The sequence below is a fragment of the Rhinoraja longicauda genome, chromosome 6 (assembly GCF_053455715.1).
Source record: "Rhinoraja longicauda isolate Sanriku21f chromosome 6, sRhiLon1.1, whole genome shotgun sequence".
Classification (NCBI taxonomy): domain Eukaryota; kingdom Metazoa; phylum Chordata; class Chondrichthyes; order Rajiformes; family Arhynchobatidae; genus Rhinoraja; species Rhinoraja longicauda.
In genome coordinates this window covers 41,837,616-41,909,704 of record NC_135958.1, presented here as the reverse complement: position 1 = coordinate 41,909,704, position 72,089 = coordinate 41,837,616, and positions in this window count along the sequence as shown.

Genomic DNA, 72,089 nt, shown 5'->3' with positions numbered 1-72,089 from the left:
TCTGGACCCAACATGTCAGATGTAGACTTGCCCTTGAATACTTGGCCAGATGTGGTCCCCAGTAAACAGTCTGGTACAGCTCTATCATTAGTTGGAGTATCAATCTATTATTTCACTTTTTTTATATACTGCATACAACCAAATAATTTGGAAAGAACATGGAAAGAACCTCAATTATCACTCACTGTATTTCCAAGTTCCCTTTGTCTCAGTTTTGTTCCAACTGACTTCAGGGAATAATTGTACTTGCTAATTGTCTGAAATACCTCCCATCTAGCAGTCCAATGGGAACCTTATTGTCCTCCCACATCACCAGATTGCAATCTTAGCCGCTCTGCTATTCTCACTCAATTGCAAGCCAGCTTCCACCTCCCTCCCCCTGACCCAACCCTCAGGAGCTCTGGCTGCTTGGTTAACTCTTCCTGCTCCATCAATTCCCAGACCTCGCCCTCCCTGGGTACTTGCCAGAGATACCCTGCTTATTCAGCAATGATAGCATGAAAAGGGGAATGGCCTCGTTAGGCATTCATTCTTGCAAGGCTGATTTTATCGGGCACAATGCATCGTACCACAAAATGCCAGAGTAACTCAGCGGGTCAGGCAGCACCTCTGGAGAGAAGGAATGAGTGACGTTTCGGGTCGAGACCCTTCTTCAGACTGATGCAGTACAAAGCATTGTTTGTTTTATAACTGCAAGTCTTCATGTTAAAGTATGTCAGGTATGCCAGGTATCGCTGGTTTAAATTGTGGGCGGCACGGTGGCGTAGCGGTAGAGTTGCTGCCTTACGGCACTTGCAGCACTGGAGACCCGGGTTCGATCCCGACTACGGGTGCTGTATCTATGGTGATTGTACGTTTTCCCCGTGACCGCGTGGGTTTTTGCCGAGATCTTCGGTTTCCTTCCACACTCCAAAGACTTATAGGCTTGCACTGTAGGTTAATTGACTTGGTATGAAGCCAGAACGATGGAAGGTGAGTAAGGTTGTGCCTCTATGTAACAATGGCTGCAAGGAAGAGTCTTGGGACTATAGTCCAGTGAGCCTAACATCTGTGCTTGGTAAGATCCTGGAGAGGATTTGGAGGGACAAAATATATATATGCATTTGAATGGATAGGGATTGTCAGCATGGTTTTTTGTATGTGGGAGATAGACACAAAATGCTGGAGTAACTCAGCGGGACAGGCAGCATCTCTGGAGAGAAGCAATGGGTGATGTTTCGGGTCGAGACCCTTCTTCAGACGATGTGGGAGATCATGCCTTACCCATTTGATTGAGTTTTTTGAAGAACTAACCATAAACGTTGAGAGCAAAGCAAGAAACATCATTTATATGGACTTCAGGAAAGGCATTTGGTAAAGTTATGGATGGTAGGGGTTTGTGGAAGGTTAGATTGCACGGGGTCCAGAGACAGCTCGCCAACTGGATAAGAATTGGCTTCATGGAAGGAAAAGGAAGCTGATGGTGGAAGGTTGTTGTTCGGACAGGAGGCCTGGACTATTGATGTGCCTTAGGGATCAGTGCTGGGACCATTGCTGTTTGTGGTTCACATCAATGATTTTGGTTGGGAATGTACAAGGCATGATTGGTAAGTTTGCAGATGACACAAGAAGTTGTTTGTATTGTAGACAATGGAGATGGTTATCTAAACTTGATCAGTAGCTAGATAGGGTGGCAAAGAAGGCTGTTGGTACATTGGCTCTCATTAGTCAGGGTATCGAGTAGAGAAGGCTGGACAAGATGTTTCAGTTGTACAATATGTTGGTGATGCTGGATTTGGAATATTGTGCTCAGTTTTAGACATCCTGCTATAGGAAGGATGTTGTGAAGTTGGAAAGGGTGCAGAAAAGGTTTATGAGGATGTTGCCAGGATTCAAGGACCTGAGCTATCGGGCAGGCAAGGACTTTATTCCTAGGATTGTAGGTTGCTGAGAGGTGATCCCATAGTGGTTTAGTTTAGTTTAGTTTAGAGATACAGCGCAGAAACAGGCCCTTCGGCCCACCGGGACTGCGCCGACCAGCAATGCCCGCACATTAACACTATCCTACACCCACTAGGGACAATTTTTACATTTATACCAAGCCAATTAACCTACAAACCTGTACGTCTTTGGAGTGTGGGAGGAAACCAAAGATCTCGGAGAAAACCCACGCGGGTCACGGGGAGAACGTACAAACTCCGTACAGACAGCACCCGTAGTCGGGATGGAACCCGGGTCTCCGGCGCTGCATTCGCTGTAAGGCAGCAACTCTACCGCTGCGCCACCGTGCTGCCCAGAGAAGGTATTTGAGGTAGGCTCTATAACCACATTTAAAAGACACTTGTACAGATACATCGATAGGAAATGTTTAGAGAGATATTAACCAAATGTGGGCAGTTTGGACTAGCTTAGATGGGGCATCTTGATCAACATGGATGAGTTGAGCCAAATGTCCTGTTTCCGCGTTGTGTGGCTCTCAGGGATAAGGCCCAGAATTTTCTCATCAGTTTTTTGAATTCCTGGTCTAATTTCTGCAAGATTCCTAGCATGCATGTTTGTTCCAGGAGGCTTGGATTGCCTCACGATTCTTACAGCCAGCTGACTTGGCTTGCAAAGCTGTGATAATTAAAAACTCTCCCTGAATTGTTTTTCATGCTCAAAATATTTAAAATAATTAAACCAAATGGTCACAAACTTAAAGGTCATCAAAATGTTTGATAAACTATTAAACATGTTTTATCAGAGATCCTCCCCTTTGTTCCGTTCTCATCTTCCCCTTTTCTCTGCGTTATAGAACTGATTCCCAAATGAAAGGACATTCTCTCTTCTCAAATGCTGCCTGACCACTAAGTATTTCTAGCACTCTTTATTTCAGATTTGCAGTCGATACAATATTTTAATTTTGCATTGGTTTGCTAACTATTCGTTTTTCCAGCCACCCAACTTTCATTTTCCAGTTGTACTTTTATCATCTTAGAATTAGATTTTCTTTAGGATAGAGCTACACTTTGTGTTGGAAAGCTGGTAACTTTCCAAGAGTTGTAAATCGGTGGAATTCTCTGCCTCAGAAGGCAGTGGAGGCCAATTCTCTGAATGCATTCAAGAGGGAGCTAGATAGAGCTCTTAAGGATAGTGGAGTCAGGGGGTATGGGGAGAAGGCAGGAACGGGGTACTGATTGAGAATGATCAGCCATGATCACATTGAATGGCGGTGCTGGCTCGAAGGGCCGAATGGCCTACTCCTGCACCTATTGTCTATTGTCTATTGTCTATAAATGAGAGGAAATTATAAGATTTTGAATTGGTGACAAAAAATATTTTTTGGTAGAAACATGTGCTGTTTGCATCATGTAAATACAATAGTTGAACTATTATTGCCAACTGGGAGTGAAATTGATTCCAGATATATAACTTGGCGACTTACTTTGGAAGAGAGTTTATCAATAAGGATGTCATTAAAGTTTGGAAACCTTGCTGTTTTGGTTAAAACATACATGCAGAAAGTTTGTGGTCAACTCCCTCAATGAGTCAGAGCACTAAAACTCAAAACTGCCTGGTTTTACTGTCTCAATATTCTGAACAGTAGCTACTTTAAAATGGCAAATGTCTGAATATTTGTTAAGCTTTTCCTCACCACAATTCTCCTGGTGCTTTCTTACTTGGAATGTGATTCTAGAATTGATCCAAATTAAGCAGGTTCTCAAGTTCACCCTTGTTTAAACCAATTAAAGTGTGAAATATATTTTTCTTATCAATTTCTAGTTCTGAAAGATAACAATGGGAAACAGAATATATCTTGATATCAAAAACAGAAGTCGTGATTGTCGTTCTCAAAACTATGTTCTATGGTTATCTGAATTTAGTCCGAAATAGTTCCCATTCCCACTGTCCTTTGAAATATTGCAATTCATTTTAATTTTCTTTGCAAATGCCTTGTGGAGTGTTTTGTCCATTTGCTGTGTGTCAGGGCAGTTTGCAGATGGTTGTTATTGGTTTAATACAGATAGAACAACTGACTTTGGTCAGTTGCAAGGTCAGACAGTGAGTGACCAGCTCACATCAACTCCCAGTGATTTCAGGGACAGCGCGGAAACAGGCCCTTCTGCCCACCGAGTCCGCACCGACCAGCGATCCCCGCACGTTACACACACCAGGCACAATTTTTACATCTACCAATTAACTTACAAACCTGTACGTCTTTGGAGTGTCATCATGTAAACGTTGAATGCCTGTGGCTGATGGAGCTCACACTGTCGACTGCAGCAAACTTGCATTACCAGAAGATTGCTGACTCAGGCAAAATTGGCAATTTAGCAATGCCCTAAATTATGCTCTGGTCATTAGTCTTGATGTGTTTGATCATTTAGTGCATCCACCCTCATCTTCAGATTCTAGGTTTTGTGTTGACAGCGAGTTTGAGAAAGTAAGGCAAGTTCAGCATCTTCTTTTCTCATAATCTATCTCTTATACCATTACATCTTAGAGGAAAAAACCCATCATGACAGGCAAATAGAGGAAGGTCAAGTGTGGAAGCTCCAAATTCGTAGACCCAATCAGCACTCGAATAGGTCCCTTTGGCCCACTTCTTTCATTTCATGAAACCTAGAAATATTTGATGTACTTGTATAAACTTCCCAACATAATGTACTTCAAAGAAAATCAATAGATTTATGAATGAAAATATCAGAATTCAGAACATCGAACAGTACAACACAGGAACAGGTCCTTCAGCCCACAATGTTTGTGCTGTACATGATGCCATGTTATACTGACCTCATCTGCCTGTATATGATCTACATCCCTCTCTTCCCTGCACTTCCATGTGCCTATCTAAAGGCTTCTTTAACCCCACGACAGTGTCTGCCTCTGCTACCATCCCTGGCAGTGTAGTGTGTTCCAGGCCCCACCACTCTCTTTGTGAAGAATTTGCCCAGCACATCTCCATTAAACTCCGAAACGTCACCCATTCCTTCTCTCCCGAGATGCTGCCTGACCTGCTGAGTTACTCCAGCATTTTGTGAATAAATACCTTCGTTGAGTGCAAGCATTGATCAGTCGCAGTAGGTTGTGGAAGCAAAGGATTATATTTGTTTTAATATTTTACGTTTTATTCTTAATTGTTAACTGTATGTCGTATTATTGCTTGCGAGCAAAGCACCAATTCAAATTCAAATTCAATTCAATTCAATTCAATTCAATTCAATTCAATTCAATTCAATTCAATTCAATTCAATTCAATTCAATTCAATTCAATTCAATTCAATTCAATTCAATTCAATTCAATTCAATTCAATTCAATTCAATTCAATTCAATTCAATTCAATTCAATTCAATTCAATTCAATTCAATTCAATTCAATTCAATTCAATTCAATTCAATTCAATTCAATTCAATTCAATTCAATTCAATTCAATTCAATTCAATTCAATTCAATTCAATTCAATTCAATTCAATTCAATTCAATTCAATTCAATTCAATTCAATTCAATTCAATTCAATTCAATTCAATTCAATTCAATTCAATTCAATTCAATTCAATTCAATTCAATTCAATTCAATTCAATTCAATTCAATTCAATTCAATTCAATTCAATTCAATTCAATTCAATTCAATTCAATTCAATTCAATTCAATTCAATTCAATTCAATTCAATTCAATTCAATTCAATTCAATTCAATTCAATTCAATTCAATTCAATTCAATTCAATTCAATTCAATTCAATTCAATTCAATTCAATTCAATTCAATTCAATTCAATTCAATTCAATTCAATTCAATTCAATTCAATTCAATTCAATTCAATTCAATTCAATTCAATTCAATTCAATTCAGATATAGTTTTGAAGATGCACTGTTCCCTTTCCTCTTTGGATTCTCAGCCAGTGGCTCTCTTTGCCATCCTGGTTAGGTGCTGGTTGTACTATCTGTCTTTCAGTGTTTAGCACAAATTGGAAGAGCATTTACTTGCCATAGAGGGAGTACAGAGAAGGTTCACCAGATTGATTCCTGGGATGGCAGTACTTTCATATGAAGAAAGACTGGATAGACTCGGCTTGTACTCGCTGGAATTTAGAAGATTGAGGGGGGATCTTATAGAAACACAAAATTCTTAAGGGGTTGAACAGGCTAGATGCAGGAAGATTGTTCCCGATGTTGGGGAAGTCCAGAACAAGGGGTCACAGTTTAAGGATAAGGGGGAAGTCTTTTAGGACTGAGATGAGAACGTTTTTTTTAACACAGTGAATCTGTGGAATTCTCTGCCACAGAAGGTAGTTGAGGCCAGTTCATTGACTATATTTAAGAGGGAGTTAGATGTGGCCCTTGTGGCTAAAGGGATCAGGGGGTATGGAGAGAAGGCAGGTACGGGATACTGAGTTGGATGATCAGCCATGATCATATTGAATGGCAGTGTGTACAGGCTGGAAGGGCCGAATGGCCTACTCCTGCACCTATTTTCTATGTTTCTATGTACAGGTTTGATCACATCCGAGATGCTCTACCTTTCAAGAAGGAAATCATTGCTTCTAAATAGACTGGAAGAATTGTATTATTCTGAGTATTAGATGTGAGATGTCAAGGAGTTTTCTTTTTGAACGGACTTTGAAACGACTACTTTGAAATTGGAGGTCGTGAAACCAATTACCATTGATAACTTGAATTGCAGGACTATAATGGGGCAGTAGATTTGCTGCCATACAGCACCAGAGACCCGGGTTGGATCCTGACTACGGGTGCTGTCTGTACGGAGTTTGTACGTTCTCCCCGTGACCTGCGTGGGTTTTCTCTGAGATCTCCAGTTTCCACCCCCACTCCAAAGATGAGGAGGTTTGTAGGCTGATTTGGCTTGGTATAAATGTAAATTGTCCCTGGACTGTGTATGGGATGGTGTTAATGTGTGGGGATCGCTGGTCGCTGTGGACTTGGTGTGCCTAAGGGCCTGTTCCCATGCTGTAGAAGACTAAACTAAACTGAACTAAACTAAAGAGACACAAAATGCTGTGTCATCCATTCCTTCTCTCCTGAGATACCGCCTGACCCGCTGAGTTACTCCAGCATTTTGTGTCTACCTTCGACTTAAACCAGCATCTGCAGTTTTCTTTCCTGAACTGAACTAAATGTTCCTAGCATAATTTAATGTTCATACATAAATTAGAACTCAGGAGGAACATTTGGAAGGAACCTGTTCCTCTACTAGGAATGATGGAAATCAGAAAAAAAAGTAATGGAAATCCCCGGACAGGGGTAAATGGATGCAGAGTACAATCTAATTACTATTCAACCGCGCAATCTAATCTGTCTCAGTTGTGAAGTAATCGTGACCATCTTCGAGATGGGAGTTAAATGTAATTGTGGTAACTATGAAGAGGTCTTCTTTCTGTCTGCTGCAGGGATAATCATTGCACCGATGTCTTTTTACAATCACCTCATCCCAGAGACCGAAGAGTTGCCCATCGAATTACAATGTGCATTCCATCAATTCTGCTCCGATGGCTTATGACCTTATGACCTGATGACCTTATGTTTATAAGGTCATCAGTGATAGGAGCAGAATTAGGCCATTCGGCCCATCATGTCTACTCCCCACTCAATCATGGCTGATCTATCTCTCCCTCTCACCCCCATTCTCCTGCCTTCTCCCCAAAACCCCCGACACCTGTACTAATCAAGAATCTATTAACCTCTACATAAAAATATCCATTGACTTGGCCTCCACAGCCTTTTGTGGCAATGAATTCCACAGATTCACCACCCTCTGACTAAAGAAATTCCTCCTCATCTCCTTCCTGTAAGGAATGTCCTTTTATACTGAGGCTGTGACCTCTAGTTCTAGACTCCTCCACTCGTAGCAACATCTAGTGGAAGATTGTGGTTCACAGGAGCATGATGTTCACCACAGAACAATTCACAGTGAAATGGAGGGAGGCATTGGCACAACATTTGCCCTCCTGGTGTGTAGTTGAGATAAACAAATAGGATATTAAAACAAGAGAAGAAGAAAGTAACATTTACCTTTCTTTGGTCTGATCTTTGAATCCAGATCATACTCCAAATATGCTCTGGAACTGTGATCTTGACTAGTAAACCATCTAGACGAATACAATTTAATGTACAATGTTAATTTGACCTCTGACTTTCCAATGGAATTTTCTTTGGTTATGGAAACGCATTCCATTGTAAAATGCACTTTAACAGCGTAAATCTTTCAGATCATTTTCTTTGTAATGTGGCAAGACGAATATTTATTACCATTCCTAATGGCCCTTGTAAAAGTGATTGTAAATCACTTTCTTGAAATACTGCAGTTCTTCCAGAAAAGGTTCTTCTAAGAGTCCTTGGGCAAGGAGTTCTTGGATTTAAATCCAGCAATAAAGAAGGAATGAGAGGAATAGATCGTGTAGATGCAGAGTCTTTTACCCAGAGTAGGGGAATCGAGGACCAGAGGACATAGGTTCAAGGTGAAGGGGAAAAGATTTAATAGGAATCTGAGGGGTAACTTTTCAACACAGAGGATGGTGGGTGTATGGAACAAGCTGCCAGAGGAGGTAGTTGATGCTGGGACTATCCCATTGTTTAAGAAACAGTTGGACAGGTGCATGGATAGGACAGGTTTGGAGGGATATGGACCAAGCACAGGCAAGTGGGACTAAGGTAGCTGGGACATTGTTGGCCGGTGTGGGTGAGTTGGGCCGAAGGGCCTTTATCCACACTATGACTCGATGACTCTCTGACTCTATAAGGAACAGTGATGTATTTCCAACATAAATGTGTGCAACTTATGTGGGGTGTCCAGAAGTCGTGGTCCTGGTAGGAGCCTGCTTGCTTTCCATAATCTTTGGTTTGGAGAAGTTCTGAGAACACATCCTTGTCTCCGATGGCTCCTATGTCAGAAGATACTGCAGCCAGAGTGCGGCAATGTTGGACAAAATAATGTCTCGGGTGATGAATGGATTGACAATAACTGGGTTGCTTTCTCTGGGATATCATGTATTTTGAGTTTTGAAAATTATCCGGGCACTTGGGCTGCATGGTCATGGTTCTGCCTCACAGGTTCAACCAGCCAGGGTTGATGTTGAGCTCCATTGCTGTTTCAATGAATCTTATGGACATTATACTGAGAGCCAGACCGTTTGTTCTGGACCAGGGATCTCCAAACTATGGCCCGCGGGCCACATCCAGCCCGCCACGAGAGTTTATCCGGCCCGCAGCAAGGTCTTAGGCAGCGGGGACTGGAGGCAGAAGCTGCCGGCGAAGGTTCACCGGAGAGTGGATCGCCACCGACCCAGAGCCGGGACAAGGCGAGAGATGGCAGCGCCCCCTCGTGAACACCAAGCCCAAGGAAACGTCCCTCCTCTTCGCCACCGCCGCCACCACTCACCCTGAGGATGTGGGGCTCTGAACAACAACTACACTTGTGTTTGTTCGTATTTCGCTGCGTTAGAGGGAGACGGGGGCCGGGGAAGAGAGTGGAGGAGCGGCGCAGATCTCACTGGCGCTGGGAGAGAGAGAGAGAGAGGGAGGGGAGGGAGGGGAGGGAGGGAGGGGAGAGCAGCACCCACAAGTGGCTCTGACACTCTCCCCCTCCCCGCACTCCTGCTCTCACCCGCTGCTCCCCTCTACCCCGACTCTCTCCCCCCACTCTCTCTCTCCCCCCCACTCTCTCTTTCCCCCCCACTCTCTCTCTCCCCCTCACACACTCTCTCTCCCCCTCACACACACACTCTCTCTCTCTCTCTCTCTCTCTCTCTCTCTCTCTCTCTCTCTCTCTCTCTCTCTCTCTCTCTCTCTCTCTCTCTCTCTCTCTCTCTCTCTCTCTCTCTCTCTCTCTCTCTCTCTCTCTCTCTCTCTCTCTCTCTCTCTCTCTCTCTCTCTCTCTCTCTCTCTCTCTCTCTCTCTCTCTCTCTCTCTCTCTCTCTCTCTCTCTCTCTCTCTCTCTCTCTCTCTCTCTCTCTCTCTCTCTCTCTCTTCCCCCCCCCCCACTCTCTCTCTCCCCCCCACTCTCTCTCTCCCCCCACTCTCTCTCTCCCCCCCACACTCTCTCTCCCCCCTGCTCTCTCCCTCCCCCCCGCTCTCTCCCCCCCACTCTCTCCCCCCCACTCTCTCCCCCCACTCTCTCCCCCCCACTCTCTCTCCCCCACTCTCTCTCTCCCCCACTCTCTCCTCCCCCCCAACTCTCTCTCCCACTCTCTCCCCACCCACTCTCTCTCCCACTCCCACTCTCTCTCTCCCCCTATTCTCTCCCCCCATTCTCTCCCCCATTATCTCCCCCCCCACACTCTCCCCCCCCCCCCCTGTATCCCTCTCTCTCTCTCTCCTCCCTCTCTCCCCCACTGGTGGTCACTGTATTTTTTCTGTTTTATAAATAATTGTATACCTACAGTATATATATATTCCAATATTTCAAGCTCTTTTTAAAAATTGAACATTATTTATTTGTTGCCATATAAACCTAATGTAAACCAATCTAATCCAACCTAACCTAGTTTAACCTTTCCTAATCTAATTTAACGTAACCTAGTCTAAACTTTTTTGAGTTCATTAAATTTATAAAACTCACACCTTTACACGCCAAATATACAATGTGGCCCTCATGCTGCAAAGTTTGGAGGCCCCTGCTCTAGACCACAACAAGGCTGTTAGAGTCATTGTCATTCTAAGAGGAAGGATGAGCTCCCATAAACCTGTTGATATCAATGGGACAATCGTGGAGAGAGAGCCAAAAGATTCAAATTCCTGCATATTTCTGAAGATCTTTCCTGGACCCAGCACACTGATGCAATTATAATAAAAGCCCATAAACGCCTCTACCTCCTGAGAAGATTACGGAGATTTGGTGTGTCAGTGGTGATTCTCATGAACCTCTACAGGTGTACAGTAGAGAGTTTATTGACTGGTTGCATCACGGCCTGGTTCGGCAACTTGAATGCCCAGGAGTGAAGAAGACTGCACAAAGTTGTGAACACTGCCCAGTCTGTTGTACTTTGTGGTCCGGTACCTGTTGTACCTTTGTTGAGACTCTGGACGGACCACAAGTACACGTGTGTAAAAGGTTACAATGCTGGAGCTTAACTCCAGGCTGTTTATTCCGTGGCCACCTGGAACCAGAGTGACCACCTAATCACACCAATCTCTTATATACACATTACTACACAGGCAAACAAAGTAGTCCTTGGGATACAACAAAGTAGTCCCTGCAATATCACAACACAGTCCATCACGGCTCTCACCTCCCCACCATCGAAGGGACTTACAGGAGTCTCTGCCTCAAATAGGCAGCCAGCATCATCAGAGACCCACACCACTCTGGCCACACACTCATCTCACCCCTGCCATCGGGAAGAAGGTACAGGAGCCTGAAAACTGTAACGTCCAGGTTCAGAAACAGCTTCTTCCCCACAGCCATCAGGCTATTAAACACCACAACCTCAAATAAGCTCTCAACTACATAGACTATTATTATTATTATTGCACTATTAGCATTTGTTTGTATTTTATGCGTGTGTGTGTGTATGTACACACACTGAACTTTTTTTCTCATTTATTATATAGTGTACTATGTTGAGATATTCTGTTGTGCTGCTGCAAGTATGACTTTCATTGTACTATCTGGGCCACATTGACAATGAAACACTCTTGACTCGTGACTCTCTTGAACGCTACGGCCCTACGATCTATTCCCTGCTTGATTTGATCCACCTCCATAAGACCACCCCTCAGTCTCCTGTGCTCCAAGGGATAAACCTGGCTGGCCCAACCTTTCCCCATAGAGTACTCTCTTGAGTCCTGACAACATCTTCATAAATCTCTCTGCACCATTTCCAGCTTAATGGCGTCATTCCTGTGGCACGGTAAACAAGACCAAACATAGCACTCCAAAAGCAGCCTCAGCAACACCTTGTACAATTGTAGCATAACATCCCAAAATGTACACTTAATACTCTGATTAATGGCTGATGTACCAAAAGCCTCCTTTCCCACCCCATCTACCTATGACAAAACCTTCAGGGAACTAATCTCCATTAGACATCCCTCAGAACACTTATCATCATATCATATATATACAGCCGGAAACAGGCCTTTTCGGCCCTCCAAGTCCGTGCCGCCCAGCGATCCCCATACATTAACACCATCCTACACCCACTAGGGACAATTTTTTTTTACATTTACCCAGCCAATTAACCTACATACCTGTACGTCTTTGGACTTGACACTTGACACTCATCAGAACATTAGACATTCATCAGAACATTAGACATTGAAGGTATTTATTCACAAAATGCTGGAGTAACTCAGCAGGTCAGGCAGCATCTCAGGAGAGAAGGAATGGGCGACGTTTCGGGTCGAGACCTTTCTTCAGTCTGAAGAAGGGTCTCGACCCAAAACGTCGCCCATTCCTTCTCTCCTGAGATGCTGCCTGACCTGCTGAGTTACTCCAGCATTTTGTGAATAAATACCTTCGATTTGTACCAGCATCTGCAGTTATTTTCTTACAGAACATTAGACATTCACCAGAACATTAGACATTCATCAGACCAAGCTGATCAAGAGCCTGCTGTAATTTTTGATAACCATCTTCACTATCTCCAATAACACCTATTTAGTATCATTTACAAACTCACTAATCATGCCTTGTACATTCTCATCCAAGTCATTGATATAAACCATGAACCTCAATGATCCCAGCACTGATCCCTGCAGCAGGCCATTAGTCACTGGCCTCCAATCCCCAAAACAACCTTCCACCAGCACCTTTTGCTTCCATCCATAAAGCATATTTGGTAAACGTTTCTAGAGCCACAGAGTCATACAGCAAGGAAACAGGCCTCAGCCAAACCTGGCCACTCCAACCAAGATGCCTCATCAATGTTAGACTCACCTGGCTGTTTTTGGCCCTTATCCCTCTAAACCATTCCTATCCAAGTGCCTGTCCAAATGTCTTTTGAATGTTGTTCTTGTACCTGCTTCAACCACCTCCTCTGGCAGCTCATTCCATATACCTACCACCCTCTGTGTGAAAACGTTGTCCCTCACGTTCCTATTAAACCTTTCCCCTCTCACCTTAAACCTATGTCTTCATATTCTTGATTCCTTTACACTGGGTAGGAGACTCTATGCATTCACCCTATCTAATCCCCTCATGGTCCTATACATCTCTATAAGATCACCCATCCTCCTGTGCTCTAAGGAGTACAGCCTGCCCAACCTCTCCCTATAGCGCAGGCCCTCAAGTCCTGGCAACATCATTGTAAATCTTCTGTGCCCTTTTTCCACCACTGAGATTCTTTCTGTGGCAGGGTGGCCGAAACCAAACACATTATTCCAAATGCAGACTCACCGACACCTTGTACAACAACAACGTATCATCCCAACCTCTATCCTCAATACCCTGACTAATGGAGGCCAATGTACCAAAATCATTCTTGACCACTCTATCCACCTGTGACACCACTCTCAGGGAACCATGTACCTGCACTCCTAGATCCCTCTGCTCTACAACACCCACCCCCCATTGCCCAAACCCTTCTCTGAAGGCCCTGTCCGATGTGACTTCCCAAAATGCAACCTTGCATTTACCTGTATCATCCATCATCCATCATCCATTCCTCAGCCTAGTAGCCCAGCTGTTCAAGATCCTGCTGTAATTTTTGATAAACATCTTCCCTATCCATGACATCACCCACTTTAGTTTCATCAGCATGCCTTGTACATTCTCGTCCAAATTGTTGATCTAATTAGACTTCCGGTGGCGAGGCGAGCAGATGGCTGCTTAATCTCGAGCTCCCGATAGCAAGTTAAAACCAACCTCCCTTAATTCACTAATTGCCACATAAATCGCACTATTCTGTATTGGAATGAGTGGGGGAGCAACAACTAGAAGTCAAAGGAAACGTGACGGATTAGAAAGAAATAAAGAGAACTCCGGGTTGGACATGAAGTGAACAGGTATGTGTGAGCGTGGGTCCTGATTTCTGCTCAAAGTCTACCTGTTCATCTTTGTCATATGCTTGAGGTAACCCACTATTGAACATTATGTACGACTCGAGGCATTCTTAGACACCGAAACAGCAAATAAAATGCAACGTCGAGCTAAAACTGGGGGAAAAGATGGCGTAGTCTCAAACTATGCCATGCTGCCCCTAGCTGGTGATGGACCTGAATTACCAGAGGATCTCGAAAGGCTTCGTTCAGCACTCCTTGCAGATATGACACGAGCGATTAATTCTGCTCTAAAAAGAGAACTTGAAGATGCTTTGTCGCCGGTGAACACCACTCTGGGGGAAGTTAAGTCCTACTACGAAACACATGATGAACATATTCGCGAGGTTGAAGACGGCCTGAATGACCACAGTGACAGACTGGTGAACGCCGAAGCCGCCATAGCTACATTACAGAGTGAAAACGCACTTCTGAAAGGGAAGCTAGATAACCTCGAGAATCGGTCGCGGAGATCTAACCTAAGAGTGGTCGGAATTCCTGAAAAATTGGAAGGTTCAGACCCTGTCAAATTTATGACTGAGTTTTTTGAAGAAGTGCTGGGGTCTGATTTCTTCCCAAGACCTCTCATGCTTTCGCGTGCCCACAGAGTTGGAATCAGCAGTAGCAGCAGCAATCAGCAGTAGCAGCAGCAATCAGCAGTAGCAGCAGCAATCAGCAGTAGCAGCAGCAATCAGCAGTAGCAGCAGCAATCAGCAGTAGCAGCAGCAATCAGCAGTAGCAGCAGCAATCAGCAGTAGCAGCAGCAATCAGCAGTAGCAGCAGCAATCAGCAGTAGCAGCAGCAATCAGCAGTAGCAGCAGCAATCAGCAGTAGCAGCAGCAATCAGCAGTAGCAGCAGCAATCAGCAGTAGCAGCAGCAATCAGCAGTAGCAGTAGCAGCAGCAGTAGCAAGCAGTAGCAAGCAGCAGCAGCAAGCAGCAGCAAGCAGCACCAAGCTGTGTTGCTTGGGAAGTAGTGTGTGGGGATTGTGTGGGGATTGTGTGGGGATTGTGTGGGGATTGTGTGGGGATTGTGTGGGGATTGTGTGGGGATTGTGTGGGGATTGTGTGGGGATTGTGTGGGGATTGTGTGGGGATTGTGTGGGGATTGTGTGGGGATTGTGTGGGGATTGTGTGGGGATTGTGTGGGGATTGTGTGGGGATTGTGTGGGGATTGTGTGGGGATTGTGTGGGGATTGTGTGGGGATTGTGTGGGGATTGTGTGGGGATTGTGTGGGGATTGTGTGGGGATTGTGTGGGGATTGTGTGGGGATTGTGTGGGGATTGTGTGGGGATAGTAAGGAGTAAGACCTGTGATCTCCCGGACTAGTTTCGATCGCCTAGCTTGGGGTCGGAGAGGAATTTCCCGGATTTTTTCCCAAATTGGCCTGGGTTTTTTATCCGGTTTTTCGCCTCTCCCAGGAGATCACTCAGTTATTTTGGGTGGGCGGTTGGAGCGGTTGGAGTAGCGGCCGGGCAGTAGGTTTAGTAACTGAGCGCGGGGCTTTGTTTGGAGAGTATGACTGCCAGGGCAGTTTTTTGTTCTGGGTGTCAGATGTGGGGAATCTGGGAGTCTGATAGTCTTCCAGACATCCACATCTGCGCCAGGTGCGACGAGATGGGGCTCCTAAGGGACCGTATTAGGAACCTGGAGCGGCAGATTGATGACCTCCGTCTGATCAGGGAGAGTGAGGAGGTTATAGATAGGAGTTACAGAGAGGTGGTCACTCCTAGACCACGGGAGGTAGACAAGTGGGTCACTGTTAGGGGGGGCAAGGAACAGAGGCAGGGACTAGGGAGTACCCCGGTGGCTGTACCCCTTGGAAATAAGTACTCCTGTTTAAGTACTGTTGGGGGGGACAGCCTACCTGGGGGCAGCGACGGTGCCCGGGCCTCTGGCAAGGAGTCCGGCCCTGTTGCTCAGAAGGGTAGGGAAAGGAAGAGGAGAGCAGTAGTAATAGGGGACTCTATAGTGAGGGGGTCAGATAGGCGTTTCTGTGGACGCAGTCGGGAGACCCGGATGGTGGTTTGCCTCCCTGGTGCCGGTGTCCGGGATGTGTCTGAGCGTGTCCAGGATATCCTGAAAGGGGAGGGAGAGGAGCCAGAGGTCGTGGTACATATAGGTACCAACAATATAGGTAGGATAAGGGAAGAGGTCCTGAAAGGAGAATTCAGGGGGCTAGGAAGAGAGTTTAAAAAAAAGGACTTCCAAAGTAATAATCTCAGGCTTACTGCCTGTGCCACGCGATAGTGAGAATAGGAATGGAGTGAGGTGGAGGATAAATACGTGGCTGAGGAACTGGTGCAGGGAGCAGGGTTTCAAGTTTCTGGATCATTGGGACCTCTTCTGGGGGTAGTATGACCTGTACAAAAAGGACGGGTTGCATCTGAACCCGAGGGGAACCAATATCCTGGCGGGGAGATTTGCTAAAATAACTGCGGAGACTTTAAACTAGTACGGTTGGGGGGAGGGACTCAAACACAGATAGCTAATAGGCAGTGTGTGAGGCAGGAGGCAGAAAAGGGAAACACTCAGACCCAATATGTAGGAAAGAAAGAAGGGAAAAGAAATAAACTGAGAATAAGAAATGATGGGTCCCTTAAATGTGTATATTTTAATGCTAGGAGCATTGTAAGAAAGGTGGATGAGCTTAGAGCCTGGATTGACATCTGGAAGTATGATGTTGTGGCGATCAGTGAAACATGGTTGCAGGAGGGTTGCGATTGGCAATTAAATATTCCAGGATTTCATTGTTTCAGATGTGATAGAATCGGAGGGGCAAGAGGTGGGGGTGTTGCATTGCTTGTCAGGGAGGATATCACAGCAGTGCTTTGGCAGGACAGACTAGAAGGCTCGATTAAGGAGGCTGTTTGGGTGGAACTCAGAAATGAGAAAGGTTTAGCAACACTTATAGGGGTGTATTATAGACCGCCAAATAGGGAACGAGAATTGGAAGAGCAAATATGTAAGGAGATAGCAGATATTAGTAGTAAGCACAGAGTGGTGATTGTGGGTGATTTCAATTTTCCGTATATAGACTGGGAATCACATTCTGTAAAAGGGCTGGATGGTTTGGAGTTTGTAAAATGTGTGCAGGATATTTTTTGCAGCAATACGTAGAGGTGCCTACCAGAGAAGGGGCAGTGTTGGACCTCCTGTTAGGAAATGAGATGGGTCAGGTGACGGAGGTATGTGTTGAGGAGCACTTTGGGTATAGTGATCATAATGCCATTAGTTTCAATATCATTATGGAGAAGGTCAAATCTGGACCAAGGGTTGAGATTTTGGATTGGAGAAAGGCTAATTTTGAGGAGATGAGAAAGGATTTAAAAGGAGTGAAATGGAAATTGTTGTTTTATGAAAAGGATATAATAGAGAAATGGAGGATATTTAAAGGTGAAATTTTGAGAGTACAGAGTCTTTATGTCCCTGTTCGGTGGAAAGGAAAGAATAATAATTTGAAAGAGCCGTGGTTTTCCAGGGAAATTGGACACTTGGTTCGGAAAAAGAGGGAGATATACAATAAATATAAGCGGCAGGGAGTAAATGAGGTTCTTGAGGAATATAAAGAATGTAAAAGGAATCTTAAAAAGGAAATTAGAAAAGCGAAAAAAAGATATGAGGCTGCTTTGGCAAGTAATGTAAAAGTAAACCCCAAGGGGTTCTACAGATATGTCAATAGCAAAAGGATAGTGAGGGATAAAATGGGTCCATTAGAGAGTCAGAGTGGACAGCTATGTGCTGAGCCGGAAGAAATGGGGGAGATATTAAACAATTTCTTTTCTTCGGTATTTACCGAGGAGAAGGATATTGAATTATGTGAGGTAAGCGAAACAAGTAGAGTAGTGATGGAAATTAGGAGGATTAAAGAAGAGGAGGTACGTACACTTTTGAAGAATATAAAAGTGGATAAGTCTCCAGGTCCTGATAGGATATTCCCTAGGACATTGACGGAAGTTAGTGCAGAAATAGCAGGGGCTATGACGGAAATATTTCAAACGTCATTAGAAACAGGGAAGGTGCCGGAAGATTGGCGCATTGCGCATGTTGTGCCTTTGTTTAAAAAAGGTTCTAAAAGTAAACCTAGCAATTATAGACCTATTAGTTTGACGTCTGTGGTGGGAAAATTAATGGAAAAGATACTTAGGGACAATATATATAATTATTTGGATAATCAAGGCCTGATTAGAAACAGTCAACATGGATTTGTGCCTGGAAGGTCATGTTTGACTAATCTTCTTGAATTTTTTGAAGAGGTTACCAAGGCATTTGACAAGGTTCCACATGGAAGGTTGATTAAGAAGGTTAAATCGTTGGGTATTAATAGTGAGGTTGCAAGATGGATTCAACAATGGCTGAATGGGAGATACCAGAGGGTAACGGTTGACAATTGTATGTCAGGTTGGAGGCCAGTGTCTAGTGGAGTGCCCCAAGGATCTGTGTTGGGTCCACTGTTGTTTGTCATTTACATTAATGATCTGGATGATGGTGTGGCAAATTGGATTAGTAAATATGCAGATGATACTAAGATAGGTGGAGTAGTTGATAGTGAGGTAGATTTTCAAAGTCTACAGAGAGACTTGGGCCTTTTGGAAGGGTGGGCTGAAAGATGGCAGATGGAGTTTAATGCTGATAAGTGTGAGGTGCTGCATTTTAGTAGGACAAATCAAAATAGGACGTACAGGGTAAATGGTAGGGAATTGAGGAATGCAGTGGAACAGAGGGATCTGGGAATAACTGTGCATTGTTCCCTGAAGGTGGAATCTCATGTGGATAGGGTGGTGAAGAAGGCGTTTGGTATGCTTGCCTTTATAAATCAGAGCATCGAGTATAGAAGTTGGGATGTAATGTTGAAATTGTACAGGGCATTGGTGAGGCCGAATCTGGAGTATGGTGTGCAGTTCTGGTCGGCAAATTATAGGAAGGATGTCGACAAAATGGAGAGGGTACAGAGGAGATTTACTAGAATGTTGCCTGGGTTTCAGCACTTGGGCTACAGAGAGAGGTTGAACAGGTTGGGTCTTTATTCTTTGGAGCGTAGAAGGTTGAGGGGGGACTTGATAGAGGTTTTTTAAATTTTGAGAGGGACGGACAAAGTTGACGTGGGTAGGCTTTTCCCTTTGAGAGTGGGGAAGATTCCAACAAGGGGACATAGCTTCAGAATTGAGGGACAAAGGTTTAGGGGTAACATGAGGGGGAACTTCTTTACTCAGAGGGTTGTGGCTGTATGGAATGAGCTTCCGGTGGAAGTGGTGGAGGCTGGCTCGATTTTATTATTTAAGAGTAAATTGGATAGGTATATGGATAAGAGGGGATTAGAGGGTTATGGTCTGAGTGCAGGTAGATGAGACTAGGTCAGGGAGAATGGTCGGCGTGGACTGGTAGGGCCGGACAGGCCTGTTTCCATGCTGTAGTTGTTATATGTTATATGTTATATGTTACACCAATGAATGCCTTGAATACTAAGCCATCTAGACCAAGAGCCATCTAGACTCACTGGAATTTAGAAGACTGAGGGGGGATCTTATTGAAATATATAAAATTCTTAAGGGGATGGAGAGGCTAGATGCGGGAAGATTGTTCCCGATGTTAGGGAAGTCCAGAACCAGGGATCACAGCTTAAGGATAAGGGGGAAGTCTTTTAGGACCGAGATGAGAAAACATTTCTTCACACAGAGAGTGGTGAGTCTGTGGAATTCTCTGCCACAGAAGGTAGTTGAGGCCAGTTCATTGGCTATATTTAAAAGGGAGTTAGATGTGGCCCTTGTGGCTAAAGGGATCAGTGGGTATGGAGAGAAGGCAGGTACAGGTTACTGAGCTGGATGATCAGCCATGATCATATTGAATGGCGGTGCAGGCTCGAAGGGCCGAATGGCCTACTCCTGCACCTAGTTTCTATGTTTCTATGTTTCTATGTAAGAGTGTTTCTGGTTCTTTTTCACTACTTTCAGGACAAACATCGCATCATCACCAGACGGTGGCAGGAACTGTATTTCCGTGGGCACCGGGGTGTTTTTTCATGAGGATTTCAGCGTGGGGCTGGGGGGAGAACGTGCAGCTTTTAGGGAGATAAAATCCCTGCTCTACGAAAAAGGGGTTCGGTTTGGCCTCCTGTATCCTGCCCGGCTCCAGGTCACTCATGAAGGTAAAAAACACTACTTCAATACACCAGAAGCTGCCAAAGAGTTTTACTACTCATGCTGGGGAGATGATGGCCGTGAACAGCAATGACTTTTTTAGGATATTCATGCGGCATTGGCACAGCCTCTTACGTTGGTAAACTGTAAATATTTGTAATTGTGGAACGCGATTGAGCTGGTTTGCCATGCCGCTGAATCTGATCAATGAGTCGAGGACTCTCAACCAGCGAAAACGTAAACGTCTAGAATTGCTCTCTGGGGTGCAATTTTTATTCCTTTCTTTTTCGTAATGCTTTGGTTAATCTGTGTTATCCTTAGCTTATATACCTCAAAGGTAACGGTAGAACAAACAGCGGGACAATTTTTGAGGAAGGGAGCCACCTTCAATTGGATTTAAAGTTTTAGTTAGGGAGCGCATCGGAAGTTTTTTTGTTTTGTAATGCCTGCGATTATCCTCAGTTGGGGAGGAAGATCTAGGTTTTGGGGGTTAAATGTTTTGTTGTTGTTATTGTAAGGGGACGAGGGAAATGTTTTGGGTAATGGCAGCGTACCTTTTGAATATCACAAATGCACTAGACCTTTTTTATTTTTATTTTTGTGTTTTCACATGCAGCGTTTGCATTGTTTTGGATGGCAGGCCCTGTATGTATTCTTGAAATATGTATTTTAAATCATGGCTAATGGTAACATTGATGGAGGCCATCCTGTGAGGTTTATATCCTAGAATGTAAAGAGGCTTAATGGTCCTGTTAAAAGAGCTAAAGTTTTTTCTCATTTAAAACAATTAAAAACAGATATATTACTTCTACAAGAAACTCACTTAAGATTGGAAGATCATAATAGACTGCGTAAAACGTGGGTGAGTCAGATTTTTCACTCTAGATTTAAGGGGTGTGGAGTCCAGGGGTGTGGCAATATTAATCGCCAAAACAATACAGTTTACACCATCTGAAGTAGTCAGTGACCCTAATGGCCGGTTTATTATAGTTTCTGGGTCTCTTTTTCAAAAACCTGTCGTATTAGTGAATGTTTATGCCCCTAATTGGGATGATGTCTACTTTGCAAATAAGGTTTTGTCATTAATACCTGATCTGAACACACGCCAGCTAATCTTTTCGGGAGACCTGAACTGTGCTATTGATCCATTGCTTGATAGGTCTAGTTCCAAGGGGATATCTTCTGGTATGGCAAAGACTTTCTCACTGTTCATGCAACAAAATGGCTATGTGGACCCCTGGAGATTCTTGAACCCAATTGCAAGGCAATTCTCTTTTTTTTTTCTCATGTTCACCGCTCTTTCTCTAGAATATATAACATATAATTCTCTAGAATTATAGAAACATATAAAATTCTTAAGGGGTTGGAGAGGCTAGATGCGGGAAGATTGTTCCCGATGTTGGGGGAGTCCAGAACCAGGGGTCACAGCTTAAGGATAAGGGGGAAGTCTTTTAGGACCGAGATGAGAAAACATTTCTTCATGCAGAGAGTGGTGAGTCTGTGGAATTCTCTGCCACAGAAGGTAGTTGAGGCCAGTTCATTGGCTATATTTAAGAGGGAGTTAGATGTGGCCCTTGTGGCTAAAGGGATCAGGGGGTATGGAGAGAAGGCAGGTACAGGTTACTGAGCTGGATGATCAGCCATGATCAAATTGAATGGCGGTGCAGGCTCGAAGGGCCGAATGGCCTACTCCTGCACCTATTTTCTATGTTTCTATGTTTCTAATAGATTACTTCTTTATAGACAGCTCCTTTATTCCTATGGTTAAGAAAATTGAATATACTGCCATAGTAATATCAAATCACTCGCCTGTGATACTGGACCTAGATTTTCCTTTAAACATTAGAGAACGACCTCTTTGGAGACTCAACTCCCTTTTGCTTTCCAATGAGAAATTCTGCAATTTTGTATCGGCTAACATAGACATATTCCTCGAGACTAATAAAACCGAGTCGGTATCATGCTCTTTACTTTGGGAAACTTTAAAAGCTTATTTGAGAGGTCAAATCATATCTTATACCTCATACGCCAATAAAGAACGTAAGAGGGAAATGCAAACCCTGTCACAATCCATCTTGGTTCTGGACAAGCAATACTCTGAGCAACCCACTGCTGAATTATATAAAAGCCATGTGGATTTACAAGCAAAATTGAATCTTCTATCTACTAACCAATCAGAACAACTAATTCTCAGGACTCGTGGTCTCTATTATGAATATGGTGACAAGGCGAGCCGGCTTATGGCTCACCAGCTGAAGCGTCAAGCCGCGTCACGACTTATTCCTCAGATAAGAGACACACACCAAAATATAATAAGCAATCCAAAAGAAATTAATAATAATTTCACAGCCTTTTATTCTTCTCTTTATATCTCAGAATTCCCCTCAGACACAACGAATATAGAACGTCTTTTAGATGATTTGGAAATACCCACTCTTAAACCAGGAGAAGCAGAAGGTCTAGATCAGGCTCTTGGGCAGGAAGAGATTAATAATGTCATTATGGCAATGCAGAGTGGTAAGACCCCGGGCCCTGACGGCTACCCATTAGAATTTTATAAGAAATTTAAGTATAAGCTCATACCAGTTCTTTTAGAAATGTTTCAAGAATCTTTGGAAAATGGTTCCTTACCCCCCACCCTTTCACAGGCATCAATTTCACTTCTTCTCAAAAAAGACAAGGACCCGACTCAATGTGGATCATGTCGCCCTATCTCACTTTTGAATGTAGATGTAAAGATTTTGGCTGAGGCGTTGGCTCGCCGTTTAGAACGCCAACTTCCCAAAATAATCTCAGAAGATCAAACCGGTTTCATTAAAAATCGTCATTCCTTTTCTAATATCCGTCGACTGGCCAGTGTTGTTTATTCGCCCAGTGCTTCTCCGCGTCCGGAGGTTGTTATTTCTTTGGACGCGGAGAAGGCGTTTGATCGAGTGGAGTGGCCATACTTGTTTAGAGTCTTGGAGAGGTTTAGACGTGGCAAAAAAATTGCAGCCTGGGTCAAGCTATTATATCACTCACCTTTAGCATGTATACAGACAAATTATTCACGATCTGAGTATTTTCCATTAACACGGGGCACTCGCCAAGGCTGCCCATTGTCTCTGCTTCTTTTTGCGATTGCCATTGAGCCTCTCTCTATTGCACTTAGATCAACCACAATATTTCAGGGCATTAGGAGAGGAAACATGGAACATGGTGTGTCTCTATATGCCGATGACCTCCTTCTTTATGTGAGTGACCCTACAGCTAGCATCCCTGCAATTGTATCCTTGTTAGATCAGTTTGTAACTTTCTCTGGCTATAAACTAAACCTCCAAAAAAGTGAATGCTTCCCCATCAACCCAGCCCTACAGATCTGACAGGAATCCTTGCCTTTTCCCTTATCTCAAGATGGTTTTGTATATCTAGGAATACCCATTACCCGCTCTTTTACATCTCTGTGTGAAGCTAATTATACGCCTCAAGTTAGCCAAATGAAGGCTGACTTTGAGAGATGGCGTAGTCTACCACTTACTATGGCTGGGAGAGTACAGTCGGTGAAGATGACTGTACTTCCCAGATTTCTTTATTTGTTCCAGTGTTTGCCGGTCTTCCTATCCAAGTCATTTTTTAACAAAGTTAACCAATCTATAACCTCCTTTATATGGGGCAATAAGGTTCCAAGGGTTAATAAGTGTACTCTCCAGAGAGGTCGTGAAGTAGGTGGACTGGGCCTTCCCAGTTTTATTCATTATTATTGGGCATCTAATATCCAAAAGATATTATTCTGTCTCCACCGACCGGATACAGACTGGTGTCTGCTTGAGTCATAGTCTTGTCACTCCTCGTCTCTTCCAGCTTTAGTATATTCCTCCCTGCCATTGAAATCCTCTCGATTCACATCCAATCCTGTCGTACTATCCACCCTCAATTTTTTAATCAATTTCGCTGTCACTATAAGTTCACATCAGCTTCAGTTCTGGGTCCCGTTCACAGTAATCATTTATCCCCCCCCTCTACACTTGACTCAACCTTTAGACAATGGGGTTTGAATGGTCTTAAGTGCATTAAGGATTTATACACTGACAACATATTTGATAGTTTTGATAACCTGTGCAGAAAATATGACCTCCCACATAATCATTTCTTTAAATATCTTCAGATCTGCCACTTTGCCATGAAAAAATTTCCTTCTTTTCCTGATCTCCCATCTGTCACAGGGTTGGATAAACTCACTCTTACCTTTGCAAATAAAGGACTGATCTCTGCATTATATTCTCAATTGATGTCTTTAGGGGATCAAAACCTGAACAAAATTAAAACTAGGTGGGAGGATGACCTTGGTATGGATCTGTCTGAGGAATGCTGGACAGAAGCACTGAAAAGAGTCCATTCCTCGTCATCATGTGCAAGATTGGGGCTCATACAATTTAAAGTTTTACACAGGGCTCATTTAAGCAAAGCCAGGCTTGCTGACATACATCCGGGGACAGACGCTGGCTGTGACAGATGTTCCTTCTCTCCAGCCAATCTAGCTCATGCATTCTGGTCATGCCCCAAACTTGGTGACGACTGGACAGTGGTTTACAAAACCATCAGTGAAGTCCTTGGGGTGACAGTGAGGCTTTGCCCACTTGTAGCTGTATTCAGTGTAACAGATGGAACTTTGGGTTTAAATGCAAACCAGTCTGACATCATTGCATTCACATCACTTTTGGCCCGTAGGAGAATTTTGCTGGTCTGGAAATCTAATAATATTAATAATAATACATTTTATTTATATAGCGCTTTTCATATACTCAAAGACGCTTTACAGAGATTTTGAGAACATAGGGAAATGAATAAATAGATAAATAAGTAAATAAATAAATGAACAGAGAAAGGAGACAGAAGGTGAGGTGACCTTCAGTGGTTGAAGGCAGTACTGAACAGGTGAGACTTCAGCGATGTTTTGAATGTGGTGAGTGTGGGGGAGTCTCTAACGGTTTGGGGTAGTGAGTTCCATAGGGTGGGAGCAGCGATGGAGAAAGCCCTGTCCCCCCAGGATCTGAGTTTAGTCCGGATGTGGGGGGATAGGAGATTGGCAGCGGCAGAGCGGAGGGTGCAGGTGGGAGTGTGCCTGTGGAGGAGGTCGGTCAGGTAGGATGGGGCCAGGTTATGGAGGGCTTTGTAGGTTATGAGGAGGATTTTGTACTGGATTCTCTGGGGGATGGGGAGCCAGTGGAGTTTATAAAGGACGGCGGTGATATGGTCACGGATCGAGGTGTGTGTGAGTAGACGGGCAGCGGAGTTTTGAATGTATTGAAGTTTATTGATGATTTTTGAGGGTGCGCCATAGAGGAGGCTGTTGCAGTAGTCCAGACGGGAGGTGATGAAGGTGTGGATGAGGGTTTCTGCAGCTGTGGAGGAGAGGGATGGACGGAGACGGGCAATGTTTTTGAGGTGGAAGAAGGCTGTCTTTGTGATGTGTTTGATGTGTTTGTCGAAGGAGAGGGTTTGATCAAGGATGATTCCAAGATTCCGGATGTGAGGTGAGGTGGATACTGGGAGGCCATCAATGTTGAGGATGAAGTTTTGGGTGGATTTGGTGAGCATTTTTGGACCAATGATGATGATTTCAGATTTGTTGCAATTGAGTTTGAGGAAGTTTGATTGAAGCCAAGATTTTATTTCAGTAATGCAGTTTGTCAGTGTAGAGTGTGTGGTGGAGGAGATTGACTTGGTGGAGATGAGGAGCTGGATATCATCGGCGAAGCAGTGGAAGTTGAGACCATGACGGCGGATTAATTGACCAAGGGGGAACAGGTAGAGGATGAAGAGGAGGGGGCCAAGGACTGAGCCTTGGGGGACACCTTGGGGGAGGGGAGTGGTGGGGGATTTACAGTTGTTAATGGAGATGAACTGGTGTCTGTCTGAGAGGTAAGATTTGAACCAGGATAGGGCTGTGCCGGTGATGTTAAGGGAGGTTTCAAGTCGGGTGAGGAGAATGGAGTGATTTATGGTGTCAAAGGCGGCGCTGAGGTCAAGTAGGATGAGGATGTAGAGGTTGCCGGCGTCGGAGGAGAGGAGAATGTCGTTTGTGATTTTGAGGAGCGCAGTTTCAGTACAGTGGTTGGAGCGGAATCCGGATTGGAAAGTTTCATACAGGTTATTGGTAGAGAGGTGGTATTTGAGTTGGGAAGCTACAGCACGTTCCAAAACTTTGGACAGAAAGGGTAGGTTGGAGATTGGTCTGAAGTTGTTTGGGGTGTCAGGGTTTAGACCAGGTTTTTTCAGAATGGGGGTGACAGCAGCGATTTTGAGGGATGGCGGGACGATGCCAGTGGACAGGGAGGAGTTTATTGTTGCAGTGATAAGTGGAGAGAGAGCAGGAAGGCAGGCCTTGACAAAGCTGGAGGGGATGGGGTCCAGAGAGCAGGTGGCAGTTTTTATTCCTGTGAAGAGGTCAGAGAGGTCGGTGGTGGAGATTGGGGAGAACTGAGGCAGGGGCTGACAGGATAAGGGGGGGCAGGTGGTTTGAGGGGGAGCAGGTGCGTTGGTGGTTAAGGTGCTGTAGATGTTGTCTATTTTGCTTTGGAAGAATGAAAGGAAAGTGGTGTATTTGTCAACTGTGAATGATTGGGAGATGGTGTCCAGGGGGCTGAGGAGTTTGTTTATTGTAGAGAAGAGTGTTTTTGGGTTTCCGGAGCCAGAGTGAATTATTTGAGAGTAGTAGGTGGAGTGGGCGCGGGAGAGGGCATCTTTATAGTGCTGTATGTGATCTTTGTAGGCTTGGGAGTGAATTGTGAGACCTGTTTTGTTGCGGAGTCTTTCAAGTTGGCGGGCATGAGTTTTCATCACGCGGAGTTCAGGGGTAAACCAGGGAGCAGAGTGGGTGAAGGAAACTGTTTTAGTTTTAGTTTTTACAACCCCTCCATCTGCTGCCGCTTGGCTAGAGGACGTAATGCTTTTTCTAAAACTAGAAAAGATCAAATTTACACTGAGGGGGTCTGTGAAAAACTTTTATTCAGAACGGGAACCTTTTCTGTCAAACTTTGAGAATCTAAAAGAACTACCCACTGACTGAGGGCACTTGATTGTAGTTGGGGATCTGCCTTTAATTATGTTTTGCTTTTATTTATTTACTTATTTTTGTTTACACAATTGCTGATTACCTCACAGGATGGCTGATGTATAATGAATGAGTGTATCCTGAACCATCTGACATGTTGTAGATATGTATGGGCCTGCGCCTTGGATGAATGTAGAGGTTTTGCTGTCAAATTGTGCATTTGTATTTGTGATATGATATATTGTGAACACATCAGCTGCAAAGGGGTGTCCAGGGAGGGTGGGTGAGGGTTATTTTTGTTGTTATATATAAAGAACAAAATGGAGGGGAATGTAATGCATTACGTTTTTCGTATTGTGTCTTTCCTTCAATAAAAATAAATATTTTTAAATTGTTGATCTAAACCACAACCAGCAATGGGCTCAGAGCCGATCCATGAAGCAGCTCATAGTCACAGGCCTCGTCCTAAGTAGATAGAAGCTAATTCTCTATCCAGTTGGCTAGCTCTCCCTGGATGCCATGTGATCTGACCTTTCAAGCCACCCTCCAATCATCCAGCACCTAACGTGTATCTATTGATGGCTCATATATTTATGCTAAGGTTCCTGCAATTTCTTCTTGAATGGCCAGCCTCTCCTCAGTCGTAGTACGGATTGTCCTCAAGACATCATGAACTGTCCCAAGTTCCCTTACCTTCATAGACACACAATGCTGGAGTAACTCAGCGGGACAGGCAGCATCTCTGGAGAGAAGGAATGGGTGACATTTCAGGTTGAGACCTTTCTTCAGAATGATGTCAGGAGATAGGGAGATAAGGAAGTGTTAGGTGTGAAAACAGGACAAAGGGAATGGAGATGGAGGAAAATATATAGAATAGATAGCTGAATAGATAGATAGTAGAATTGATAGCTGGGAGAAGGTGACAACAGAGATAAATGTAGTTGGAGGCAGTAAGACTGGTCAGAGAACTGAGAAGGGAGAGGGAGGGATGGGGAGAGGGAAATAAAGCAAGGGTTACTTGTAGTTAGAAGTCAATGTTCACACCACTGGGCTGCAAGCTGCCCAAGCGAAATATGAGGTGCTGTTCCTACAATGTGCTCTGGGCCTCACCCTGACAATGGGGAAGGCACAGGACAGAAAGGTCAGTGTTGGAATGGGAGGGGGAGTTAAAGTGTTTGGCAACCGGGAGAACAGGTAGGTTTAGGCGGACTAAGCAGAGGTGTTCAGCAGAACGATCACCGAGCCTGCGCTTGGTCTCGCCGATATATAGGAGTCCACGCCTGGAACATCGGATACAGTAGATGAGGTTGGAGGAGGTGCAGGTGAACCTCTGCCTCACCTGAAAAGACTGTCGGGGTCCTTGGACGGAGTCAAGGGGGGAGGTAAAGGGGCAGGTGTTGCATCTCCTGCGGTTGCAGGGGAAAGTACTTTGGGAGGGGGTGGTTTGGGTGGGAAGGGACAAGTTGACCAGGGAGTTGCGGAGGGAACGGTCTCTGCGGAAAGCAGAAAGGGGTGGAGATGGGAAGATGTGGCCAGTGGTGGGATCCCACTGGAGGTGGCGAAAATGTCTGGGGACAATGTGCTGTGTGTGACGGCTGATGGGGTGGAAGGTGAGGACAAGGGGGACATTACGAATGGGGTGAGGGGGAGCAAGAGCAGAGCTGCGGGATATTGAGGAGACCCTAGTGAGGGGAAGAGGGGAACCCCCGTTCCCTAAAGAATGAGGACATCTGAACACCTCATCTTGCGGCGTTGACGGAGGAATTGGGAGGAGGGGATAGAGTCCTTGCAGGAAGCAGGGAAGGAAGAAGTGTAGACAAGATAGCTGTGGGAGTCAGTGGGTTTATTATAGATGTCAGTCGATAGTCTGTCCCCCATGATGGAGACAGTGAGATCTAGAAACGGTAGGGAGATGTCGGAGATGGTCCAAGTGAATTTGAGTGCAGGATGGAAATTAGTGGTAAAGTTGAAGTCAGTGAGTTTTGCATGGGTGCAGGAGGTAGCACCTTCATGTTTTTCTCCATGGTACTGACACAGCAGATATTCTCAGAGAGGACCTTGCCCAGCACCTGCAGCTCCACACATGAATCTGCTTTGCTTTGCTTTCTGAAGGGCCTTATTCTCTATCTGGTTACCCTCGTTCCCTTAACATATTTATTAAATATATTTATGAAATGTCTTTGGATTTTCCTTGATGTTTTCTGCCAGTAGGGTTGCTAAATGGCCCGTATTAGCCGGGACATCCCGTATATTGGGCTAAATTGGTTTGTCCCACACGGGACCGCCCTTGTCTCATATTAGGCCTGGGGGGCGCTGTAGGCCCGGACACTGTAGGCTCGGACACTGTAGGCCCGGGTCTCCGGCGCTGCATTCGCTGTAAGGCAGCAACTCTACCGCTGCGCCACCGCGACCGCCCCAAATTCAGAACTTTTAACTTTTGACATGCGATCGGGAGAGCTTTTTGAACCAATCCATTGATTGCCTGACCAGAGAAGGGGCAGAACTGCAGCCAATCCAATGAAGTATAGTCAGGGAAGATTCTAGAGTGCCAGAAGGATACAGTTCTGGAAATCGTGAGCATAGCTCTCAGTTTCAAGGTGATCATGGAAAGGGATAAATGAGATCATGGAAGCAGTTTGCTGGGGTCCCATCAAAGTTTTAAAACTATGCTGACAACAGGTAAGGTGCCAGTTAACTGGAGGATAGAGTGGCTTGGATAGAGTGGATGTGGAGAGGATGTTTCCACTAGTGGGAGAGTCTAGGACCAGAGGGCACATCCTCAGAATAAAAAAAACATTCCTTTAGGAAGGAGATGAAGTGGAATTTTTATCTTGGTTATCCATTTCCTATTAACATTAAAAAATCTTTGCATTTTCCTTAATCTTGTCCATCATAGATATTTTGTGCTCTTTTCTATATTTCTAATGAATAAATTTGAATCCATTTTATTAGCCAAGTATGTACACATACAAGGAATTTGCCCTGGTGCTTTGCTCGCAAGTAACAACATGACATACAGTTAAGATCAAAACATTATAACTTAAACGTGTGAAGAATGAAATAAAATACCAGAGCAAAAAGAGGCTCCAGACGTTTGGCTGTTCCTCATATTCACTTGGTTAGAGGCCGACTTCGGGAGCTCCAAGCAGCGGGAGCTTCGACCGCCCCGACGTGGGAGCTTTGATCGCCCCGACGTGGGAGCTTTGATCGCCCCGACGTGGGAGCTTTGATCACCCCGACGTGGGAGCTTTGATCACCCCGACGTGGGAGCTTTGATCACCCCGACGTGGGAGCTTTGATCACCCCGACGTGGGAGCTGTGATCACGCCAACGTGGAAGCTTTGATTGCCCCGATATGGGAGCTTTGATCGCCCCGACACGGGAGCTTTGATCGCCGGCTGCGGGAGCTTCGATCGCCCCGACTGCGGGTGGTTCAACTGCCCCGACTGCGGGAGAAAATTAGGGAAGAAGTTTAGACTTTATTGCCTTCCATCACAGTGAGGAATGAGGGGAATCCGCTGTGGTGGATGTTTATGTTAACTTTTATGTAGTCGTATGTCTTGTTGCATTTTTTATTATGGCTGTATGGTAAAACAAATATATTTCACTGTACCTTAATTGAGACAGGTGACAATACAAGACCTTTGAAACCTTCACCATCCATAATTCAATCAACAACTGTCATGGCATCGGCCATTTTGTAGATGGCACGGGACGTGTGCTTAGGCACTCAGTTGTGGGTGTACAGGGAGTGGAGTTGGGTGCTGAGCATGCAGTCTGGAACCATGCCACTTACTGTGCTGGTAGTCAGTCAGTGAGACGATATCCATTGAAAATCATTGTAAATTTCATTTATTTTGGTATACACCCTGAATTAAAGACATCTCTCACAATCTGTGAAGTTGTGCAATGCCAAAGTAAATGTGTACCTTCAGTATTAACTGCCTGTTCCAAGCTAACTTGGCCCGCACAACATAAAAAATGTGAATGTGCTCGGGGCACATTTCATTCCCAGTTAGCAGACTGCTGCATGGTCTCATGGTAGATCAGTGCGTTCAGTATATGCGTGAAAGTGAGGGAGGGAGAGAAAGACTTTGGTGTAGAGAATGTGTGCATAGGATCATGAGAGGAATAGATTGGGTTAATGCGCAGAGATGCACAGAGTAGGTGAATCGAGGACATAGGTTTCAGGTGAAGGGGAATAGATTTAATAGGAATCTGAGGGGTAACTTTCTCACACAAAGGGTGGTGGGTGTATGGAATGAGCTGCCAGAGGAGGTAGTTTAATTTAGTTTAGAGATACAGCGTGGAAACAGACCCTTCGGCCCACCGAGTCCGTGCTGACCAGCGATCCCTGCACATTAACACTGTCTTACACAAACTAGGGACAATTTGCACTTATCCAATTAACCTACAAACCTGTACGTCTTTGGAGTGTGGGAGGAAACTGAAGATCTCGGAGAAAACCCACGGGGAGAACGTACAAACTCCGTACAGACAGCACCCATAGTCGGGATGGAACCCGGGTCTCCGGTGCTATGAGCACTGTACGGCAGCAACTCTACCACTGCGCCACCGTGCTGCCCTGAAGGTAGTTGAGGCAGAGACTATCCCAACATTTAAGAAGCAGTTCGACAGGTACATGGATAGGACAGGTTTGGAGGGTTATGGTCCAAATGTTGTCAGGTTGGACTAGTGTAGCTGGGACAAGTTGGCCAGTTTGGGCAAGTTGGGCCGAAGGGCCTATTTCCACACTGTGTCACTCTATGACTAATGTAGCTGGATTCATAGGCTAAACATGTTTTAATTGTTGATGCGTCATCTTAGCATATCTTATAGGATTGTTTTTCTTAGCAGCATGTTCTCTTGTCTTAGAGTTATGTTCCTTTCAGTGTTCTCCTTACAAACGTTGTGCTAAGAATGTCTGGCTGTAGCTTCTGGAGGATCCTTATAATCCCATTTTACAATGGGCGGCACGGTGGCGCAGCGGTAGAGTTGCTGCCTTACAGCGAATACAGCGCCGGAGACCCGGGTTCCATCCCGACTACGGATGCTGTCTGTACGGAGTTTGTACGTTCTCTCCCTGTCCTGATTGGGTTTTCTCCGAGATCTTCGGTTTCCTCCCACACTCCAAAGACGTACCAGTTTGTAGGTTAATTGGTTTGGTAAATGTTAAAAATAGTGGGTATAGGATTGTGTCAATGTGCGGGGATCGCTAGTTGGCGCGGACCCGGTGGGCCGCAAGGGCCTGTTTCCACGCTTTATCTCTAAACAATGAACTTCTCTCTCTCTTGCAGATAATCTGATTCACTGATATATCAAAATGCATTTTACTGAAGCAGGGTACATACTCCTTCACTCATTAGTGCTGCTTTATCAGTGTTTACAAAACTCTGCACGTTACAGCAGTGGTATTGTGAGATAGACACAAAATGCCAGATTAACTCAGCGGGACAGGCAGCATCTCTGGAGAGAAGGAATGGGTGACATTTCGGGTCGAGACCCTTCTTCAGACTGACTTAAAGACTGTCGCTCGTGTAGAACTGAGTAAGTTAGTGACATGAAACACTAAATGAGGCCTTTGTTGCATTGTTTGTTATACTTGGATTACGTGCTTAACCTATTCTGAAAGCACATGAAATCTAAAATTCTTTTAAAAACACAATATTATTGTGAAATAATAATGCTATTTTATTATAATTTGGACTAGAAGCCCTCGGATTGTAGAAAGAAAAAAACTGCAGATGCTGGTTTAAATCGAAGGTGAGACACAAAATGCTGGAGTAACTCAGCAGGTCAGGCAGCATCTCAGGAGAGAAGGAATGGGTGACGTTTCGGGTCGAGACCCTTCTTCAGACTGAAGACATTTTGTGTTAGCCCTCAGATTGTGTTCCCTGTTTTCTAGAAGGTAAACAAATACTATATTTGAGGCTGTGAATATGTTCAAAGTCATAGGGGCAGAATTCGACCATTCGGCCCATCAAGTCTACTCTGCCATTCAATCATGGCTGATCTATCTCTCCCTCTCTACCCCATTCTCCTGCTTTCTCCTTGTAACCCCTGCCACCCTTAAAAATCAAGAATCTGTCAATCTCTGCCTTAAAAATATTCATTGATTTGGCCTCCAAAGAATTCCAGAGATTCACCATCCTCTGATGAAACAAAATCCCTCCTCATCTCCTTTTCCAAAGGTACATCCTTTTATTCTGAGGCCGTGACCTCTGGTCCTGGACTCTCCCACTAGTGGAAACATCCTCTCCACATCCACTCTGTCCAGGCCTTTCACTGTTCAGTAAGTATCAATGAGGTCCCCCTTCATCCCTCCAAACTCCAGTGAGTACAGGCCCAGTGCTGTCAAATGCTCATCATATGCTAACCCACTCAATTCTGGGATCATTCTTGTAAACCTCCTCTGGACCCTCTCCAGAGCCAGCACATCCTTCCTCAGATATGGGCCCCAAAACTGCTCACAAAATGCGTCTGACCATTGCCTTATAATGCCTCGGCATTAAATCCTTGCTTAGTCCTCTCGAAATAAATGCATTCGCCTTCCTTACTACCGATTCAATTTGCAAATGAACCTTTTGGGAATCCTGCACCAGCACTCCCAAGTCCCTTTGCACCTCCATTATCTGGATTTTCTCCCCATTTAGAAATCAGTCCACGCCTTTATTACTGCTACCAAAATGCACGACTCCGAACTTTGCCATGCTGCATTCCATCTGCCACTTCTTTGTCCACCCTCCAGACTTGTCCAAGTCCTTCTGCAGAGTCCCTGCTCTCTCTACACCTCCTGCCCTTGCTGACAGGTGTGCCATCTTCGTAGCATCTGCAAACGTGGCCACAAAGCCTTCAATTCCCCAAACCATAATCTTTGATATACAACGTCAAGAGTAGTGGCCCCAGCACTGACCCCTGCGGAACTCCGCTAATAACTGATAGGCAACCAATCCCCTCTATTGCCACTCTTTGCCTTCTGCCCCAGTATACATAAGTCAACATTCACTGATACTGTTGAGCCAGTTAGCAATTTTGCTTGTATGCATGTGTACTGTTGCTAGCAGAAACGTGGACCAGGGGCTAATTGGTGTTCTGTGCTCTATCATTCTCTGATCATATCATTTCTTATTTTTTAATTGTATTAAATCCAGATGTTGCAGTGAGTGAATCATTTCTCCACAAGCATTCTCTATTTGGAACTTGGTGGCTTGATAAAAAAACCATTTACTGAAGATGTTATTATTTGTTGCATGAGATTTAAATTACTTTGTTTTCCACAACTTAAGCATCGTAAATTGCTTAGAAATCCTTTAGCTACTTAAAGACACATGTTTAAATTGTAATTTGAAGGTAAATAATTCATTAAATAACTGTCCAGAATGGTTAGCAATGATCTAAACTTTGAATGTGTATTCTGATCTTTATTCTGCACATTGTAAAATTGTTTAGAATATTACAGTAAGCCTTCGTTTTAACAGACTGGACAAGCTAGAGGCAGGAAACATGTTCCCAATGTTGGGCGAGTCCAGAACCAGGGGCCACAGTCTAAGAATAAAGGGGAGGCTGATTGTGAATGATCAGCCATGAACACAATGAATGGCGGTGCTGGCTCGAAGGGCCGAATGGCCTCCTCCTGCACCTATTTTCTATGTTTCAATGTTTCTATAATGGATTTTGGCTACAGTGGACAGATCAGCTGATGCCAACATGGCTTCCATTGCCTCCTCTGCCCAGGCTTTGATGCTAGCCCCAGCTCACAAGGTGCCCCACCCAGCGAGCCCTGCTGCACCCAGCCCCTGGTCAGGTTATTGTGGCTCACGTTGTAGCCCCCGGGGACAGCCCTGTCCTCGGGCACCTGGTGCCGGTGGCAGGAGTCAGGCCACCGTGGGGCCTCATCCACTCGGACCAGTTACTGCTTCTCCCGGCCCGCCATCTTGTCACACACATCCTCCAGCTAGGAGTGTGTCAGTGGCTGTGAACACGAGGGTGGGGAATGGGAGTGGAGGGGAGGGGAGGTGACGGGGGAGTGGAGGAGAGGGGAGGGGAGGGGACGGGGGAGTGGAGGAGAGGGGAGGGGAGGTGACGGGGGAGTGGAGGAGAGAAGTGGAGGAGAGGGGAGGGGAGTGGAGGAGAGGGGAGGGAAGGGGGAGTGGAGGAGAGGGGAGGTGAGGGAGGGGAGGGGAGGGGAGGGGGAGAGTGGAGGAGAGGGGAGAAGTGGAGGAGAGGGGAGAAGTGGAGGAGAGGGGAGAAGTGGAGGAGAGGGGAGTGGAGGAGGGGGGAGGGGAGGGAAGGGAAGGGGAGGGGAGGGGGGAGTGGAGGAGAGGGAATGGGAGGGGAGGGGGAATGGGAGTGGTGGCCGGCAAGGGGGAGTGGAGGAGAGGGGAGGGGAGGAGACGGAAGGGGAGGGGAGGGGAGGGGAGGGAAGGGGAGTGGAGAAGAGGAGAGGGGGGAGTGGAGGGGAGGGGAGGAGACGGAAGGGAAGGGGAGTGGAGGAGAGGGGAGGGGAGGGGGGAGTGGAGGAGAGGGGTGGGGAGGGGAGGAGATGGAAGGGGAGGGGGAGGGGAGGGGAGGGGAGTGGAGGGTAGGGGAGGGGAGGGGGGAGTGGAGGAGAGGGGAGGAGAGGGGACGGGGGAAGGGGGGAATGGATGGGAGGAGTGGATGGGAGGGGAGGGGGGAGTCCAGCTGATCAAGATGCTGCTATATATTTTGATAACCATCTTCGCAGATGTCGAATATATCTGGAACATCACGGTGCTGGAACTTGGAGAGCTGGTTATACAGACAGATGATTATAAGGCATGTTAAAAAAATGTGCTGGGTGAATTTGGAAGGGGAGAGGAGAAATAGTTGCAAGTCCAGGTGAGGCACTGGGAAGAGAGATGGTGGGGGTGGGGGGGAGAATGCGGAGGGTTGTTTATTGTTACCTAAAATTGGAGTAAATCTTTCACTGAACAATACCTTAATTCTTGATGGGGAGTCTCTGATATTCTACCAGGCACCAAACCTCAGACATCAAGCAGAGGAAGACTAGGTTATCTCCCTCTACATCGCAGTGATTGCAGTGGAAGTGAGCTCGGAGGCGGAAGTGGAGTTCTTGGGGTGATGGTTTCAAAGTGAGGATCAAGATGGCCTTATTCTGTGTGTCATTCAACAGAGAAACCAGCCCTTTGACCCACTATGCTGATCATCAAATACCCATCTGTGCTAATCCCGTTTACATCTAATGGGATCTTTTTGAGGATGTAACTAGGAAAATTGACAGGGGAGACCTGGTGGATGTAGTGTACCTGGACTTTCAGAAAGCCTTTGACAAGGTCCCACATAGGAGATTAGTGGGCAATATTAGAGCACATGGTATTGGAGGTAGGGTAATGACATGGATAGAAAATTGGTTGGCAGACAGGAAACAAAGAGTGGGGATAAATGGGTCCCTTTCAGAATGGCAGGCAGTGACTAGTGGGGTACCGCAAGGCTCGGTGCTGGGACCGCAGCTATTTACAATATACATTAATGACTTGGATGAAGGGATTAAAAGTAACATTAGCCAATTTGCAGATGACACAAAGCTGGGTGGCAGTGTGAACTGTGAGGAAGATGCTATGAGGTTGCAGGGTGACTTGGACAGGTTGTGTGAGTGGGCGGATGCATGGCAGATGCAGTTTAATGTGGATAAATGTGAGGTTATCCACTTTGGTGGTACAAATAGGAAGGCAGATTATTATCTGAATGGTGTCAAGTTAGGAAAAGGGGAAGTATAACGAGATCTGGGTGTCCTAGTGCATCAGTCACTGAAAGGAAGCATGCAGGTACAGCAGGCAGTGAAGAAAGCCAATGGAATGTTGGCCTTCATAACAAGAGGAGTTGAGTTTAGGAGCAAAGAGGTCCTTCTGCAGTTGTACAGGGCCCTAGTGAGACCGCACCTGGAGTATTTTATGCAGTTTTGGTCTCCAAATTTGAGGAGGGATATTCTTGCTATTGAGGGAGTGCAGTGTAGGTTCACGAGGTTAATTCCCGGAATGGCGGGATTGTCATATGTTGAAAGACTGGAATGACTGGGCTTGTATTCATTGGAATTTAGAAGGATGAGAGGGGATCTTATTGAAACATATAAGATTATTAAGGGATTGGACACGCTAGAGGCAGGAAACATGTTCCCAATGTTGGGGGAGTCCCGAACCAGGGGCTTCAGTTTAAGAATAGGCCATTTAGAACAGAGGTGAGGAAAAGCTTTTTCACTCAGAGAGTTGTGAAGCTGTGGAATTCTCTGCCTCAGAAGGCAGTGGAGGCCAATTCTCTGGATGCTTTCAAGAGATAGTTAGACAGAGCTCTTAATGATAGCGGAGTCAGGGGGTATGGGGAGAAGGCAGGAACGGGGTACTGATTGTGCATGATTAGCCATGATCACATTGAATGGTGGTGCTGGCTCGAAGGGCCGAATGGCCTACTCCTGCACCTATTGTCTATTGTGCAGTACTCTAAACTTTGAGTTCAAATCTTTAACAATCTTGTTTTCCTGGTCTACAAACCACGCGGTCACGGGGAGAACTTACAAACTCCGCACAGACAGATGCAGACAGGGTTGGACAATGCTCTAGGGGCTAGTGAAATCAAGGGATATGGGGAGAAGGCAGGCACGGGTTATTGATTGTGGATGATCAGCCATGATCACATATAAGATTATTAAGGGATTGGACTTCAATCTACATATAGATTGGGTGAACCAAACTGGCAGGGGTGCTGAGGAAGAGGATTTCTTGGAATGTTTGGGAGATGGTTTTCTAAATCAACATGTCGAGGAACCAACGAGAGAACAGGCCATTCTAGACTGGGTATTGAGTAATGAGGAAGGGTTAGTTAGCAGTCTTGTTGTGCGAGGCCCCTTGGGCAAGAGTGATCATAATATGGTAGAGTTCTTCATTAGGATGGAGAGTGACAAAATCGATACAGAAACAAGTGTTCTGAACTTAAAGAAAGGTAACTTTGAGGGTATGAGGCGTGAATTGTCCAAGATAGACTGGCGATTGATGCTGAAAGGGTTGACGGTGGACATGCAATGGAAGGTATTTAAAGGTCGCATGGATGAACTACAACAAGTGTTCATCCCAGTTTGGCAAAAGAACAAACCAGGAAAGGTAGTGCATCCGTGGCTAACAAGGGAAATCAAGGATAGTATTAAAACAAAAGATGAAGCATACAGATTAGCCAGAAAAAGTAGCATACCAGAGGACTGGGAGAAATTCAGTCCAGCAGAGGAGGACAAAGGGCTTAATTAGGAAAGGGAAAATAGACTATGAGGGAAAACTGGCAAGGAACATAAAAACAGACTGCAAAAGCTTTTATAGATATGTCAAGAGAAAAAGATTAGTTAAGGCAAATGTAGGTCCCTTGCAGTCGGAAACAGGTGAATTGATCATAGGGAACAAGGAGATGGCAGACCAATTGAACAAGGAAGACATAAACCGTCTGCCGGAAATAGCGGGGGACCGGGGGTCTAATGAGATGGAGGAACTGAGGGAAATCCAGGTTAGTCGGGAAGTGGTGTTAGGTAAATTAAATGGATTAACGGCAGATAAATCCCCAGGGCCAGATAGGCTGCATCCCAGAGTGCTTAAGGAAGTAGCCTCAGAAATAGTGGATGCATTAGTGATAATTTTTCAAAACTCTTTAGATTCTGGAGTAGTTCCTGAGGACTGGAGGGTAGCTAATGTAACCCCACTTTTTAAAAAGGGAGGGAGAGAGAAAACGGGGAATTATAGACCAGTTAGCCTAACATCGGTAGTGGGGAAAATGCTAGAGTCAGTTATTAAAGATGTGATAGCATCACATTTGGAAAGTGGTGAAATCATCGGACAAAGTCAGCATGGATTTACCAAAGGCAAATCATGTCTGACGAATCTTATAGAATTTTTCGAGGATGTAACTAGTAGAGTGGATAAGGGAGAACCAGTCGATGTGTTATATCTGGACTTTCAGAAGGCCTTTGACAAGGTCCCACATAGGAGATTGGTGTACAAACTTAAAGCACACGGTATTGAGGGTTCAGTTTTGAGGTGGATAGAAAATTGGTTGGCGGACAGGAAGCAAAGAGTAGGAATAAACGGGTCCTTTTCGGAATGGCAGGCAGTGACTAGTGGGGTACCGCAAGGCTCAGTGCTGGGACCCCAGTTATTTACAGTGTATATTAATGATTTGGACGAGGGAATTGAATGCAACATCACTAAGTTTGCGGATGACACGAAGCTGGGTGGCAGTGTTAGCTGCGAGGAGGATGCTAGGAGGCTGCAGAGTGACTTGGATAGATTAGGCGAGTGGGCAAATGCATGGCAGATGCAATATAATGTGGATAAATGTGAGGTTATCCACTTTGGCGGCAAGAACAGCAAAGCAGAGTATTACCTGAATGGTGACCGATTGGGAGAAGGGGAGATGCAACGTGACCTGGGTGTCATGGTGCACCAGTCATTGAAAGCAAGCATGCAGGTGCAGCAGGCAGTGAAAAAAGCGAATGGTATTTTGGCATTCATAGCAAGAGGATTTGAGTTTAGGAGCAGGGAGGTTCTGCTGCAGTTGTACAGGGTCTTGGTGAGACCGCACCTGGAGTATTGTGTGCAGTTTTGGTCTCCTAACTTGAGGAAAGACGTTCTTGCCTTAGAGGGAGTACAGAGAAGGTTCACCAGATTAATCCCTGGGATGGCGGGACTTGCATATGAGGAAAGACTGGGCTTGTACTCGCTGGAATTTAGAAGACTGAGGGGGGATCTTATAGAAACATATAAAATTCTTAAGGGGTTGGAGAGGCTAGATGCGGGAAGATTGTTCCCGATGTTGGGGGAGTCCAGAACCAGGGGTCACAGCTTAAGGATAAGGGGGAAGTCTTTTAGGACCGAGATGAGAAAATATTTCTTCACACAGAAAGTGGTGAGTCTGTGGAATTCTCTGCCACAGAAGGTAGTTGAGGCCAGTTCATTGGCTATATTTAAGAGGGAGTTAGATGTGGCCCTTTTTGCTAAAGGGATCAGGGGGTATGGAGAGAAGGCAGGTACAGGCTACTGAGCCGGATGATCAGCCATGATCATATTGAATGGCGGTGCAGGCTCGAGGGGCCGAATGGCCTACTCCTGCACCTATTTTCTATGTTTCTATGTTTCTATCACAATGAATGGCGGTGCTGGCTCGAAGGGCCGAATGGCCTCCTCCTGCACCTATTTTCTATGTTTTCTATGTTTACTATGTTAGGATGAATGAACATGGGAAGAGGTGAAGGACATAGGTAGTCGTGGGAGAGTAGAATGAATAATCATGGTGGTCAGTTAAAGAACTCACCTTCAAGTAGAAACTGAATGCCTCAGATCCTCCACCAGTGGAAATACTGTGATTAAGACCATCTTCAGACCTTTGACGTTGTTGAATTTTGTGCAAGTGTCACCATGCCTTATGCCAGCCAGTCTCCATATTAGTTTCAGTTTAGAGATACAGCGTGGAAACAGGCCCTTCGGCCCACCGAGTCCGCACCGACCAGCGATCCCCGCACACTGACACTATCCTACACACACACACTAAGGATAATTTTACATTTATACCCAGCCAATTAACCTACAAACCTGTACGTCTTTGGAGTGTGGGAGGAAAGCGAAGATATCAGAGAAAACCCACACAGGTCACGGGGAGAACGTACAAACTCCGTACAGACAGCACCAGTAGTCAGGATGGAACCCGGGTCTCTGGCGCTGTGAGCGCTGTAACTCTACCACTGCACCCCCTGCTTGTCTGTGGGACATGTCGGACAATCAGCATCAATTTTAGTCTGTGATTTTTTAGTTTAACCATTGAAACTCATATGTTTGGGGGTTTCTTAATTAAACATTTAATTATTACTATGAACCTTTTTGTTAAAAAATGTCTTCTGGAAGTATTGTTATTTTTTAATATGGTAAATATATAAATTTCTGTTTTTGTCCACTACCACTCTAACATCTGTCCACAAATAATTTACATCTTCTCCCAGCATGCCTCCTCGTTCAGCTAATTATCTGTTCTGGACCTTATGCCGAGAAGGTTTATGAAAATCCAGATATCACATTTCTTTATCTACTCCCCTAATTAAAAATGTGGAAAAATGGGAATTATGGAAACTCATTAGCACCAAAAATATGAAGAGTCATTTTAGATTTCTGGCAAAATGCACGTAATGTTTGCATTGTTGTTACCTTCTCCTTGATTTTTCCCTTGAACATAACATAACATAACATAACAACACTTTATTGTCACTCGGCACAACACCGAGCGAAATTTCAGCAGTCACACAAAATACAGCAAAAAGAAAAGAACACAGGACACCCGACCCCAACACAAACATCCATCACAGTGACTCCAAACACCCCCTCACTGTGATGGAGGCAACAAAACTTCCCCTCTCTTCCCCCCGCACCCACGGACAGACAGCTCGACCCCTACCGAGGCAAACGACACGCACAGCCCCCGCAAGGGGATGGAAGGCCCCCCGGCCGAGCCGCCCCGGGCACCGAAACGTCCCGCGGCCACACCGGGCGATGTTAAGTCCAACGGCCGAGCCGCACCGGGCACTGAAACGTCCCGCGGCCGAACAGCGCTGACGATGTTAAGTCCAGCGGCCAAGCCGCACCGGGCACTGAAACGTCCCGCGGCCACACCGGGCGATGTTAAGTCCAGCGGCCAAGCCGCACCGGGCATTGAAACGTCCCGCGGCCGAGCCGCACCGGGCACTGAAACGTCCCGCGGCCACACCGGGCGATGTTAAGTCCAGCGGCCAAGCCGCACCGGGCACTGAAACTTCCCCACCTTTGATGCTTGTTCTCACACCTTGCACTTCCTTATCTCTGTATCTCCCCCTCCACTGACTCTCAGTCTGAAGAAGGGTCTCAACCCGAAACAACACCCATTCCTTCTCTCCGGAGATGTTGCCTGTCCCGCTGAGTTACTCCAGCATTGTGTGTCTATATTCAGCACATAAAGGCTTCTGGCTTCTCACGATGAGAACAGAAGTTGGGAGGTCATGTTGCAGTTCTATAAGACGTTGGCGAGGTTACATTTAGAGTATTGTGTTCAGTTCTGGGCATCATGTTATAGGAAAGATGTTGTCCAGCTGGAAATGGCAGAGAGAAGATTTACAAGAATGTTGCCAGGACTACTATTGGGTGTGAGCTTTCGGGAGAGGTTGAGTCGGCTGGATCTCTATTCCTTGGAGCGCAGGAGGATGAGGGGTGATCTTTTTCAGGTGTATAAAATCATGAGAGGAATAGATCGGGTAGATGCACAGAGTCTCTTGCAGATGAATTGAGGACCAGAGGGCATAGGTTTAAGGTGAAGGGGAAAAGATTGAATAGAAATCTGAGGGGTAACTTTTGGGTGGGTGTACGGAACAAGCTGCCAGAGGAGGTAGTTGAGGCAGGGACTATCCCAATGTTTAAAAAACAGTTGGATAGTTACATGGATAGGACAGGTTTGCAGGGATATGGACCAAACGCGGGAAGGTGGGATTAGTGCAGCTGGGACATGTTGACCCGTGTGGGCGAGTTGGGCCAATGGGCCTGTTTCCACACTGTATCACTCTGTGACTCGATGACTAATCAAAAAGCCCCTCAACGCTCCGAATGTATGAAGCGATGATATTGTTCCACATGCTTCACTCACTGCCTCCAGAGGATGGCACTCTCTGCCAATACCTTTCTCATTAAATGAACACACCTGTAGTTTAAACTCACTCCTTCATTAATAGCAGTTTGACAATTCTCCCCGCACAGTATTTCCCCAAATGACTGAGGAAGACCAGAAATAAATTAATTTCAAACATTCATAACATGCTTATTTCCCCCAATATTTTGTTCAAAGTGCCCACTGAACAGATATTCGATTTTGTTTTTTTAATGAATAATGTATTTTAATTTTGTTGCAAAAATTGGACGATGATAAATTGTTGATGGAAAATTCAAAACAGGAATTTCTCCCCCGATGTTGAAGGCAAGCTCAGGGTTTCATGTGCAGCTGGGACACATTATGGCATTGTACAAAAATGGCACATTTCTTTGGCAGAGTGCAAATGCACACGGCCAAAGTAAATATACTAAATATTTCTTCTGGAATAATTTCAGTGCTCACTTGAACAGTGAAGCCAGCTTCAGCACAGCTACAGAAATGAATGACATCTCGTAAAAAGATTTACACACACAGGCCGTCTATCTGAGTAAGTTGCAAAGAAATCTGCTCCTTACCCAGAAGTTAAATACTTCAGCTTTAAACTTGCTCATCATTTTTAACTTGGCATGTTCCATACCAGGGCATCGGAGATGTCCTCATTCTTTAGGAAACGGGGCTTCCCCTCTTCCATTATAGGTGAGGCTCTCACGAGCGTCTCCTCTATATCCCGCAGCTCCGCTCTTGCTCCCCCTCCTCCCATTCGTAACAAGGATAGAGTCCCCCTTGTCCTCACCTTCCACCCCATCAGCCGTCGTATACAACAAATTATCCTCCCACATTTCCGCCACCTCCAACGGGATCCCACCACTGGCCACATCTTCCCATCTCCACCCCTTTCTGCTTTCCGCAGAGTCCGTTCCCTCTGTAACTCCCTGGTCAACTCGTGTCTTCCCACCCAAACCTCCCCCTCCCCAGGTACTTTCCCCTGCAACCGCAGGTAATGCAACACCTGTCCCTTTACCTCCTCCCTCGACTCCATCCAAGGACCCAAACAGTCTTTCCACGTGAGGCAGAGGTTCACCTGCACCTCCTCCAACCTCATCTATTGTATCCGCTGTTCCAGGTGTCAACTTCTCTACATCGGCGAGACCAAGCGCAGGCTCGGCGATCGCTTCGCTAAACACCTCCGCTCGGTCCGTCTTAACCTACCTGATCTCCCGGTGGCTCAGCATTTCAACTCCCCCTCCCATCCCCAATCTGACCTTTCTGTCCTGGGCCTCCTCCATTGTCAGAGTGAGGCCCAGCGCAAATTGGAGGAACAGCTTGGGTAGTTTACCCCCCAGCGGTATGAACATTGACTTCTCTAACTTCAGATAGTCCCTGCTTTCCCTCTTTATCCCCTCCCCTTCCCAGTTCTCCCACTAGTCTTCCTGTCGCCGACTATATTCTATCTTTGTCCCGCCCCCTCCCCTGACATCAGTCTGAAGAAGGGTCTCAACCCGAAACGTCATCCATTCCTTCTCTCCAGAGATGTTTCCTGACCCACTGAGTTACTCCAGCATTTTGTGTCTACCTTCAATTTAAACCAGCATCTGCAGTTTTTTTCCCCCTACATTTTTAAAGGCGTTTTCCAAGTCAGAAACAAGGTCAGAAACGAGAGTATTTATTGTCTGAAAATTAGTCAGAGAGGAGAAAAGTCAGTTGAAGGGGAAAAACTGTGTGCAATGCAATGGGTGGCAAGGTACTTGAATTGAAAGGTTTTATCATTTGAGGCATTGAATGTAGATGAGACTTGTCTGATTGAGGTAACTTCATTCATGTAAATTATGAGATTGTCTCACAGATGCAGTTTATTGCTTAGTAACACTCAGGGTGTTGCAAGTAGCATATGTAACTGCACAAAGACCTTTAAAGTCCAAACTCTGATGCAAAGAATTGGTTGCACTATTTGGATGGGGAATGGGCGATCATGATGTTGGATGCCTCAGTTCTTGGTTCCTTTCATGTCTAGCCTGTAAACAATGTCTGAAGAAGAGTCTCAACCCGAAACGTCACACATTCCTTCACTCCAGAGATGCTGCCTGTCCTGCTGAGTTATTCCAGCTTTTTGTGTCTATCTTCTGTTTCAAGATTTCAAGATTTCAATATCAATTTATTGTCACATGTACCAATTAAGGTACAGTGAAACTTGAGTTACCAGACAGCAATACTAAGTAAAAAGCAACAAGACACACAGCCACATAAAATAAAATTTAACATAGACATCCACCACATTCCTCACTGTGATGGAAGGCAATAAAGTTCAATCAACTTCCTCTTTGTTCAGACGGGAGACTGAAAAAAAGTAAAAAAGTCCGTCCCCCCCACCCCCCACATAAAACAAACCAAGAAACACTAGAAACATACGTTAACTCATACTTAAAATAATAAAAAACAGAAGATGGGACAAACTGTTGGTGAGGCAGCCAGTGATGGTGGCGCCACCCGGTGGGTTAAATCAGCATCTGCAGTTCCTTCCTGAACAATTTTGGCAAGCTCACCTAACATTTGCTTATTGATCTTTCCAAGGGCTGGCAGCAACTCCAGTCTTAAATCATTTCCCTGAAATCCATGGCACTCATACCAACCCACTTAAGATTGTTTATGAACCAATTATCAGTTTAATTCTGAAATAAAACAAAACATAAATTGCTGGAAAAATTATCAAGGTAGCACCTCTCAAAAACCAAAACACATTTAAAGTATAAATCAATGTGAAATTGCTCCGTGCATTCTTCTCACACTGGTCAGTAAGACCATGGTGTGATAGGTTTGCAGTAAAAGACTTCTACATATGAGTTGTGTGTATCAACTGGTAAAGATACCCTGCATATCCTCAACTCATGTGGGAAGACCCAACTCCCTGTTTATTGGGAAGGTAGACACAGAATGCTGAAACAACTCAGCGGGACAGGCAGCATCTCTGGAGAGGAGGAAGGGGTGACGTTTCGGGTCGAGACCCTTCTTCAAACTTCATTAATTGGTGTTGGGTAGAGGCTGAGGATTCAGTAACATGTGGTATTTACATTTTAGGGCAGTCATGCCTCCTAACAAGAGTTATAATGGCAGTATTATGAAGGATCACAGACCAGGGGCACATGCAGCAACATCATGTATTTCTTGAAGTTTTACTAGTCTTTAATGGCTCTTTAATTGGTAAACAATTGTTTTAGCACAGATCAGGGAGCCCAAATCTGATTGCCATTAAGTCAGGAATGGAGATAAAGAAACACTCACAAAAAAACATGAATGGTCTTGTTCTGATTCAGTCTGCCTCCTGAGAAGAGCTCAAAACATTCATAGATGGTATTAATGTTGTTTATGTAATCATGAAATGATTATTTGCCAGAAAGATTTATGTAGATGACTTTCAACATATGGTCTAGGATTGTCAGCCTGCTGATTTTTGTACAGATGGATGTATCAAAGGGATTGTAGCAAGAGGGAGAGGTAAGTGGGAACAAAGCCTTGCCTAATTTCAAGATGTGGACTCTTATACATCGGCGAGACCAAACACAGACTGGGCGATCGTTTTGCGGAACACCTTCGCTCAGCCCGCCTGACCCAACCTGATCTCCCGGTTGCTGGATACTTTAATTCCCCTTCCCATTCCCACACTGACCTTTCTGTCCTCAGTCTCCTCCATTGTCAGAGTGAGGCTAAATGCTAATTGGAGGAACAGCATCTCATATTTCCAGTGGTATGAATATTGATTTCTCTCACTTCAGGTAGCCCCGGCATTCCCTCTCTCTCTCTCTATCCCTCCCCCACCCAAGTCGCACCAGCTTCTCATTTTCACCCAACAAACAGGTAACAACGGCCAGTTTCCTTTATCATCGTTACTTTTTTGCATATCTTTCATTCATTGTTCTTTATCTCTCCACATCGCCATCTATATCTCTCGTTTCCTTTATCCCTGACCAGTCTGAAGAAGGGCCTCGACCCAAAACGTCACCCATTCCTTCTCCCCAGAGATGCTGCCTGTCCCTCTCAATTACTCCAGCTTTTTGTGTCTATCTTGCCTAATTTCAGATCTGGCCTAAAAACCTTTTAATTTTTAGGGCCACATTGCTGACATGATGATGGCGGCGCCTAACGGCAGCGGCTGACTAGCAGTCTGTCCGTCTTTTTTTTTCCTTTTTTTGTTGTGTGTCGGTGTTGGGATGGTTTTTATATATATTTTTTTGGTTGTGTATGTGTGGGAGGGGGTGGTGGTGTGGATGGGTGTGGGGGGGGGAACTTTTCTCTTCCTCACGGCGCGGCGTGCGGCTCGGCTGCGGGGCCTAACATCCCCCGGTGCGGCTTGGCCGCTGGACTTTACATCCCCCGGTGCGGCTTGGCCGCTGGACTTTACATCGCCCGGTGCGGCTTGGCCGCAGGACTTAACAGTGCCTGGTGCAGCTCGGCTGCGGGGCTTAACATCGCCCGGTGCAGCTCGGCTGCGGGGCTTTACACCGCCCGGTGCAGCTCGGCTGCGGGGCTTAACACCGCCCGGTGCAACTCGGCTGCGGGGCTTAACATCGCCCGGTGCAGCTCGGCTGCGGGGCTTTACATCGCTGGTGCGGCTCGGCTGCGGGACTTAACATCGCCCGGTGCGGCTCGGCCGCGGGGCTTTACATCGCCCGGTGTGGCTCGGCTGTGGGACTTTTCACCGCTGGTGCGGCTCGGCTGCGGGACTTGACATCGCCCGGTGCGGCTCGACCACGGGACTTAGCTGCGCAAGGCTTGGTCGCGGGCCTTTCATCGCCCGGTTCGGCCGCGAGACGTTTCAGCGCCCGGTGCGGGGACTGTGCGGGTCGGTCGGGGACGAGCTGTCTGTCCGTGGGCGTGGGGAAGAGAGGGGAAGTTTTGTTGCCTCCATCACAGTGAGGGGGTGTTTGGAGTCACTGTGATGGACGTTTGTGTTGGGGTCATGTGTCTTGTGTTCTTTTTTTTTTTCTATGACTGCTATGTAGTTTCGTTCGGTACTTCGGTACCGAACGACAAATAAAGCTCTCTTATACCTGTTATACCTGTTATTTGTGTAAGATTTTTGAATCCAATTGCAGATTCCCTCCTTAGCTTTCACATTGCAGAGCGTATCCGTTATCTACCTGTGGGATATTCTCTTGAAGGTTTAGACTCGGTCCAGTCCACAGGGAACTTCAGCTGCACAGGAGATCCACCCAGGGCCCGAGCAAGACCATGCTGGAGACGTTGATGGAAGACGCATGTGTAGAGACTGGGGGAGGAGCTTGCCCGCTGTATGGAGGACAGAGACGTGCGGGGCGTCCATCTCCGTGCCCATCGCAAACCAGCACCACTGCGTTGCTGATGTTTTATCAACGATTTTAAATTAAAATTAAATTAAAAATTAAATACATGATTATAGGCACAAAGTACTGGAGTAACTCAGCGGATCAGGCAGCATCCCTGGAGAACATGGATCATGGAACAAACCAGCATCTGCAGTTCCTTGCTCCTACATACTCTGTAGCATGGAAATCCTGTGACTGTGGTCAAAGTCGGAGATTGGTGCAAAAGTGGAAGAAATAACAACCTCTTGCCTCCAGTGAGGCAAATCCTGAGACAGGATATTTTTAATCAGTTTCAGTTTAGTTTATTGTCACGTGTACAGTGAAAAGCTTTTGTTGCGTGCTATCCAGTCGGCAGAAAGGCAATACAAAGAAGAGCCATTTAGAGTGTACAGATACATGATAAGGGAATAATGTTTAGTGCAAGGTAAAGCCAGTAAAGTCCTATCAAGGATAGTTCTCGGGTCACCAAAGAGGTAGATAGTAGTTCAGCACTGTTCTCCAGTTGTGGTGGGATGATACAATTGCCTGAAGACAGCTGGGAAGAAACTGTTATTAGGCAACTGAATCTATAGTAAACTAGACATGTCAGAGAAGTTTGTATTCCTTGAAGGTAGACACAAAATGCTGGAGTAACTCAGCGGGTCAGGCAACATCTCTGGAGAGAAGGAATGGGTGAGGTTTCAGGTCGAGACCCTTCTTCAGACTGATATGAGGGGAGGGGGAGGGACAAAGATAGAATGTAGTCGGAGACAGGAAGACTGGTGGGAGAACTGGGAAGGGGGAGGGGATAGAGAGGGAAAGCAGGAACTATCTGAAGTTAGAGAAGTCAATGTTCATACCGCTGGGGTGTAAGCTGCCCAAGCAAAATATGTGATGCTGTTCCTCCGATTTGTGTTGGGCCTCACTCTGACAATGGAGGAGGCCCAGGACAGAAAGGTCAGACTGGGAGTGGGAGGGGGAGTTGAAATGCTGAGCCACCGGGAGATCAGGTAGGTTAAGGCGGACTGAGCGGAGGGGTTCAGCGAAACGATCGCTGAGCCTGCACTTGGTCTCGCGGTGTAGAGAAGCCTCGGCTAGGTAGATATTCATAACAGATAGGGTTGTCCTAAGCACACACAACAATAAATGTTCATTTGAAAATCTTGGCCTTAAGAGATTTTAAGGTGGAGTAGGAGTTTGAGGTGCTCTGATACATCAGGGACCAGAAGCATGCACCAGGACAATTTGTTTCAGACCATGGTTATGCTTTGTAATAGAGTGGGAGATTAGAATATCTCCCACGTTGGTATTGCATTTGGTAGACAAGGCAAGGGGAACTAAAGTCAGATCAAAGAGAGTTACACAGTTTCTGTGGCAATGAAAGATTGCTAACCTGAAATATTAACTTCATCTTTTTTACACCACAGAATCTGCTGGATATTTTCAGTATGTATTGTCTTTTACTCTCTGGGTGAATTTTATTTTTCTCATGCCATTTAAAACTGAGGTGAGAAGAATCCTTTTCACCCAGAGAGTTGCGAATTTGTGGAATTCTCTGCCACAGAAGGCAGCGGAGGCCAATTCACTGGATGAATTTAAAAGAGAGTTAGATAGAGCTCTAGGGGCTAGTGGAATCAAGGGATATGGGGAGAAGGCAGGCACGGGTTACTGATTGTGGATGATCAGCCATGATCACAATGAATGGTGGTGCTGGCTCAAAGGGCCAAATGGCCTCCTCCTGCACCTATTTTCTATGTTTCTATGTTTCTATGACTTTTACAAAACATTATCCACCATATACCATATGTGGTACATTTAAAAAAATGTACTTGGCTGTCTGTGCAATTACAGGCAAGACTGCTAGAAAACACCTAAAATGCTGTTAAAAGAGTCTTGGAGGAAAATAACTTTAAAAGAGGATCAGAGGATCAGAGGGAGGGGTGGAGGAAGCCTGAAATTGAGATTTTTGAAACTGAAATTGAAATTGAGATATTTGACAATTGGGTAATTAGTGAGCATCGTGACAAGCAATATTGGAAGTGCCAGGTTGTATACCCAGAGCCAGGAGTGTTTTTTGTCTATGTACATTGTTGGCTGCATCAGGGCTGCCCCCTGCTCCCAAGCAAAACTTGTTGAAAACATCAACTTCACCACTGACAACCACTGCCATCAAATCCACTTGGATAATCCCTGACACCTCTTTCCCCATTCTCCATTTCTCTGTCTCCATCACAAGTTCACAAGTTCTCAAGTTATAGAAGACAATCTTTCAGGGCGGCACGGTGGGCCAGCGGTAGAGTTGCTGCTTTACAACGAATGCAGCGCCGGAGACCCGGGTTCGATCCCGCCTACGGGTGCAGTCTGTACGGAGTTTGTACGTTCTCCCCTTTTCAGAATGACAGGCAGTGACTAGTGGGGTGCCGCAAGGCTCAGTGCTGGGACCACAGTTTTTTACAATATATATTGATTTAGACGAGGGAATTAAATGTGACATCTCCAAGTTTGTGGATGACACAAAGCTGGATGGCAGTGTGAGCTGTGAGGTGGATGCTAAGAAGCTGCAAGGTGATTTGCACAGGTTGGGTGAGTGGGCGGATGCATGGCAGATGCAGTATAATGTGGATAAATGTGAGGTTATCCACTTTGGTGGCAAGAACAAGAAGGCAGATTATTATCTGAATAGTGTCAGATTAGGAGAAGGGGAGGTGCAACGAGACCTGGGTGTGCTTGTACATCAGTCACTGAAAGTAAGCATGCAGGTACAGCAGGCAGTGAAGAAAGCTAATGGCATGTTGGCCTTCATTGCTAGTGGATTTGAGTTTCGGAGCAAGGAGGTCCTACTGCAGTTGTACAGGGCCCTGCTGAAACCACACCTGGAGGATTGTGTGCAATTTTGGTCTCCTAATTTGAGGAAGGACATTCTTGCTATTGAGGGAGTGCAACGTAGGTTCATCAGGTTAATTCCCGGGATGGCGGGACTGACATATGATGAAAGAATGGGTCGACTGGGCTTGTATACACTGGAATTTAGAAGGATGAGAGTGAATCTTATTGAAACGTATAAGATTATTAAGGGATTGGACACGTTAGAGGCAGGAAACATGTTCCCAATGTTGGGGGAGTCCAGAACCAGGGGCCACAGTTTAAGAATAAGGGGTAGGCCATTTAGAATGGAGATGAGGAAAAACTTTTTCACCCAGAGAGTTGTGAATCTATGGAATTCTCTGCCTCAGAAGGCAGTGGAGGCCAATTCTCTGGATGCTTTCTCTCTCTTGATAGATAGAGCTCTTAAAGATGGCGGAGTCAAGGGATATGGGGAGAAGGCAGGAACAGGGTACTGATTGTGGATGATCAGCCATGATCACAGTGAATAGCGGTGCTGGCTCGAAGGGCCGAATGGCCTACTATTGTCTATTGTCTTAATTCAGGTCTCAACTCATAATGCAAACAATTCCTTTTTGTTCCACAGATGCTGCTTGACTCATTAGGTTTTTGCAAGTTTGTTTTTTGCCCCTGACTCCAGCCTCTTGTTCCTTCTCAGTTTAGATTACTTGTCCTACAGTAAGGTGCACTGAAATTGTGTTCCATTGGGTATTTTTTGCACTTTTAATTGGAAGTTGGGAGAATGAAAACAGCTTCCACTTTGTGATGAGAAATCGTGTCTGATGTCAGTGCACATAACTAATGTTTTTAAAATATCTATCATTGATTTTCATTCAATATATCATTAAAAATCAAATGTCATTGCTTATCATTCGTTCCAGACCCGAAACGTCACCCATTACTTCTGACCCGAAAAGTCACCTATTCTTTCTAGACCCAAAACGTCACCCATTCCTTCTAAAGACCCAAAACGTCACCCATTCCTTCTAAAGATCCAAAACGTCACCCATTCCTTCTAGACCTGAAATGTCACCCATTCTTTCTAAAGACCCGAAATGTCACCCATTCCTTCTAGACCCAAAACATCACCCATTCCTTCTACATCAGTCTGAAGAAGGGTGTCGACCCGAAACGTCACCCATTCCTTGTCTCCAGAGATGCTGCCTGACCCGCTGAGTTACTCCAGCATCTTGGGTCTACCTTCGGTTCCTACACATTGCTGAGTGGCTAATCATTTTAAATTCTAATTTGTTGTGACCGAGTTGTAGAACTGCGTCTAATTCACTCTTTGAAAGAGAGATTGGGAGATGCAGGAAGCCTTTATAGTCTTTTGTTAACTTTTACAAAGCAGGTCATTAAAGATGATGCCTAAAACACTGAACATTTCTGTTGGTGAATAAGTAGCCCCTTTGTCTACTCTCAGGCCCCAGTCTGCATGATTAGAACACCAAGCAGGTTCCTGCATCAAAGGCTGTTTGAATACTGAGATGCCGTGATAGCAACCGTGGCTTTTGGCAGCTGCTTAAACAACGTCAGGAGATACCAGGATAGAGCACATTGACTGGTTACATCACGGCCTGGTTCGGCAACTTGAATGCCCAGGAGCGAAGAAGACTGCACAAAGTTGTGAACACTGCCCAGTCCATCACGGCTCTGACCTCCCCACCATCGAAGGGATCTACAGGAGTCTCTGCCTCAAAAAGGCAGCCAGCTTCATCAGAGACCCACACCACCCTGGCCACACTCTCACTGACCCACACCACCCTGGCCACACACTCATCTCACCCCTGCCATCGGGAAGAAGGTACAGGAGCCTGAAAACTGTAACGTCCAGGTTCAGGAACAGCTTCTTCCCCACAGCCATCAGGCTATTAAACACCACAACCTCAAATAGGCTCTGAACTACATAGATTTGGGGGCATTAGTTTGGTCTTTTTGCACTATTGTTGTTTGTATTTTATCTGTGTGTGTGTAGACACACACTGAACTATTTTCTCATTTATTTACAGTGTTTATATTGTTCACTATGTTTACATATTCTGTTGTGCTACTGCAGGTAAGAATGTCATCGGGACAAATGGCAATAAAACACTCTCCACTCTTTATTCTTGAAAGGGAAGGTGTAGAACAGAGTGCAGGAGATGCCAATGGGAAATGAGGGTCGCAGAGATGAGGGATGGGATTGTGAATGGGTTGGAGTGAGACTTGTGAGAGTCTCGGGAGAACAAGGAGAGCAGATGCAGACAGCACATCCTCCTCTTAGAATGTGGGGTTAGGAGCAAAAGTATAATACGTAGCATCTCCGGAGAAAAGGAACACCTGACGTTTCGGGTCGAGACCCTTCTTCAGACTGAGATACTCCGACTCTGAAGAAGGACCTCGACCCAAAACATCACCATTTTCCTTTTCTCCAGTCTGAAGAAGGGTCTCGATCTGAAACCTCACCTGTTCCTTTTCTCCAGAGATGCTGTGTGACCCGTTGAGTTACTCCAGGTTTTTGTGTCTATCTTCGGTGTAAACCAGCACCTGCAGTTCCTTCCTACACAGTATAATAAGCACCTAGCCTGTTGGATGGGACCCAATGCAATCCTTTAACAACTACCCGTTAGTTTACATGAGTACTTGTTTCATGAATACAGTGGAATGAACAGAACAGTGTTTGAGGTAGCTCCATAATGAAGAGCAGGCTTCAAACACTCGTGAGGGTCCAGCCATGATCTTAATGAATGTTCCAGTGTTATTACAACTTACAAAGAACTAATTTGTCTGTTTCAGATGCAAAGCCGGTATGTATGTCTGTATAATGTCCTGCCACATTAACATTCTAACAAAGTGCTTTGAACGACACAGTGGCACAGCAGTAGAGTTGCTGCCTTACAGCGAATGCAGCGCCGGAGACCCGGGTTCCATCCTGACTACGGGCGCCGTCTGTACGGAGTTTGTACGTTCTCCCCGTGACCTGCGTGGATTTTCTCCGAGATCTTCAGTTTCCTCCCACACTCCAAAGACGTACAGGTTTGTAGGTTATTTGGCTTGGTAAATATAAAAGAATGTCCCTAGTGAGTATAGGATAGTGTTAATGTGCGGGGATCGCTGGTCGGCGCGGACCCGGTGGGCCAAAAGGGCCTGTTTCCGCGCTGTATCTCTAAACTAAACTAAACTAAACTTCAAGACTGCAGAACGTCTTCACTTGTTTTCAGACATGTTGGAGATAAGTTTGAAACTGTAAAGTGGATGTACTGTGATAAATTTCACGCCCACTCTCCCCACAGATATTTCCTCTTCAGTTCAATTGTCAGTCTAGTGACTAGTACAAGAATGAAAGGGACATGATACCCAAGTAATTGTGTGAATGGCTGATAGGATCTGGAATCAAAAAATAAAAAAAAAAGAGATACAAGGAAAAGCAGATGCTGTTTTATAAAATGCCAAACCTTGTTTTAGATGCCAGTTGTGCCTGCTTTTGATAAGGTCTGCTTGCAAATAAATGGAAGACTTTAATTTGGGTGGCACGGTGGCGCAGCGGTAGAGTTGCTGCCTTACAGTGAATGCAGCACTGGAGACCCGGGTTCGATCCCGACTACGAGTGCTGTCTGTACGGAGTTTGTACGTTCTCCCCGTGACCTGAATGGGTTTTCTCCGAGATCTTCAGTTTCCTCCCACACTCCAAAGACATGCAGGTTTGTAAGTTAATTGGCTCGGTACATGTGTAAATTGTCCCTCGTGTGTGTAGGATAGCGTTAATGTGTGGGGATCGCTGGTCGGCACGGACTCGGTGGGCCGAAGGGCCTGTTTCCGCGCTGTATCTCTAAACTAAATTCAACCAACCGTGAAGAAGTAACTAGGACATCAACAGCTTTTCTGAGGGAAATAATTGCTTGATGGCTCCACCACGTTACGGAGATGTCTGGAACTCTTGTTCACTCACCTCATCATGCATGTATGCACCATACGTCTGGACTCAACGCCTTTAAGAATTCTCACTGGCATTGCAGAACAGATATTAGCTCAAATTTAGTATTTTACGAGAATAAGCAAACCTTTCATTTTGTTTTTTTTTGCACTGGAGAAGGGGGAACAAGATTAAAAAAACTAAATAATATTGTAAACCACTCCACCATAATTGCTACAGCTTATCTTTTACTTTAAACAAAATCATTCTGTGGTTTTTATCCTAATGCAATGAGCTAATCATCTGTATATTCTATGGCTTTCTGAAATACAGGATATTAACAAAGAGCCCGTGACACAAGCTATAAACAAAAGAGATTAAGCACAGGAGAAAACCATGTGTGCAAGTATGACAAATGAAGTTTCGTGCGGGATATGTGTAGGGAGGAACTGCAGATGCTGGTTTAAGCCGAAGGTAGACACAAAATGCTGGAGTAACTCAGCGGGACAGGCAACATCTCTGGAGAGAAGGAATGGGTGACGTTTCGGTTCGAGACCCTTCTTCAGACTGATGTCAGGGGAGGGGGCGGGACAAAGGTAGAATGTAGTCAGAGACAGGAAGAGTAGTGGGAGAACTGGGAAGGGGGAGGCATCTATCATTAAAGATCTTCCCGGGTTACATCCACGCCCGGCTGGTTTTAGAGAGGGATCACGTGCTGTCCACGGGCATCCTGGGGGTATTTCCGGGACCGCTGGGCACCGTGGGGGCTGGAATATCCTCAATAACGGTGGGGAAATAGTTATTTAAGAATATTTATTTTACTTGTACTACGGTGGTGGGTTTTGCTTTGAATTATTTAGTATTGTAAATAGTATTGTAAATACTTGAATAAATCTATTTTTGGTTAAATCCCCATTATCCCCACCCCCACAGAAGACAAAAGGTACATGTTAATCTGTACCGAGAGTGCTTATATCTCACTCTCTAGATGTACAGGTTTGTAGGTTAATTGGCTGGGCAAATGTAAAAAGGAAAAATTGTCCCTAATGGGTGTTGGATAGTGTTTGTGTGCGGGGATCGCTGGGCAGCACGGACCCGGTGGGCCGAAGGGCCTGTTTCTGCGCTGTATATCTAAATCTAACGGTTCCTGGCCAGAGAGCTTTGTTGGCAATTTATCCTCTTGGCCACCCCTATCAGGGGCATTCCACCCTGTCCCAGTCTCTCTGCAGGTTAACATGCACCAAGAGCATTGTTAATTTTAGTTTTAGAGATATAGCACGGAATCAGGCCCTTTCGGCCCACCGGGACCGCGCCGACCAACGATCCCTGCACATTATACCCTCTAGGGACAATTATACCTTCTAGGGACAATTTTTTACATTTACCAAGCCAATTAACCTACAAACCTGTACGTCTTTGGAGTGTGGGAGGAAACCGAAGATCTCGGAGAAAACCCACGCAGGTCACGAGGAGAACGTACAAACTCCGTACAGACGGCACCGTTAGTCGAGATCGAACCCGGATCTCCGGCGCTGTATTCGCTGCAGGGCAGCAACTCTACCGCTGCGCCACCGTGACCGCACCGTGCCTATATCTTACTCTCTAACGGTTCCTTTACACCCACTGGCCAGAGAGCTTTGTTGACAATTTATCCTCTTGGCCACCCCTATCAGGGGCATTCCACCCTGTCCCAATCTCTCTGCAGGTTAACATGCACCAAGTGCATTGTTAACTTTAGTTTTAGAAATACAGCACGGAATCAGGCCCTTCGGCCCACTGAGTCCGCACTGACCACCGATCCCCGCACATGAACCCATCCTATACAACTAGCTTACAATTTTACATTTATACCAAGCCAATTACCCTACAAACCTGCCAGTCTTTGGAGTGTGGGAGGAAACCGAAGACCTCGGAGAAAACCCACGCAGGTCACGGGGAGAACGTACAAACTCCGTACACACAGAACGTAGTCAGGATCGAACCCGGGTCTCTGGCGCTGTAAGGCAGCAACTCTACCGCTGCGCCACCATGCTGCCCTTTAATGGCCTACACTTAAATGTTTTCATTCAACATCACCTCTCCCCAACTAATTACCATTAAAACCTTCAGCAAAAAACAAAGTTCTGGAGGAACCACCGAGTCCATGCCAACCAGCGATCCACGCACATAAAAACTATCCTACACAAACTAGGGACGATTTGTGCCATGCCAAGCCAATTAACCAACAAACCTTTACGTCTTTGGAGTTTGGGAGGAAACCAGAGCACACGGAGAAAACCCACGCAGGTCACGGGGAGAGCGTACAAACTCTGTAAAGATATCACCCATAATCCGGATTGAACCCGGGTCTCTGGCGCTGTAAGACAGCAACTCTACCGTTGAGCCACCGTGCCGAAAAGTTATGTTTCTCCTCCACAGTTGCGACCTGAACTGCTAAATTTTTTCAGCATTTTCTATTTATATTTTAACATTTCCAGCATCTAAGCTGTTTTTGTTGATTTTCATCAACAGATTTCTGAATATTGCAGGAACCAAGAGATATGGTGATACAAGTAGCAGTCCTATAACATAATGAGCCCATTGCTAAGAAACCTTGTGTTGTCGAATACCACGTCATGAAGATAATTGTGTTAATGTGAGAAACGTTTTCACCCAGAGAGTTGCGAATTTGTGGAATTCTCTGCCACAGAAGGCAGTGGAGGCCGATTCACTGGAATTTAAAAGAGAGTTAGATAGAGCTCTAGGGGCTAGCGGAGTCGAGGGATATGGGGAGAAGGCAGGCACGGGTTACTGATTGTGGATGATCAGCCATGATCACAATGAATGGCGGTGCTGGCTTGAAGGGCCAAATGGCCTCCTCCTGCGCCTATTTTCTATGTTTTTAAAGGGGGTTTTGTGCTAGATAGTTTCAGACTCGCGATAACAAAGTTATTTTTCCCAGAGAATTTTCAGAAATAAAGATGTTTTCAATTGCAATGAAGTTATTTTCGCTACATCAAGCTAAAAATACTAAAGACTCTATGTTGCATTATTTAATACTCTTGAACAAGTGTTAATTGAAGCGTTTGCCAATTTTAATGACCACCCGCGGTTAAACGAGCAGCTGTGTACTTAAGAGACAATAATGTCTGATTACAGCAGGGAAATAGGATTTTGTAAGTCCCTCTACTGTTTAACTTCAAGGCAGTTCATTTTCTGCTTGACATTTTCCAAAGGAACTTGTAAGTGCTTCGCGAGATGCCTATCAAAATCACATTATAAACAATTTAGCCTGTGTAATGTAAATAGGTAACTTGAAATAGTGGTAACTCCACTTTAGTTTGGAGATATAGTTTAGAGATACATCACGGAAACAGAGCCCGTTGAGTCCTTGCCGACCAGCGATCCCCGCACACTAACACTATCCTACGCACTAGGAACAATTTACAATTTTACCGAGCCAATCAACCTACAAATCTGCCTGTCTTTGGAGCGTGAGAGGAAACTGGAGCACCAGGAGAGATCCCACGCAGGTCACGGGGAGAATGTACAAATTCTGTCCAGACAGCATGAGTCAGGATCGAACCCAGGTCTCTGGCGCTGTAAGGCAGCAACTCTACCGCCCAGCTCCACAGATTCCAGTGCTTCTTTTCCTGGGCACGGCTGAATCAAAACAGTTCTTGATTCAACCCATTACTTATATTTCACATTCACTATAATAGGTTAACTAGATCAGAGATTTTTTCATCGACTCCATTCATACCTCACGCTGCCTCGGCAAGGCCAGCAGCACAATCATGGACGAGTCAATCCCTGGATCCCTTCTGCAATGGGATCTCTTCTGTGGCAGAGGTGACCTGTATATGAGGGGCTGGTTGGCCATGTACTGGAGAGGGACCAATACCCTCGGAGGAAGACTTGCTAGTGCTACTTGAGAGGGTTCAAACCAGATTTGCAGGAAGTTTGGTCCCTGAACAGAAAGCAGGCAAATGAGAAGTTGTATAAGAAAATAACTGCAGATGCTGGTACAAATCGAAGGTATTTATTCACAAAATGCTGGAGTAACTCAGCAGGTCAGGCAGCATGTCAGGAGAGAAGGAATGGGTGACGTTTCGGGTTGAGACCCGAAGGGTTACCCATTCCTTCTCTCCTGAGATGCTGCCTGACCTGCTGAGTTACTCCAGCATTTTGTGAATGAGAAGTTTGGGCAAATACTGCTGTCAAAGAGACAGATGCACGGCACAAAGAGAGGAAATGCCAATGGTTTAAACTGGACGTATTTCAATGCTAGAGGTTGAAGACAGACGAACTCTGGGCATGGATTTGTTCAGTGGATTGGGATATTAAAGCCATTGGGCGGTCACGGTGGTGCAGCGGTAGAGTTGCTGCCTTACAGCGAATGCAGCGCCGGAGACCCCGGTTCCATCCCGACTACGGATGCTGTCTGTACGGAGTTTGTACGTTCTCCCCGTGACCTGCGTGGGTTTTCTCCGAGATCTTCGGTTTCCTCCCACACTCCAAAAACGTACAGGTTTGTAGATTAATTGGCTTGGTAATTGTAAAAATTGTCCCTGGTGTGTGTAGGATAGTGTTAGTGTGCGGGGATCGCTGGGCGGCGCGGACCCGGTGGGCCGAAGGGCCTGTTTCCGCGCTGTATCTCCACACTAAACAAAACCAAGTGAGTGAGCAGAAGTGTGGAATATAGGTGAGAAATGATCAATGGTTCTTTCGATGTAATGGAGATGGAGCCTCAGTTCAGGGAGAACAAAAAGATTTCTGAGCCACATGGCTCTTCATGAGACCAAATGCAATGACTTTATGCAAAGAAACAGCAGGCTTGAGCAGATAAATGGTCTACTCCCAGTTCTGCTCATTATGTTCCTGTAAAACACTGATGGCTCTTCATATGCAGCTGTTCTTTGTCAATCAAATGCACTTTGCTAAGTGCTTGTCATTATTTATATACTGGTAAATGTTTTCATTTAATTTAAAAACATGTTCTTGGCATGGTGGCGCAGCGGTAGAGTTGCTGCCTTACAGCGAATGCAGCGCCGGAGACCTGGGTTCCATCCCGACTACGCGTGCCGTCTGTACGGAGTTTGTACGTTCTCCCCGTGACCTGCGTGGGTTTTCTCCGAGATCTTCGGTTTCCTCCCACACTCCAAAGACATACAAGTTTGTAGGTTAATTGACTTGGTCAATGTAAAAATTGTCCCTAGTGGGTGTGTGTTAGTGTTAATGTGTGGGGATCGCTGGTCGGCGTGGACCCGGCGGGCCGAAGGGCCTGTTTTTGCGCTGTATCTCTAAACTAAACACATCGTGCATTTCTCGTTTTCATTTTATTTGAGCAGAAGGTTCCATAAAACATAAAACATAGAACAGTACAGGAAAGGATCAACAACTTTGTCCCACAATGTCCATGCCAAGCATGACACAAGTTAAATTCATTACCCCTTACTGCATGTGGTTCATGTCCCTCCACATGTCCATCCAAATGCCTCAAACATTGTGTCTGCCCTACTACTACCTCACGCAGCAGGTTCCAGGCTCACCCCACTCTCAGTGTAAAAGACCTGCCCCACACATTTCCTTTAAACTTTGCCCCTCTCTCCCTAAAGCTATGTTTACTTTAGTTTAGTTTAGTTTAGTTTAGTTTAGTTTAGTTTAGTTTAGTTTAGTTTAGTTTAGTTTAGTTTAGTTTAGTTTAGTTTAATTTAGTTTAGTTTAGTTTAGTTTAGTTTAGTTTAGTTTAGTTTAGTTTAGTTTAGTTTAGTTTAGTTTAGAGATACAGCGCAGAAACAGGCTCTTTCGCCCCACCGGGTCCGCGCCGACCAGCGATCCCCGCATATTAACACTATCCTACACTCACTAGGGATAATTTTTACATTTACCAAGCCAATTAACCTACACACCTGCACGTCTTTGGAGTGTGGGGGGAAACAGAAGGTCTCGGAGAAAACCCACGCAGGTCACGGGGAGAACGTACAAACTCCGTACAGACAGCACCCGTAGTCGGGATCGAACCCGGGTTTCCGGCGCTGTGATCATTTTCATGGAGAATGGTTTTGGATTCCAGTCTGTTCAGTGTCTCTCTACAGCTCTATTGAGATATTTTTCCTGTTGTCAAGTTAAGTTTATTTGTCACATACACATACACGATGTGCAGTGAAATGAAAGTGGAAATGCCTGCGGATTGTGCACAAAAAAAAGAATTACAGTTACAGCATATAAATTAAAGTTAATACAGAGAAGACAAAATTTAGTCCCTGGAGTTATAATAGTTAACAGTCCTGATGGCCTGTGGGAAGAAACTCTGTCTCATCCTCTCTGTTTTCACAGCGTGACAGCGGAGGCGTTTGCCTGACCATAGCATCTGGAACAGTCCATTGCTGGGGTGGCAGGGGTCCCTCATAATCTTGCTTGCTCTGGATCTGCACCTCCTGATGTATAGGTCCTGCAGGGGGACGAGTGTAGTTCCCATGGTGTGTTCTGCCGAATGCACTACTCTCTGCAGGGCCATCCTGTCCTGGGCAGAGCTGTTCCCAAACCAGATTGTGATGTTGCCGGACAGGATGCTCTCTACAGCCCCAGAGTAGAAGCACTGAAGGATCCTCAGAGACACTCTGAATTTCCTCAGCTGTCTAAGGTGGTAAAGGCGCTGCTTTGCCTTACCCACCAGTGCGGCAATGTGCGTTGCCCATGTCAGGTCCTCTGTGATGCGGACTCCCAAGTATTTAAAACTGCTCACCCTATCCACAATAGACCCATTTATCTCGAGTGGCGTGTACGTCCTTGGATGGTGAGCCCTTCTAAAGTCTACAATCAGCTCCTTAGTTTTAGTGACATTCAAGAGGAGGCTATTGTTCCGACACCAGAGTGCCAGATCAGCCACCTCCTCCCGGTAGATGTTGTGATCATTTTGTCGCAAATGATTTTTAACTATGAAATTGCCAATTAATCTTGTAACATTGTGCAAGATAAAATCACAAGTTGGTTCCATGTTTAGTTTTCCCTCTCTATCCCCTTCCCCTTCCCAGTTCTCCCACTAGTCTGCCTGTCTCTGACTACATTCTATCTTTGTCCTGCCCCCTCCCCTGACATCAGTCTGAAGAAGGGTCTCGACCCGAAAGGTCACCCATTCCTTCTCTCCAGAGAGGCTGCCTGACCCGCTGAGTTACTCCAGCATTCTGTGCCCACCATGTTTGGTTTAGTTTAGAGATATAGCCCGGAAACAGTCCCTTCGGCCCACCGAGTCCACACCGACCAGTGGCCCTCTCACATTAACACTATTCTACACACACTAGCAACAATTTACACTTATACCAAGCCAATTAACCTACAAATCTGTGCGTCTTTGGAGTGTGGGAGGAAACCGAAGATCTCGGAGAAAACCCACGCAGGTCACGGGTCGAGCGTTGTAAGACTGCAACTCTACCGCTGAACCACCGTGTCGCCGTGTTGTCTTGTCTTTGGAAAACCATTCCAAATGGATTCTATGAACTCCAGTTACTTTGTTCATTTTGATTTGTTCAATTTAACATCAACTGGGTTTTTTTGTGCCTTTATTGGTGAATATTAATTCCAAAAATCAAATCAAATCAAAACAATCAAATAATTAATCACAAATTTATTTCCTTCTATTGTTTAAAATTCAGCAGATTTCATTAGATGTTCGGGCGGTCACGGTGGCGCAGCGGTAGAGTTGCTGCGTTACAGCGAATGCAGCGCTGGAGACCCAGGTTCCATCCCAACTAAGGGTGCTGTCTGTACGGAGTTTGTACGTTCAACCCGTGACCTGCGTGGGTTTTCTCCGAGATCTTCAGTTTCCTCCCACACTCGCTGGTCGGCACGGACTGGATGGGCTGAAGGGCTTGTTTCCGTGCTGTATCTCCAGACTAAACTAAATGTTTTCAGTAGGCATTTGTTTGTTTCTCCTCACATTAATTGTGGTCCATGAGTATAGAAGGATGAATGAGTAAAATGAGGAATTTTCTATTTCTTTAAATGGTGCTTTAAACAATGGCACACCAATAGGCAATAGGTGCAGGAGGAGGCCATTCGGCCCTTCGAGCCAGCACCGCCATTCACTGTGATCATGGCTGATCATCCACAATCAGTTCCCCGTTCCTGCCTTCTCCCCATATCCCCTGACTCCGCTATCTTTAAGAGCTCTACCTAACTCTCACTTGAAAGCATCCAGAGAATTGGCCTCCACTGCCTTCTGAGGCAGAGAAGTCCACAGATTTACAACTCTCTGGGTGAAGAAGTTTTTCCTTTACGGGTGCTGTCTGTACGGAGTTTGTCCGTTCTCCCCATGACCACGTGGGATTTCAAAGTGGGGATTCCCACACTCCAAAGATGTACAGGTATGTAGGTAAATTGGCTTGGTAAATGTAAAAAAAATTGTCCCCAATGGGTATAGGATAGTGTTAATGTGCGGGGATCGCTGGTCGGTGCGGACCAATGGGCCGAAAAGGCCTGTTACCGCGCTGTATCACTAAACTCTATCTCTAAACTCATCTCCGTTCTAAATGACCTACCCCTTATTCTTAAACTGTGGCCCCTGTGTAACTAACAGAATATTGGCGATTACGTTATTTGCACAATTGCCTTGCTGGTTTTAATCAGTGCCATGGTGGAGTGTACTACTAGAAGCTGTTACAGGCTTTACTATTTTTCCAGGATGTGTGCCTATAAATAATAGGGACAGAGTACATTGGCACCTTACTTACTTGGCAGAAGAAGTAATGCCCCATTTAAGAATTTGCTGAGATTTCAGTTTGTTCCCTGGAAATTTGGCATTAAACTCTAAGTTATATAATTTAGGTTACCATAGCAGCTTAAAAAATAATATATTCACCGAGTCTTTGTGAGTCTTGTAATTCTTGCCCTGATTTCAGTCTGAAGAAGGGTCTCACCCATTCCTTCCTTCCCGGAGATGCTGCCCGTCCCGCTGAGTTACTCCAGCTTTTTGTGTCCATCTTCGGTGTAAATCAGCATCTGCTGTTCCCTCCTGCACAGCTATGAGTTGGATATTTAACATGACATGAAATAAAGTAGACACAAAATGCTGTGTCTTGTCTTGCAATAGACAATAGGTGCAGGAGGGGGCCATTCGGCCCTTCGAGCCAGCACCACCATTCAATGTGATCATGGCTGATCATTCTCAATCAGTACCCCGTTCCTGCCTTCTCCCCATACCCCCTGACTCCGCTATCCTTAAGAGCTCTATCTAGCTCTCTCTTGAATGCATTCAGAGAATTGGCCTCCACTGCCTTCTGAGGCAGAGAATTCCACAGATTCACAACTCTCTGACTGAAAAAGTTTTTCCTCATCTCAGTTCTAAATGGCCTACCCCTTATTCTTAAACTGTGGCCCCTTGTTCTGGTCTCCCCCAACATTGGGAACATGTTTCCTGCCTCTAACGTGTCCAACCCCTTAATAATCTTATACGTTTCGATAAGATCCCCTCTCATCCTTCTAAATTCCAGTGTATACAAGCCTAGTCGCTCCAGTCTTTCAACATATGACAGTCCCACCATTCCGGGAATTAACCTAGTAAACCTACGCTGCACACCCTCAATAGCAATATCATTTGGAGGGATATGGACCAAGCACAGGCAAGTGGGACTAGTGTAGCTAGGACATGTGTGGGCAAGTTGGGCCGAAGGGCCTGTTTCCACATTGTATCACAATGACTCTATGGCTCTATGCACCTGCACACTGTGAATAGCTTGATTGTAATCAGGTATTGCTTTTCCACTGACTGGGTAGCACGCAACAAAAGCTTTTCACTGTACCTCGGTACACGTGACTATAAACTAAATTAAATTAAACTAAACTAAACTAAACATGGCAAATCTACCTTTCTAGGATCTAGTCAGAACTCTCAATGGGAAAATATCCTTTTTCTGGTTAAGAACATCAACATTATAAACGATGCAATGAATTCCCCCACAATTGATATTATTCTGAGAAGTCAATAGTTCTCTCTTTTCTCTCTCCCTCTTTTTTTAATCGCCATGGTTCTATTTAATTACAGTTAGGCATCTATACTTCTGTGTTCAAGTTTTCTTGCTTTAAAAGACAAATAAAAACCTTCTAATTCCTTGCTTCACCTGTGTGGCAGGCTTCAGTGACTTGTTTACTGGAAAAGCAAGGTCCCTTTAAATGTCAACTTTACCTAATTTTCTAATTTAATATTAAAAATATATTGCATTTCTGTGGGTGGGAATCTAGACTTTGAACTTGATGAAATAGTATCCATTCAATAAATATCCATTGAACCATTGAAATATTCAGCAGGACAGTCTACATATGCGTTGCTTTTTTTTTAGTTTAGTTTAGAGTACAGCGTGGAAACAGGCCCTTCGGCCCACCGAGTCCGCACCGACCAGCGATCCGTGCACACTAACACTATCCTACACACACACTAAGGACAATTTACATTTAAGCCAAGCTAATTAACCTACATACCTGTACATCTTTGAAGTGTGGGAGGAAACCGAAGATCTCGGAGAAAACCCACGCAGGTCACGGGGAGAACGTACAAACTCCGTACAGACAGCACCCGTAGTCGGGATGGAACCCGGATCTCCAATGCTGTAAGGCAGCAAGTCTTACTGCCTTGAAGTGCACCACTTCTCTTCAGAAAGAAGCAGTCTGATCTGCTGGGGGGTATTTCCAGTATTTTCTGTTTTTATTTTAGATTTCCAGAATCTTCAGTTTATTTGATTTGCAGAATTTACAGAAATTTGAAAGATGATAATCAATGCATTTATTATCCTGATTGCCAACATTTTGCAAAGCTCTGGGAATCAATCCTTGAGATTTAACTGGTTTCATTTAAAAATGGAACAAACTGCAAATTCCAGACATTTTCCTCCATGTGTCAATTTTAACACTAAATTAAATGTTAGTGGACAGGAAAACAATAAAAGTTTTCATCCTCTCCATTTAATATATTCCAAAAATGTGTTTTATCTGCAGAAATGTTATTAGTCGGGAATGTAATAAATGTTATTAGTATGGCAAATTAAGTTTTTCGTATGTTGCAAAACATACTTGGCTGATACAGTATGATTGTGATTGTGATTGTGATGATTACTGAAAATAGCAGTTAAAAAGAAAAAGGTTGATTTTTGATTTAATCTATATACTAAAACTCTTGTTTGTTTGTTTGTTTGTTTGTTCCTGAACTACAGCCAAAACGGTACACGACAGCACGACAATTTTAGGCCCACCTTACTCACCGTCGTCCCTTTGGTGCCAATGGAAGAAGTTTAATTGAAATCGGAGTTATATTTTTAACGTTATTCACATTTTAAAGTTTAAATCTGTGTCCTAGGGAGGGAGGGAGGAGGGAGGGAGGGGGGAGGAGGGATAAAGGGGGTTGAGGGGGATGGAGTTGGGGAAAGGGGAAGGGGGGAGGGGAAGGGGGAGGGGGATGGGAGGGGAGGGGAAGGGGGGTGGAGGGGATTGTGGGAGGGGGAGGAGGGAGGGGGAGGGGAGGGGGGTGGATGGGGATGGAGCCGGGGGGAGGAGAAGGGGGTAGGGGGGTAGGGGAAGGGGGGGAGGAGGAGGGGATGGAGGGGGGAAGGGAGGAGGAGGGGGGAGGGAAGGGGGAGGAGGAGAGGGGAGGGGGAGGGGGAAGGAGGGGAGTGGGGGAGGAAGGAAGAGGGGAGGGGGAGGGGGGAGAGAGGGGAGGGGGAGGAGAGGGTGCTGTACCAATGCAGGAGAGGTTTGGGCCCACTTGGTCTAGTATGACATGAAATTGAAACATCGTTGCAGCATCGATAGTTGTAAATCTTGCGTTGACCTTAAGTAGAAGATGACTACAAGGAAAATATACAAGGCATGCATTTATATAGCAGTTTTCATAATGGATGATTCAAATTCCCAATCAACTAAGTGCTTATGAAATTCAGTGACTGTTAAAATTTATGAAACAAATTTAATTTCTCCTTAAGAAAAGAAAAATTAGTACCAGATGATTGTGATGAGCAAGAAGCAGCATGTTGATACATGTGACCTTTGGTGAGATAGCCACAAAATGCTGGAGTAACTCAGCGGGTCAGGCAGCATCTCTGGAGAGAAGGAATGGGTGACGTTTCGGGTCGAGACCCTTCTCAGACTGAGAGTTAGGGGAAAGGGAAACGAGAGACATAGACGTTGATATATAGAGAAATAGAACAAATGAATGAAAGATAGATGATAAATGAACCATTCCGCTGTTAGCTGTGGGCTGGGATAAAACAGGTTTCAGACAACTTCCCCTATTCCTTCTCTCCAGAGATGCTGTCTGACATGCTGAGTTACTCCGGCTTTTTGTGTCTACCTTCGGTTTAAACCAACATCTGCAGTCCCTTCCTCCACCTTTGATGAGATCGTCTGCACTCGCGGGCTAGGCTTCCATGTGTACATTAACAACACATGCTGTTATCCCAGCATGTTCTGTTCATCATGTGACTGCCTGCGCACTGTCTAAAGATCAAAACCAACAACCATACTGATTCATCTTGCTCTGGTTCAGGCTAAATGCGTACAACATGTTCAGTGCAGAACTAAGCTGCAATCTCCATTCCATATACATCTGCTTGACTTGTGCATCTACTTGTCTATACAACCAAGATTTTTTTCATTTACCTCCTGGACACCCTCTATCAATACCAATGTCTAATTTTGTCCCGACTGAAACCTAAAGGTTTCCTAAAGCATGGGTCGACTGGGCTTGTATTCGCTGGAATTTAGAAGGATGAGAAGGTATCTTATAGAAACATATAAAATTCTTAAGGGATTGGACAGGCAAGATGCAGGAAACATGTTCCCGATGTTGGGGGAGTCCAGAACCAGGGGTCACAGTTTAAGAATATGGGGTAGGCCATTTGGGACTGAGATGAGGAAAAACCTTTTCACCCAGAGAGTTGTGAATCTGTGGAATTCTCTGCCACATAAGGCAGTGGAGGCCAATTCACTGGGTGTATTCAAAAGAGCGTTAGATAGAGCTCTTAGAGCAAATGGAATCAAGGGATATGGGGAGAAAGCGGGAACAGGGTATTGATTTAGATGATCAGCCATGATCATATTGAATGGCAGTGCTGGCTTGAAGGGCTGAGTGGCCTACTCTTGCACCTATTGTCTATGTTTCTATGTTTTTCCTCAGTTCTTGAAGAAATACAGATCCACCCTTGTACAGCCAATATACCCAAGGCATTTGTGCTTTGCTCTGCAAATACTCTGCAGTAAAATTATATTCTGCATTATGTATTATATATTATATATATCTGCAGTAAAATTCAATAAATAGGCTATAAAATGCCAATTTGTCCGAGTTATTTCATTTTTTATATCAAATGTAATGAAGCAGTAAAAATGCTTTCATTGGCTGCTGACCAAACACACTCAAGGAACAATTTATCAGCCAAAGCTGGCAATATATTTTAACTTTGCCAACATTCTTGTCAAGATAACACTTTGCTTCTTTTTTATTAATGTGGTTGCAGATTCAAGACAGAAAAATACCAGTAATCCTTACATGCACTTTGTGTTGAGGATATTGTGGGCGGCATGGGTTCGATCCCGACTACGGGCTCCGTCTGTACGGAGTTTGTACGTTCTCCCCTTGACCTGCGTGGGTTTTCTCCGAGATCTTCGGTTTCCGCCCACACTCCAAAGACGTACAGGTTTGTAGGTTAATTGGCTTGTACATGTGTACAGCTGTAAATATTTTTGCAAATTGTCCCTAGTGCGTGTAGGCTATTGAGTGTTAATGTGCGGGGATCGCTGGTCGGTGCGGACTCAGTGGGACGAAGGGCCTGTTGCTGCACTGTGTCTCTGAGCTAAACTAAACCAAACTAAATTCAACATGACTATGCCTCAACGAGCTGTAACGTGAGGCTGTGGCAATGACAAGGCTACCTAGGCTTGTGGGATCACTGGGTTGCTTACCATTCCATCTCCTCATCCCATTCCCACATTGACCTTTCTGTCCTGGGCCTCCTCCATTGCCAGCTTGAGGCCACGTACAGACTAGACGAACAGCACCTCATATTATACTTGGCCAGCCTTCAACCCAATGGTTTGCTTTTAGTTTTGTTTAGTTCTTGGAGATACAGCGTTAGAGTTAGGGTTCAGCCCACCAGGTCCACGCCAACCATCGACGACCCACATACATAGCATTATATAGTTCTATGTTACCCCACTTTCACTTTCTACATACCGTGGGGAATTTACAAATACCGATTAACTGGGGGACTGGGGTTACCGTGCTTTTTATATTACTATTGGGCGGCCAATGTTAGAGTCATGGTATACTGGCAATATGCATATGAACGGGGAGTTGGATATGACCTGCCACCTTGGCTGGCGATTGAAAAAAGCTTAACCCCAAAAACTTCTCTCCCTGCTCTCCTTTTTTCATTACCCAGATCTCTCACCTCTCTTAGAGAGGATCACTTCACTCTGTCCAATGCTCAGAGAATATGGCACCAAATTAGGAAAGCTTGTGAGCTTCCGAATACGTCAATGCACGCCCCAATCTGGCATAACCACGCTTTCCCCCCATCATTTACAGACACAGCATTCAAAGAATGGAGCTGTAAAGGGATAGTTACAATAAAAGATCTTTACATAAATAGACACTTTGCATCATTTGATCAGCTACAATCCAAGTTCTCATTGCCCAAAACTCAATTCTTCAGGTACTTACAGCTGAGAAATTATGTTCGACAAAACAATTCGCTTTTTGAGTCCCTGCCCGAAGACGACTTGTTGTCCAAAATTTTGCTGGGTCCCCCGGAAGCAAAGAACCTAATCTCATCGTTTGTAGGTATCTTTTTAAACAAACTAGATAAATCTACTTTAAAAATAAAACAAACCTGGGAAGAAGACCTTAACATTGAAATTGATGACGATGTCTGGAAGGAAGTACTGAAAAGTATAAAATCCTGTTCTATTAATTCTAGGCTACAACTGATTCAATTCAAGGTTATACACAGATTACACTACTCTAAGGTTAAGCTGCATAAAATCTTTCCTGATCTCTCACCTTTGTGTAATAGATGCAAGACCGCTGAGGGTACACTCGCTCACCACTTTTGGACTTGTCCAAAACTTCACAACTTTTGGTGTCTTTTATTTCAATGGTACTCCACTGTTTTAAACGTCACTTTAACTCCGGACCCTGAAACTGCTCTATTCGGGTATTCCACAACGCTTGAGAAGCTAGACCATAATGCTCGCACAATCTTGGTTTATGGTATGGTAATTGCCAACAGATGTATTTTGAAACTATGGAAATCAGACTCTGCTCCTCAGTTTGAGACTTGGTTAAGAGAATTAATGGGCATATTACACGTAGAGAGGTTGAGATATGAATTGTCTGGCAACCCTCAAAAGTTCTTCAACATATGGAACCCAGTGCTGCAGCATATTAAGGACAAGTAAAACTATCCCCTCAATGCCACAAGCTTTTGTACCTTCTTTGAATCCAGCAGTGAAAATACTGAAATATTTGACTTGTGAAAATTACCTTGCCTCATGTTTTTGTGCTTTTGTCTTTTTTTGTAACATTGTAGTTATGTTTTTTTTAAATGTATTTTTATTTATTTATTTGTTTGTTTTTGTTTGTTTGTTTTCATGATTATGTAGGGAAGGGGAGGGATGGGGTTTACTGTTGTTGTTATATGCATTGTAATCAATTATAAAATAAAAAAAATTAAGAAAAAAAACCCAAAAAAACTTACGAACCTGCATGGCTTTAGAATGCGGGAGGAAACCAGAGCACCCGGAGAAAACCCACGCGGTCACAGCGAGAGCGTACAAATTCTGCACAGCCAGCACCTGAGGTCAGGATTGAACACAGGTCTCTTGTGGGAGTCCAGAACCAGGGGTCACAGCTTAAGGATAAGGGGTGGGCCATTTAGGACTGAGATGAGGAAAAACCTTTTCACCCAGAGAGTTGCGAGTCTGTGGAATTCTCTGCCACAGAAGGCAGTGGAGGCCAATTCACTGGATGTTTTTAAGAAAGAGATTTAGCTCTTAGAGCTAATAGAGTCAAGGGATTATGGGGAGAAAGCAGGAACGGGGTACTGATTTTGGATGATCAGCCGATCATATTGAATGGCAGTGCTGGCTCGAAGGGCTGAATGGCCTCCTCCTGCACCTATTGTCTACGTTTCTATGTTTCTATGTTTCTGTGCTGTGAGGCAGCAGCTCTACTGCCTCACCATGGCAACGTTCTTTGAACATTGAACAATATACGGACATTGATTTCTCCAATGTTAGGTGACTAGCTACAAACATCCTCCTTCTCTCTCCCCCTTTATGCCCCTCGCTACCCTGTGCCCAGCCTGGATGCATACCCATTTCTCCCATCCCCACCATCCCCTTCCATCTACATTCCTTCTCTGGCTTCACATTTTGCACACCTTCCATCCATTTCACCTTATCTCACACTGTTTATCTTTTCGCCTCTGACCTTTGTCCACCCAGTTGCCAGTTGAAAACCCCTTCTCTAGCATCCACCTATCACTCCCAGGCTTTGTCTTGCCACCCCATCTCTCTTCCAGCTACAATCAGTTTGAAGAAGGGTCCCAACCCAAAACGCCATCTGTCCATGTTCTCTACAAATGCTGCATGTGCATTACTCCAGCACTTTGGATCTTTTTTTGTAAACCAGCACCTGCAGTTCCTTGTGTCTACGGCAATGATGTTTAATTGTTATTACCACAGCATACATTTATAGAGCTTTCATGTTTACAAAACAGTGGGTGATATTCTATTTAGTTTAAGAAAATAACTGCAGATGCTGGTACAGATCGATACAAAATGCTAGAGTAACTCAGCAGGTCAGGCAGCATCTCAGGAGAGAAGGAATGGGCGACGTTTTGGGTCGAGACCCTTCTTCCACTTAGTTTAGTTTAGTTTAGAGATACAGCGCGGAAACAGGCCTTTCGGCCCACCGGGTCCGCGCCGACCAGCGATCCCACCATATTAGTACTATCCTACACATACCAGGGACAATATTTTTAAACTTTCACCAAGCCAATTTACCTACAAACCTGTACATCTTTGGAGTGTGGGAGGAAATCAAAGATTTCGGAGAAAACCCACGCAGGTCACGGGGAGAACGTACAAACTCCATATAGACGGCACCTGTAGTCGGGTTCGAACCTGGGTCTCCGGCGCTGCATTCGCTGTAAGGCAGCAACTCTACCGCTGCGCC